The following is a 72089-nucleotide window of genomic DNA, read 5'->3' as shown; positions in this document are numbered from 1 at the left end:
GCATCTATTTCAGGTAAACTTTCAGTTTCTGAATCATCATCATCAGAACTTGATGATTCTGAATCAGACTTTATGATGAGAGCCTTTCCTTTGCCTTTTTTTGAGATAGCCACTTTGGGGGATTCCTCCTCAGCCTTAAGAGCAACTGTCCTTGACTTTCTCCCATGTCTCTTACTCCTTTGATCCATCTCAAGTTCATAAGTCTTGAGCATACCATAAATTTCATCAAGAGTAGTTTCATCAAGAGCATAGTTGTCTCTTATAGTAGTAGACTTCAAATCCCAACTTTCAGGAAGAGCTAAAAGAAATTTTAGATTTGAATCTTCAAGATCATATTCCTTGTCCACCAGTGACAGATCATTCAAGAGTTTGACAAACCTGTCATATAAGTCAATTAATGACTCATCGGGTTTTGAGTCAAAGTGCTCATACTCTTGAGTGAGTATAGTCCTCCTTTTCTTCTTGATTGCATCAGTTCCCTGACATCTTGTCTTCAAAGCATCCCATATCTCCTTTGCAGTCTTGCAATGAATTACCCTATTTGACATGACATTATCAATGGCACTATGCAGCAAATGCCTTACCTTTGCATCCTTGGCAATGGATGAGATATCTTCAGCTGTATACTCACTTTTCTCCTTTGGTATGGTCTTTATTGGCTGATCTGCAACTACAACAGAGAGCTTGGTTGGCTTATGTGGTCCTTCATTAATTCTGTCAAGGTATTTTGGATCTGTAGCTTCCAGAAACATAGTCATCTTCACTTTCCATATGGGATACTCAGAAGGCCTCAGTATGGGAACCCTAATAGTCTCATATCGACTGTGGGTTTGAGTCTTTTGAGTTTCTTCAGTTTTAGTGGGTTTGGTTGGAGTTTCTGCTTCTTCAGACATGATTGTTTTGAATCTTTACTGTATGTGTGTTAACAGATAAGTTCTGATACCAATTGTTAGGTCACACAACACTGTAGAAGGGGGTTGAATACAGTGTTTAATACAATCAAATCGATTTCGAACACAAGTAACAGTAAACAGATATATTCAATATAATAAACTCTGTTACAATGAAACTGTTCTCTCTCAGTGATAAACAAATATCACTAAGAGCTGCTAGGTTACAATGTATGATCTTCTCGATAATGGTAACACATATGGTGTAAACCTATGTCTGTGTTTATATAGTACACAGTTACAGGATAACTTCTAATTGATATGGAATATAATTCTGTCTCCAAAAATATATCAATCAGATATCTTATACAAATCTTCTTATCTTCTAACTTTTTCCATGCATATCTTCTTTTGTTTTAGTCTCGATCTTCTGTCCTGTAAATCAGCTTCCTTTCTTAACTGTAAGTCCTCCCGTACTTAAGTTCTGATATGACCTTAAGTCCTGATATCTATCTTCTGACTTCCAGTAAGTACTGATTCCAGTAAGTCCTGATATTTTTTGTTTGTTAAGATCTGAAAACTAAACATGAACATATTAGACATGACATCTCAAATATATCTAACAATATTTTTGTTATATTTATATGTTATTATATTTTCACTTTCAGTTGTAAAAAATGTTAAATTACAATTATATATTTTTTCATGTATTGAATTAAGTATTAACAAAATTTATTTTATTATTTAAAATTTATATATATACATATAAATCTGTAAAATAGAAATATAATAATATTTTTGAATATAACTAATGATTATACCTAATAGCACCCGAGTGTAGGACCATTTTAAATAATCTTTTGGCTAATCATTTTAACTATCACAAGATGCTTCTACTTGACATCTTTGTAGCAGGGAATTAGTTTAGTTTACTATATATATGTGCTAACCATTGATACTTTTACTTGGATATCTTTGTAGCATGAAATTAGTTTAGTTTACCATATATATGTTTGTCAATTGTACGCCAATACTGATTAACATGTCTGTTATACAACCGGCAGATTTTTAAAAATCACAGAAATTGTTAATAATTTGGTCAAAAATATTTGACTAATTCGCTAAATTATCGACAAATTATTGATAATTCATTCAATTTGTCTAAAATCGGCTGAAAAATCACAAATCAATATCATAAGTATATAATTTTGATTTCCAAAATCTGTAATCATGTTTTAACAGCAAGAACTGCGATAAACTCCATTTTTTTGTGTTATCTTTAATTTTGTTAGAAAAGATCACTGTTAACCTGCATCATTATCTGTGGTGTATCATAATACCAATAGTATTAAGTTATTTATATCTAAAAGAAAAACTAATAATTGAGGTTAGAGATTCTATACTCCAGAGATTCATGTCACTGTCGTTACACATCAGTAAATATGGTATATTCTCTTTAGTCATTATAACGCGTACAAAACCTGTTCTAGGAAGCCCTGTTCATCTCAAGAGCCAAGCTCAACGGGAGCGCAACAGCCAACAGCTAATTTAATACAAAAAATAAATAGAATCACATAAGACCATCTTTGTCATCCTGAAATGAATAAATAAAATACTATATATATCAACCAATATGCTTTGAACTACATGCGATTTGTACTCGTAGTCATAAAATTTAACACAGTTTTCTATTTTGCTAAATATAAAATTCATAAAATATTTCACCCAAACTAATAAATTTTTATGATAATCTAATAGTTGGTAACATATGTAGTATTCAGAGTCTTTAATAAAATTTGATTCGATTTTAATTAGAAAAAAACCGACCCGATCTGATTCCACCCGGAAAAAAGCCTGGTTAGGTCCATCTCGAGGGCCCAAACGGGCTCTGATATTTTTGGAAAGCCCGACCCGGTCCGGTTAAAGTCAAAGCCCAAAAAGGCCCGATCCGATCAAAATCCGGATTTTTTAAGATCCAGTCAAAACCCGACCCCATAGGCCTGTTATGCACCTCTAATCTATCATGACTCAAAAAATGTATAACAATATGGTCATTTTGAATTTAATTGATTAGCTATTAATCACTTGAAAATTGTTAAGTAATTCTTAATCGTACGATCATAGTCCCTCTCTAAATTGAGCTATGATATTATATTAAGTAATTAGTTACACTAAAATTTTAAGGTGGTAGTTGTACTAAAATTTTAAGGTGACAGGGGAACGGAATCTTATACTCTTTCATTTTGTTGTCAATTAATTTTGGATAATTTATTTTATCCTGTTATCTTATAATGTTCAAAAAGTAAAAATGAAAAACTAAGTATTATTATAAGTTTGTAACTCACGGCTTACCCATCATACTCCATAGATTTAATACCAGACAAAGCAGATGAAGATAGTTACCGTAGGTTATCAAGTTAAAATATTTTGGGTGGTTGTATTGGACACCATTTTGATGTTAACTCATAGATGATTTGCAACTTGATTAAACATTATGACCCTACATCGACTCTTATTTGTTTGCGTGTATTTAACCGAATTAACAAGTAGATGCCACCTTTCGTAGGCAACAAAAATATCTTCACAAGAGCTCCTCTTTACATAATATTTGATTCTAATGAATAAATAAATATGTATGTATGTACAGATAATTAGATATCAACATCATACACTTGCATCCAGACTGCAGAAACATTTTAACGTATCACAGTCATTAACATGTCCTACCCCCTACCAGATGGTTGGTCAAGTATCACTGTTCAGTTTACACAAGACATCTGCAACCAAAATTATCACATAAGATTTATTATAGATTTCATTGTTTTTGCAAACAAATATTATCAAAATTTATGTAGAGGACACGTTATACCATTTAATTTTGTCCGTTTAAAAGGATTTATCATAATGAATATGCCTGTGATAATTGTTTTTCTCATTTAAAGACATTAAACACTTTTCAACCCCAGTTATAAAAGCTAGTTACATATTTTCACCACGGAATAGGAGGAAGAAAGGGGACCTGCATGATTGCTTGGTTGATTATTTTTACAACTATCTATGGCCAATTGGGCATCCATTTTTATAAAGATGTCTTCTTTCTCGTATAATAAAACCAGGTTTCAAGTCGACAACTTTTTAAATTTCAAAGCACCACTTGCTACCTTGGTGAATTGAAATTATTATAATTAAGGGCATGTTTGGCTAACTACTTATAAGCAGCTTATTTAAGGGTTTGTTTGGCAAACTGCTTATAAGCAGTTTATTTTTATCTACAAGTGTTTATCGACCCAATTTATAAGTCAAATAAACAGCTGATAAGTTGAATGTGATTAGTGACGTATTTTTTCTCAACTTATTTTGATTTTTCAGTTTATTATTAATTTTTATTTTAAAATATATGTTTGTAAATATTTTTCTAATTTAAAAACTCATGAATTAAGATAATTGTATTTAAAAATTATTTATTTTAGTTTAAATTTCTGACTTGCAAGTAAAATTATTCAAACACTTATATAACTTATAAGTATTTATTTATTTATCCAAACAATTATATAATTTATAAGTATTTATCTGCTTATAACTTATAAGTCAATTATTCATTTTAAGTGATAAGTTATTTATTTTAAGATTTCTCAAACGGGCACTAAGTTTTCCGGTAAGATAAACGTTACTTAATAATTGATATATACTATTTAGTTATGAAAATATTAAAATAAAAATTATTTACTTTAACAATTGTCATGCAGGGTGGGAGTTAGGTGGGCAATATTTTAATTGACATGTGAATCAAAAGAATCTCATACTTTTGTGCAGTTCAATGGGTTGTTTAGAATTATAGACAAGCTAAAGACAGGACAGTAATTGGGTAATTGCGTGATATTATAGTTGATGCACGAGGAGGTGATTTTAATATTTGCCTAGATTAGTTGCACCGACGCATAATGTCTAAAGATGAGTACTAGTACTCTTGAAGTACTCTTTTTACCCCGATACAGTATTAAATTAGAAATAATGCGTAAAATACACCATTTTCTAATTTTAAGTATTCAGAATATCCATCGACAGAAAATTGTTCAAAATACCGACGAACTATGCATTTTATAAATATGTATTCCTTTTTAAAAAAAATTGTAAAAAATACGCATGTCTGAAATGTGTATTCCCTGTTTATTGTAGCAATGAATACGTATTCAGACATTCGTATTCTTTGCAAATTTTTCAAAAAAAGAAATGCGCATGATGGTAATACGTATTCGGTGGGTAAAATGAGCACTCCATCCCGTAAATAGTATTTTGGACACCAACCCCAAAATGATGGATATTTTGATTTTTTACCCATTAAATTCGCTCTTCGCCTCAAATTTGAGAAATTAGACTTTTAGCATCATTAACATCTCCGACCGTTATTGTTAAAATTGTTAGTTAAAATAATTTAAAATAAAAATTATCTAAAAATTTACTCGATCTGTAAAATTATTTATTCCGGTAGAGTTGATTATAATAATCGGTCATATTTAAAAAATTGTATGTTACTATTATTAATTAATTAATAATATTCATAGAATATATTTCACAAAATTGTAAAATATAGGAGGTGTCCTAGGTCCCCTATAAGTAGTCCCCATATAATTTTCCTCTATATAATATATTTATCAAAAATCACTTCCCCTTTTATTTTTTTTGACTTATGAATTTAAGTTGCATTTAATTAAAAAAATTTAATAAAAATTATTATTGAAAATAAATTTATATTAAATCAGTAAAAATAAATAAATTTAGTATATTAATAGGAGAGATAAACTTTAGTAAAAAATTGAGATAAATATTTTCTTTAAAATGCTCTTACTTGCATAAATATTTACATATTGTAAATAGAGCATGAAAATTCACACTCATTATAATATGTTTACAAATTTAATTTAAAATATTATTCATGAGATTTAAATTTTAAAAATTTGATATATATTTTCAATATTTAAACCTAACTATTGTAATTTAGATGGATAACTAACAAGAAAATTTTTTAATTCCTTTAAGCAAATATATATAATTGTATAATTTATATATGTTAGGACCTTCATAAATTGATTCTAGATCTTGAAATTTAAATTTTAAGCGTTGATGATCAAACTAAAAAATATATCCTACGATTATTATAGTTTACTATAAATTTTTTTAAACTAAAAGTTCATTTCATTTTGAACATTATTTTTGAATAAATTTACAAATCAATTCATCTTTCAAAATAAACCATATTTCACGTAATTGTAATTTATATTTCTACGGCAAACTTTGTTTCACATACTACTAAATTAATATAATAAATAATAATATAAATAAGGTTTTTTTATAAATGTCCAAGTTTTAAAGGTTTTTTTTTGTAAAAATATTATCAATTTTCAATAATATTAGTAAAAGTACGTTTTGCAACTTTCGAACCAGTTTACAACTTAAATTTTAAAAATTATTTAATCCAAATTTGTAATTAGTGATATAATTCTTAACCTAAAATGTAATATAAAATGGAACACGTAATATAACCTAAAATATTTGCATAATTCATATTAAGCGATATCGTATATTTACATATATTTTCAGAATAACATAATATTTTTAAGAATTTTTGCAGAAATTGATAAAAAAAAATTCACGGAAAGTTAATTTTTTGGTAAATTTCCTATAAAAAAAATTAGTATAGGTAATTTTTAGAAGTGGATTATTATTTTGAAAAGGAAGAATAAATTAATATTATTTTTTAATACAAATACATCAATTAAATTCTTTTTTGAAGAAAAATAATCAACTTTTTTTCGGATCTCAAAATTAGAAAACCACGACAAAATAACTTATCTTCATAATTTATTTTTAAAAAAATATCATCAAATGATTATGGGTAATTTTTAGAAGTGAAATATTATTTTGAAATGGAAAAATAAATTAATTTTATTTTTAATAAAAATACATTAATTAAATTCTTTTTGAAGAAAAATAATTAACTTTTTCTCGGATCTCAAAATCAGAAAACCGCCACAAAATAACCTATTTTCATAATTTATTTTTACCAAGATATCATTAAATTAGTATGGGTAATTTTTAGAAGTGAACTATTATTTTGAAATGGAAAAAAAACTAATATAAATTTTTTAATACGAATACACTAATTAAATTCTTTTTTGAAGAGAAATAATCAACTTTTGTTCGGACTTAAAATTAGAAAATCATGACAAAATAACTTACTTTAACAATTTATTTTTACCAAGATATCATTAAAAAAAATTCCCTCAAAATATTATGGCAATAGACATTACGGTTGATGTGATTTTTCACTGCACCCGACTTCAGAACCTTGATCAAATTAATGAACAATCGGGAATGCAATGACAAAATTTGAGTAAAACAAATCTGATAAATATATAAATCAATAACGCGTTTATATATTTTGAAGAACTTGAACCACGCAGCACCATTGGTTAATCATTTTATTTTCCAGCACCACTTGATTTGGGGATTGGTGTGTACGTAGGGACAAAGATAGAAGATTAAATGAATTTAATAAATCGGTTTCCTTATCGTACGTCCATGAGTATATTAATAAAAAATTATATAATAAATTTTAATTGAATTTGAAATTACCAATTGATGACCTATTTGTATTTACGCCCAATTTTATCAAAATTAAGTCAAATTAATACAAAAGCTCTCTCTCTTTTTTTTAATATTTGTCGATTTAATTTTTGGGCGCTGTCACGGTTTCACTATAGAGCTAAAATTATAAAAATAAGTATTTTTTCTGAATAAAAATATATAATCAAAATTTTAATTTACAAAAAAAAATTAAAATTTTTAATTTTATCTATTCTGTCAAAATATATAAAAATATATGTCAAAAGTCAAAAAATAAAATAATAAAAAATAGAGAAAGTGGTATTTAGTGTGAAAAGGCTCTTAAAAATTAAAAATCGGGATAGTAAAATATTTAGCGGTGATTATTAATATTCCTACAAGTGAGAAACGTTAATCAAAGAAATTCAAAACAGCCGATCGATGACCAAACAAACTTTAGACATGTTTGCGGCCTACAATGAAAAGTTAAACCAAATTTTATTCAAGCAAAAGACCAATTTTTTCTACGGAAAACTGAGTCGCTGCTTGACGGTTATTATATTTTCTTTATATATTACTGTACTTGGTGTTTCTTTGAATTTTAGATCAACCTGCCCATTAAATATCTCGTATCTGCCCGTAAATTTTGGTCACCGCCTCTCCCTCTCCGAGCCATTTCGAACTAGAGTACACGAAAATGTTTGGAAGTCTCAACAGTTTATTAAATACTCAAACCATCTCCCACAGCTTCTTAATATAAAATATTAGATTTTAGTATCTTAAAATATCAAGTTTTTCTCATCTTTAACAATATTTTCTATATTCATTTTTTATATAAAATTTTATTATTAAAAATATCATTATTACAAAAAGTAAAGAAAACGAAAATGTTTCTTTCAAATATATATTATAAAATAGAAGTTAGAAAAAAAGAGATGTTAGCTAAAAATAAGGAATTGGAAGAATATTTTAGTGGATCTTAGTGATTTAAGGAATTACAGGGATAATATTGGAGTAATTTTTTTCCTCATATTTCTTATATTGTTTTAAGACTCCAAATAGTTAAGCTCTTGGAGTTGCTTTTACACCATGTTCCGGACTAAACGAAAGAAAAGAAGAGAATATAAAATAAATTATTTTATTTTTTATATCCTTTCCGTAAGTGGGAAGAAAATTTTAGAGATACATATATGACAATTTGAGGATGAGGAAAGTAAGAATGAGAATTTCACGATTAGGAAAGTAAGAATGTGCAGAGAAAATAAAGAAAAGGATGAAGATCTGTAACAAACTACATATCTGCAAAATGATGAAATGTTTAATCTGTCTAATTATACAGAGAGAGCTCAGGTTATATACTAATATGGAACCTTCTGCACACATTTGTAATTAACTATTTTTAACAAAATATGATGACATTATGATGTCGCTTTATTCCTTCAAGCGGGATATTGTGCATTTATTTTCCTCTTTGACATTATGATTTGAGTCAATATAACCATCATCCCCCTCAAGTTGGAGGGCTTGAAGAGATCACAGACACCCAACTTGTTGCAGAAATCCCGAAGCAAAGTAGCACCCAACTTTAAAGAAATGAGAGAGTCGCCAAAGAGGATATAATAGCTTGTGAGAGATTGACGAGTTTCTTTGCAGCCTCCCCAATCAGAGTCATAATAAGCATGGAGTTTGAACGAGGAATTGGCAGACATAAGAAGACCCTGATCATGAGCATTCTTGATGTATCTAACAACACGGTGAGCAGCAACCAGATGATCATGACGAGGTGTGGCAAGAAATTGAGATAGAACTTGCACAACATTGGCCAAGTCAAGACGAGTAACTGTGAGATATATCCAACGGCCCACAAGACGTTCATAAGAGGATGCATCAGATTGAGTAAGAAAAGGACTGAAATTGTCCAGTAAAGAATGATTATGTTCCATAGGAGTGACTGTAAGTTGAGCATCAATAATACCAGTGTCTTACAGAATATCCAAGGCATATTTACGTTGGTTAACGCAGATGCCATGAGAAGAACGAGCTACCTCTATATCAAGAAAATATCGCAGAGGCCCCAGATCTTTTAATTAAAACTTGAAGGCCGGATAAGCCTTATTGACATCAATAAGATCGATATGAGTGCACGTAACAAGAATATCACCAACATACACTAAAACAACAACAAATTGTACCATCTTGAGTGTATGTGAATAAGCTGTTGTCTGAATGAGACCGAATAAAACCATAATCTTTAAGAGCAGTGTAGAATTTAACAAAGCAGTAACGTGGAGCTTGTTTTAAGTCGCATAAAAATTTTCTTAGTCTGCAGACAAAAGACGAGGCATCTGTGATGTGAGACACAGAGGTATAGGAGGATAACTACAAATATTCTGGAGGTAGTTTCATGTAAATTTCTTCATAAATATCTCCATTTAGGAAAGCGTTGTTAACGTCTAGTTCGGAAATTGACCAATTTTGAGATGCTGTTATAACAATTAATATACGATCTGTAGTCACATTGGCCAAACCGGCAAATATTTCAAAGTAATCAAGACCAAATATTTGTGTGAATCCTTTGACAACAAGGTGTGCCTTGTAGCGTTCAATAGAAACATCAGGACGATACTTCACCTTGAACAACCATTTACAGTCAATAATGTATTTGTTTAAAGGTTTAGGAACAATCTCCCGAGTTTGATTATTTTTCAAAGCATTTAAGTCCAATTTTATGGTTTGGAGCCAGTTATTATCTACATAAGCTTGTTTAAAGGCGTATGTGCAGTAGCCACTAAGAACTTTGAGTAAGAAATATAGAAGTTTTTATATGACATATAGTGATGCCACTAGGAAGATGCAATTCAGAGTTTTTAACACTAGAATTCACAAGTAAAGACCAATTATGAGTAATATGTTGAATAGCTCCAGAGTCAAAAATCCAGGAGTGATCACGACTAGGAGATGTGGCATTATTTGTTAATGTTATAGTAAATGCTATATGTGATACAGTGTTGGCTTGAAACCAGGAATCATTTGAATTCTGAGGTACAACTTGTGAATTGCACTATCAGAAGGAAGCTTGAGCTTAGATCGCAACATTGTATTCAATTTCTGATACTGCTTGTCAGATAGATCATCAGGCTCACCATTTATGGAAATTGTAGCATCAGTAGTAGTAGTAGTAGTAGTAAGCATAGATTTTGACTTAGAAATGAGGCGAATTTTGGGCTTAGGATGATCTTGTAGCCTATGTCAGTCTGGAAAACCGTGAAGGACAAAATATTTGTCCTTCGTGTGTCTTGATCGTTTGCAGTGATCACACATAACAATAAAATTTACAAATTTGCAATTAAGCTATTTAGCATTAGTAGGAGTGATACGAACATTCATAGCCAGATTCCCAGGAATAGTTGTAGAAGATTGATTAGAAAAAATTTGTTGCGATTAGGCTATTTTTGTGTTGTTTACACAAAAATATCGATGTACAGGTGATAGAGACTATCTAATTCATCTAGTAATCCACAAAAAAATATGAAATAAGCAGTGGTAGACTTAAATCCTTGTGAGAGAGAATCAAGTTTCTTACGCAATTGAAACAAACGAGGAACATTGGTCTGAGCATACCTTGTGGCCAGACCGAGCCAAATTTGTTGAACTATGTTTATATACACTATGCTCTTGCGGATATCTGAGGATACACAAGGATCCATGAGATTACCAGGTCATTGCTGCATTTTCAGAGTAATAACAGACGAGCCTCAATAGGTTGAGTCAATGATACATCAATGAAGCCAGGCTTCAATTTAGCAGAAAGAGTAATCTGAACATATCTACTCAAATGATGATAATTCTTATCAGTTAACAATTCATTTACAAGAGCTAATCCTGGATGATCTGCTGACCTGAGGTAATAAAAATGATTAATATTAATTATAGTGTTTGTAGTAGTTGTTGAGGTAGACGCCATTAATGGAGGATTTGCAGAAACAGCGAAAGCATATGATTTACGTATATAGATCTAGAGAGAGAGAGAGAGATTCAGAGAGAAAGAGAGAATCGAAGAGAGGCTTTGATGCCATGACAATTTTAGAATTAAAAAGGTAAGAATGTGCATAGAAAATAAAGAAGAAGATAAAGATCTGTAACAAACTACATAACTGCAAAATGATGAATTATTCAGTCTATCTAATTACATAGAGAGAGCTCAGGCTATATACTAATATGTAACCTTGTTAGATATTGAGTACAACAGAGAGGGGGGAGTGAATATTTTTTTTTTTTGCCTTTTTAACAATTTGGATATTAGGTGAACAAAACAGTTTATAATTTGTAGTGATATTGTGTTCAACAGAAATAAAACCACAAGCACAATATTTCAAAACTCACTTAATTTGTATTAATTAGGTTTGTCTTACTATAAATTCCGTGTTCTTAAAATATAAGAACTCAGCTTCTTCCTTGAGAGAATACAAGAAAATATGAATCTGTTTGTTACTCCTAAACTAAGGACCAGTGCATGCTTTATATACTAGCAACACGGATTTACAAGATTTGCACTAAAATGTAATAAACTCTTTTCTAAAGCAACGTTTTTCTATTTCCATTTCTAACTTAGCAAATTTGTGCAGAATTTTGCAGGTCTGTAACCATCCTTTGTCTAGTTAATCTTGACCCTTGATCTTGTATTCTCTCCAGCTACTTTATATACTTTTCAATCTAGTTGATAGATCATTTACTGATTGATAATCTTGAATATTTAACTTGTCTGCATTCTGTATTTGAGAGGCATATCGAGATCTCCAGTTTGTTCTGAAGAGAAGTGACATCTCGATAAGTATAATGACTTATCGAGATCTCTGAGTTCTCTATAGGTATATTTGACTTGTCGAGGTCTCTTGATCTTTACATGTGGAATGGTTTGTCGATATGTCTGATATCTCTACATGTAGAATTGACTTGTTGATATCTCTGAGATATCTATATACATTTTGACTTGTCGATATCTCTGAGGTCTCCAATGAGAAATTGAATTATCGATATCTCCAATCTTCACATCTTCATTTGACTTGTCGATATCTCTGAGTTCTCTACATGCAGAAATGACTTATCGATATATCCAATTCTTCATGTATTCATTTGAATTGTCGATATCTCTGAGACTCCTCTATAAGCCATTTTTAGACTTCTCGATAAGTCATTTTGGACTTCTTGAATGACTTCTCGATATAACTTGATCTGTGACTTGTCGATATCTTGACTTAGAACATTTTTCATAGAATAACTTTATCCAACTCCAAGCTTCTACACTTTTCTCTGAGGCATGATTATGGCTTGATCTTCTTCCAGAGTTTATTCCTTAGCTTGAATCTGTTCACATAAAAATTCTCTAGTCTAATCTTCCAAACTTTTTACAGACTCAAGAAATATAATACTGAATACAAAATTTATTATCAAACAACTAAATCTTAGGATTGTCAATGTGACTTAGTCTTGTTATTATACAGGCATGTCTTGCACAACAATCTCCCCCAATTTATGAGAAGATTGCTTATCACAAATTCATGCCTAATAACAAGACTAACCCTAAGTTAATAATAATTACATAAAAATTGATAGATTAACAAATACAACTTTTATACATTTGATGATTACATAAATTCAACAGTTACAGCTATCAAGTAAATTTTTCATAGCCTGGTTCTTTCTTAATGAGGACCTTGAGTTTTACAAGTACTTGGAGTTCCTCTATTATTTATTTCCTTCTTAAGGCTTCTACCAGTTTGAGCCTATCATCCAATGAGTAACCATTAAGGTAACAAACTCTAAATCTTGAGAATCTTCCAACTTGAATGTTCCGAAAATGTCCATATTTTGATATTCTACTCAACCCCCATGCCTTGTTCATTTGATCTCTGCTCAAACATTTCTATCTCCCTTGCATATTTCCTATCTATTTCCTCATTTTCAGCATTCAATCTTGCATGTATTTCATTCCTTTCCCTCAACCTTTCAGACATCACAACCTTCCACATTCTTGAACTTGTGTCCTTATCCTTAATCAAGCTGATTACCCTATTCAGTTCTATAGTTGAAAAAGTTTCAATTACCTCCCTGCTAAGAAAAATGAAGGATCCATCCATATAGTATATTCTGACTTCTGCTAAAGAGACAACACATAATTTGACAATTTCTTCAGATAATTGTTAGAAATAGTCATCATCTGTTATGCTCATGTTTAGAGGCAGAAAGTCATCTTGATTGAAGCAATTCCAAATGACACCAGCATCAACTTGCATTTTCTTGGGTTTTCTTCCAATAGACATGAAGTGAGTTATGGTTAGAGGCTTGAATGAAGGTAGGTTTGTGATTTTCTTTATTGTGACTTGGCTGGATCTGATAGGTATTTCGAGTAGGGTGTTTGCAGTTTATTTATATAAGAATTTAGGCTTTTGAGGTAGGTTTGGTTGAGATAGTGTTTGTCTAGGTTTGGTGGTTTGAGTTTGTGAGATTTAGATTTGTAGGACATTTTTTCCTTAGAACCCTCTTCTCCCCCATTTTTCCTCTATCTACTTTCATCTCCCCCTTTCTATCATCCCTCTTCTTTTCATCCTTCTTCTCATCTACTTTACTGCCAGTTGCCTTGGTAGATTGACTTGGATTTGAGCCATAAGGTTTTTTCTCATCATTCTTCAGCTCATCATCATCCAAGTCATCTTTGGTGTTGAATTGAGTATTTGGCAACATGGTTTCAGCATTCTGCAAGAATCTTCCCAAAATCTTTATCATTTCCTCATCTTCAACTGTCTTCTTCTTCTTCTTCTTCTTCTTCTTCTTCTTCTTCTTCTTCTTCTTCTTCTTCTTCTTAGTCTTGAGATCAGTTTCCAATGTCATGATTAATCTTAGATTACCCCTCACACAGCTTTTAAGAATTGTGAAGTATTTGCACTTTCTGGTTTGAGGACTGATGTAGGCCACCCCTTTACTTGGATGGAGATAGGCTTCAGGAAAAGCAGTTATTCGAGCTTTCTTGAGTTCATTAAGCAATTGGGTGCCCTTTAGAATGAATGGATTAACTCTATCAATTATTACATCCAGCTCAGATGCTCTCATGGATTGAAGATTTGAGAGAGACACTTATAGACACCTGTCCAAACCACAATCATTGACATTGGCCACTATCTTTTTCTCCAAGTTCCAACCTTTACAATCACCATTCTTAGTAAGTTGATGTTGTTGACCAAAGCTCTCTTGTAAGTGATGTAGTTTTGAAGAGAGACTCTTAGCACAATTAATAGCTCATTGAACTCCTTGTCTTGACAGGGCCCTTATGCCGCTTTTTGGAGTCTATCTTTACCAACATCTTGAGAAATTTTGACTTGAGTAGAGCTTTGGCCAGTGTGTGTTGATTTTTCAGCTTCTTTTGATTGCAGTCCAGTTTCTTTTGATTGTTGAATTCTAGATTCTATCCCCCCTTAGTCTTGGTATCAAGCATGAGTAGTTGAGTTGGAATTTCTAGCCTAACAGCTTTAGGCAATGCAGGTAGTGAAATCTGTAAGGCACTCATAATAGCTCCCAAAGAGACATAATTCTGTATTTGGAGATGTTTGTGGGAGTCTACTAGGGACCTTATGTCATTTTGCTGACTCTGCACTAAAGTAGTGAGAGCATTGACCTGAGCTATGAGTGAATCATTAGAGGCTTGAAGATTGGAGACATGTTGTTTTAGGGACTGGATTTAGTGATTTGTTAAGGTGGAAATTGGTTGTGGTGATCTTGATGAAAGAGGAGCACCAAAAGTTGCTTGAATAGATTCATTGATTCTCTCCATCAATAATGCTGAGGGTTCATATCTGACTTGGTGGAGTTGGTCCAACTTGACTCTTGTGTCATTGTTACTTGTGATTTGATTTTGGACAACTTCATGAAGAGCCATAAATGGCTGCTTTAGTTTTTTAATGCTTTGCTCCATACTGGTCACATCAAACCTGACCATTTTCTCAGCAAATTTGTTGAATTTACTTTTAATTTCAACCTGAGTTGGCACAAGTTGATCAAGTGTATCCTTCACCATCCTCCTGATTCTGTCTTGATGACTATTCAGAGTCTGTTCCAGGGCTTTACCAATAAGATGGAAAGCTTTGAGTTGTGCCTTATAGACCTATGTAATAGCATCATATACTTCCGGTTGACTGAGAGTCTTGGCATTACTTCCTAGGATAGTGACATACTTTTCTCTGAATCTAGCCAAAACCTCATCCGTTTCCAAGGTGAAATCTTTAGATAGCCAAGCATCCACATTCTCATCCTCCTTAGCTTCATTGACAATCTTTTGTTGTTATTTTTTGACATCTTCTTTATAGGACAACAAGATAGTCTGATAATCCTGATTGGACATGTCAGTTATGAGTAAATATTGGGTAATGTTTGCAAGGCCACCTAGTTGGTCTACAAGAAGATCATTCATTATGATTGGTCGAGATTGAGCTTCCTGCAGCCATTGAGAGATGAGATGAGAAGGTTGTTGAGTGGGATTAGAGGTAGATGGGATGTCTGTTTGGTTTGAGGTGGAGGGTTGTGAGGTGGTAGGTAACCCTGTGATCGAAATGACAGTTGAACTCGTAGTTGAAACTGTGGTTTTGACAGTTTGTTGTTCACCGGTAATGGGAACCTCCATTTGAATCGGAGAGGTTTGACCAGGTTACTGTCATGTACCATGGCCTCAAATCCTTGTTCTTCTTGCAAAGAACTGGCACTTGAATGTGCTTGACTTATCTCCCCAATAGTTGGATCATTGTCAATTTTACTTCCAGCATCTATTGACAAAGCAATTTTAACCAGGGTTTTGAGGTTAGTTGTCCCTACATGAGGAACCTCCACTTGAATTGGAGATGATTTAGATAGCTCTCCCTCAGGAGTACTACCCTCAAAACTTTCAATTTGTAAAGATTGATTTGCACATGAAGGTGAATTTGGTACTACCACAGGGTCTTCAGTAAAAACTGATGAAACCCCAGTAATTTTGTTGGTGTCATCAAGGTCTACCCCAGAATGTAGCCTCTCCCCAACTGAATGTGGTTCCTGGGTGGTGAGCACAGTCTCTTGAACTATGTCACTTGATTTTGACAACACTTGAGAAGCGAATTCAAGTGTTTCATTATAGGTATAAGAAATTTGAGAGATGAGATTAGTGATTTGAGAATTGAGTGTTGGCAGCTCCTTCTGAATAGATGAGGGAGCTTCAAATGATGTGCTCTCAATGTGTGTATCGCCATCCTTATTTCTTCTTTCATAAACTTGAGTGTGCTCAAGTTGTGGTGCAGACTCTTTACAAGATGCACTAGGGAGAGTGCTTTATTCAGTAGAGACACCATGTTGAGAGGATTCCTCTAGAGTCTGTTTTAATCACTCTTTTACAACTGCATCCTTTTGGGAAGATGCAGATGTGGCTAATTGAGTGGTCAACTTAGCTTTATTGGTCTTCTTTGGTTTTCTGACCAGGTGAGAGTCAGGTTCTGTTTGTTCCTCACCACTCTCAGTAATAACTGTTAAGGGTGCATTCTTTTTTTTTTACTAACCTCACTCTTTTGAGAGGATGAAGTGGTTGGTTTCCTAGCTTATAATGGTAAAAAATGAAGTGTCTCAGTTGTGGAAGGCCCCTGTTGGTGTTCTTGTGTTTGTACTTCCACAGGAACAAAAGCGATAACTATACTAAATGTTACTGTAGACCTCATATCAGGCATAGGGTAAGGGTAAGCGTTGTATCTTTCTAACATGAAGTTAGTGATTTTCAGACTTACATGTGCCTTATTCTTTATAATAAGTGACCCAAATAGTATTTTGGACACTTGTTTAAAATTGCCTATTTTTTTCCAATCAATACCATTAAGTAAATATATGTTTTGAACTTAATGATTTAAAGCAGACATAATAAACCCTAGAAAGAAAATTTCCTTACCTCTTGTGGCCAAAGGCATTGTTAGCCTTATGCTGAGTTCCTCCAGAATCAAGAGCCCCACATTAATGCGTCTATTATGAGCCATGAAGAACACCAGCATCTGAACCACACTTGATATGTTGTCATACCATGTCATCTTGCAGGTGAAGGCTCTCATAATTGAATCAAACAGGAATGACCATTCCCTCCTTAGATGCTTATTGTTTAAGCTATCAAGGTTGATCCTTTCACTGTAGTTGATGAAGTCCATAAACTCAGCTATCTCGTGTTGTGTAGGTACCTCCACCATTCCATCAGTAGGGATTCCCAAAGCCAGGTTGACATGATTCTCAGTAAATTACACATGTTGGCCTTGGATTGAGCAGTTAACCACCATGGATACAGCTTAGTTCTCATGCACAACTGTCCTAACCACGGCTGAGTTCCAGAAATCATTGAGAACATCCATGTATAGAATATGATTTGCAGTTAGAGCACTTGCAAAGTATATCTCAGATAAAAACTTTACAAAGCTCTTGAAGCTGTCAGGAGCTTGGTTAGCATCTGTGAAAATTAGGTAGTTGGTTCCATCCTTAAGGGTAACAACTCTAACAGTGTTTGATGCCATTGTAAGTGTTTGAATTTGGGTGGGTAAGAGATTTGAAAAAGAAAGAGTTTGAAATGAGAAAGAACAATTAACATTTGTAAAAGCTAGGTCACTTGAGATCTGAAAAGCATAAAGAGGGGTTATGTCGAGATGTCTGGGTATTTATAGAAAAAGGTAAATGACTTGTCGAGAAGTAGAATTAATCGTTTGGGATTTGCTTATCGAGAAGTCACGTGTAAGAATAGATACATATCGATATGTCATTCTCCTGACTTATATCGAGAACTAGATAGTGGCTTATCGATATGTCAAATAAATAACCAGTTTGTCCCGACTGGATTGAATTTTTTCAATTTTTATTTGAATAAGTCAAAATAAAATTAGAATAATTTTAAATCAAAAGTATTTTTACTTAATAATTTATTAAATTAAATTATTTCAGTTCTAAGTTGTCGAGAAGTCTAAAATATATACTTGTAGAGAACTCTATGAATTAACATATATCGAGATCTTTACAAGACTTATCGAGAAGTCATAAAGAGGCTTGTCGAGAAGTCCTTCGAGAAGTCTAGAAAAAGACTTATCGAGAACTCCATCGAGAAGTCTCAAAATGACTTGTCGAGAAGTCAGTTAGACTTATGAAGAACTCATTTCTGTATATACTTTTGTTCTTTTAGGTTCCGTCTTATGTTAAGTTCACATATTGAAAATGTAAATTAACTTAGACAATTTTCTTAGAATTTAAAAAATTCCAAGCTAAATTTTGAATTTTGAAAAATAAATATGCAAAGAATTCTGAAATATATATAGATTATATTCCAGTTAATTTCCAATTAATTCAAATTAATTTTGATTTATTAGAGATTAATCTACTACAACATATTAGCTGAGTTCGTGCCTTTAGGATGAAGAATTTAACATTCCAATTTCACCAACAAGTCTCGTGAAAGTTGCTTCATCCAAAGGTTTAGTGAAAATGTCAGCTAATTATTTTTCTGTTGGAACAAAAATAATCTCAATAGTACCATTTGCAGCATTCTCTAATAAATTGGTACCTTACATCAATGTGTTTTATTCTAGAATGATTAACCGGATTAGTAACAATAGAAATAACACTAGTATTGCCACACATAATTGGAATTTTGTGTAACACTAGGCCATAATCCATTAGCTGATTTCTAATCCAAAGCACTTGAACACAACAACTTTCAGCAACTATGTATTCAGCCTCAACTATTAAAATTGACTCAGGTTGTTGTTTCTTACTATATCAGGATACAAGTCTTTGTCTAAGAAATTGACAGCTTCCACTAGTGCTCTTTCTGTCAACCATGTATCCAACAAAATATGCATCTGTGTATCCAACAGCTTCAAATCCAGTTCCCTTGGGATACCACAATCCCAAGTTTGGTGTCCCCTTCAAGTATCTAAAAATTCTCTTCACAACCATCAAATGTGATTCCTTTGGATTGGCTTGAAATCTTGCACACATACATGTTGCAAACATAATGTCTGGTCTACTAGCTGTCAAATACAACAAAGGTCCAATCATTCCTCTATAACCTGAAATATCTACACTTTTCCTTTCTTATATTCATCCAAATTTATAGCTGTAGACATATGTGTTAATGCAGGTGAACAATCAACCTTTTCAAACTTCTTCAACAAATCTTTAACATACTTGGTTTGGCTGATGAAGATTACATCACTTCTTTGACCGAATTGAAGTCCAATAAAATAACTTAATTCTCCCATAATACTCATTTCATATTCACTCTGCATGAGTTTTGAGAATTTTTGACATAATTTTTCATTAGTAGAGCCAAAAATGATATCATCCACATAGATTTGAAATAGGATCATATCACCACCATGCTGCTTGTAGAATAGAGTCCAGTCAATTATTTTTCTAGTGAATCCATATTTTAGCAAAAATTCTAACAGTGTGTCATACCAAGCTCTAGGTGCTTGCTTTAATCCATAGAGAGCCTTGAGTAGTGATATACAAAATCTGTAAATTCTGGATGTTCAAAGCTAGGTGGTTGTTGCACATAAACTTGTTCTTCCAACTGACCATTAAGGAATGCACTCTTTACATCCATTTGATACACTTTAAAATTTGAGTGTGCAACAGATGCAAGAAAGATCCTTATTGCTTCAAGTCTTGCAACTGGAGCAAAAGTTTCATCATAATAAATTCCTTCAACCTGTGAGTAGCCTTTTGCAACCAACCTTGCTTTGTTTCTTGTTACAATTCCATTTTCATCCATTTTTTCCTTGTACACCCACTTTGTTCCAATTATACTTCTATTCTTTGATGAAGGAACCAACTTCCAAACTTTGCTTCTTTCAAACTGATTTAGCTCTTCTTGCATAGCAGATATGCAGTCAGGATCAAGTAGAGCTTCCTATATTTTCTTAGGCTCAATTTATGAAAGAAAGCATGCATGTAGACATTCATTAGAAATTGCACTTCTAGTCCCCACACCAGCATTTGGATCGCCAATAATTGCATCTCTTGTATGACTCCTATCCCACTTTCTGGTATAATTTTGTTGACTTGAATTTTCTGTATTTTCTTCACCATTGGCATGACTTGCAGAACTTTCTTCTCTTTATCCTCCTGAGTTTGTGCTATCAAATTCAGGTGTGTGAGATGAGTTTTCATTCTCATGATTCACTTGCTCAGTTGACTCTTCATTCATTCTGTTGCTTGTGTTGAGCTCAACTTCATCTTCAGAATTACTGTCAATATTGAGATTTTCAAACTTAAGGGCTTTAGCTTCATTTTCATCAAGGCACTCCAAGCTTGGACTTGTCATCATCAAAAGTCACATCTGTGTTTTCCATAATTTTCTTTTATACAAGCACATAAACTCTGTAGACAGTTCTTTCCAATGAATTTCCCATAAAAATTACATCAAAAACTTTAAAGTCAAATTTTACCACATATTCAGAATTGTATTTTAAAACAAAACACTTGCTTCCAAATACATGCAGATGCTTCACATTAGGCTTCCTTTTTGATAAAATTGAGTAGGGTGACTTCCCAAGATTTTTGTTGATGAGATATATGTTTTGAGTGTAGCATGCAATGTTGACAGCTTCTTCCCAAAAACTTGTTGGCAACTTGGCATCTTGCAGCATTGTTCTAGCAGCCTCTACTAGAGTTCCATTCTTTCTCTCAACTACCCCATTTTGATGAGGTGTCTTTGCAGCTGAGAACTCTTGAATAATACCCTTATCTTTGCAAAATTCATGCAGAATTACATTCCTGAATCTTGTGCCATTGTCACTCCTCAATCTTTTTACACAATTTTGATCTTCAGCCTGTTTCTCAATTTTATTGATGTGTTCAATAATGATGTATGAAGTTTCATCCTTAGATTGCATAAACTCTACCCATGTGTACCTTGAGTAGTCATTCACCATCACAAGTGCATATTTTTTTCTAGAAATAGAAAAGACATAAACGGGTCCAAACAAGTTCATGTGAATGAGTTGCAAAGGTGCACTTATGGAATTCACAGCTTTGCTCTTGTGACTAGACCTCTTCATTTTGCCTTTTTGACAAGCCTCACAAACTTTATTTTGAGCAAACTCCAGATTTGATATGTCTTTCACTAACTCCTTTTTCACCAAGGTATTGCTTGCTTTTTAATTCAGGTGAGAGAGTTTCTTAAGCCACAACTTACTTTGCTCAGCAGATGCCTTGGTTAGAAGCAATATATACTATCCTTATTTGCTGAGTATAAATCTGTAACAAACAAGTTTCCCTTTCTTGCTCATTTCAAAGCAACTTCACCCGTCTTTTTGCTGATAATTGAGCATTCTCCTTTGTCAAATGAAACTTTGAATCCTTTATCTGCGAATTGACTGACACTCAAGAGATTCACCTCAAGACCAGCTATCAGTGCTACATTTTCAATAAAAATATTTCCAGAAACTAACTTGCGATATCCCATTGTGAATCCCTTGACGTTGTCTCCAAAAGTCACTAATGGGTCATCCATCTCCTCAAATTGTGATAGCAGGGTTTTATCACCTGTTATATGCCTAGAGCATCCACTGTCTATGATCCATATGACTTTCTTCACTTTTCCTTGCATAAAAAGAGGATTAAGCGTGTTTAGCTACCCAAGCAATGTTGGGTATTTTCTTCATTTTAACAGAAGTTGCGGAAGTAGAATTTGATGATTCAGAAAGAACTGTGTTCAAAGTTTGATTTACAGTTTCCTTCTTAGCTGTAGACTCAAATTTAGCATATTTGAGATTTACTCTCAGTTTATGACAACTTGTCATCACTTTCATATTGCAAGGTGTACAATCAAATTTATCACAAAAGGAATACTGATCTTCAATCTTTGCTTCATTGTATCCGCAGGCTCCCACTTTTGGCTCACTAACAACCTTTTTGCAAAGCTGAGTTAGGTAATTTATAGAGCCACACTTCTGACATTGGTTCCTGGGAGATTCTGTAACAAAGCAAAGTTATTGCTCTTGTTCACTCCAATTTTCCCATTCATATTCTTCTTTTTCTTTCCTGCATTCTCAATCTTGATTTCCTTGATTGGCTTCTTAGAAACTTGATCTACCATGGGCTTCTTTTTAGTTTTAGGAGTTGGAGTTATTTCTGTGCATTTCTTCTCATTGTCTTCATTTGCAAGCTCTTGCTTGATGACCAACTCAACTTCACTGAAATTGACTTCACATGTCTTGAACAAAGGTGCATCAACTTTTCTCATCATAACCGGGACATCTTCATTTTTAATTGCTTTTCTTTTGTCACATTCATTTTTCTTGTTGTCGTTCAAGGCATCATAGTCCAAATCAATAGTTATGTTAACACATGATTTGTTCTTCTCATGGTATTTTCCAACCAACTGAGATGTATTCCTGAATGACTTCAGTTTCAGCTCATTCTTCTCTAACTTTTCCCTCAACACAGCTTCAATTTCACTTGCACACTTCAGCTTGTTCTTCAAGTATTCATTTTCTTGCTTGACAGTTTAAAGATCAACAAACTACAGTTTCAAATCTTGCTTCTCAATCTCAAACTTCTCATTTAACTTTGACAGTCTACTCACTCCCTCAGTAGCTGCCACCATGCTTGTGTAGATATGAAACATCTCTACACTCATCTTTTCAACAGTTTCTTTATGTTAGCTTGTATTTAAATCAATGGTAGTTAGAGTTGGTACCTATGACTTTGACGAGGATGATTCTCCTTGCTCAAGAGTCATAAGTGCATAGTTTCCAAACTCTTCATTTACATCTCCATCATCAGTGACATCCCAACTCTTGACTTTAGCTATGTAAGCCTTTCCTTGTTGTTTCTTCAAGAGAGTTTTATTATTTGCCTCCAATTTTAAATAGGCTTTATCCTTCTTCACTTTCTTTGACTTCCCCCACTCAGTAGCAAAGTGACCCAACTCATCACAGTTGAAACACCTTATCTTTGATCTGTCAACAGATTCAGTCTTGTAGCCACCTTTGCTAGCTGAGTTATACAGAGTCTTTGGTTTCCAATTATTGCTATTGGAGGACTGTCCCTTGTTCTTGAAAAATCTTGGCTTTTTAACTCTAATTTTGGAGAATATCATAGTCAGGTAAGCCATGGATTGATCTATTTCATCTAACTCATCAATGGCATAGAACTCATCTTCCTCTAGCTCCAAAATAACTTGCTTCTGAGGTCCTTTGTTCTTTTGCTCCACATCTTGAATAACTAGAGCTTGAGCATCTTGTTCATCTTCACTTGCTTCACTGTCATTTACAACTAAGGCACTGGAACCATAAACCACATGTCCTTGGTTTGCCTTTAATGACTTTCTTTGTAACATTTCAAGCTCATAAGTTTTAAAAGATCCCATATAAAACTTTCATTGTTATTCTGCTCAAGTCTCTTCCTTCTCTAATAACTGATATTTTCTGTTCAAGATGGCCAGGAAGAGCTAGCAAGAAATTTAGGTTAACCTCCTCAGATTCATAATATTTATCATGAAGTTGCAAGTCATTTATCAATTTGTTAAACATTTCAAAAACTTCAGTAATTCCTTCTTTAGGCTTTGTCATGAAACCCTCATACTGAGACACCAATATTCTCCTTTAATTTGATCTAACTTCCTATGTACCCTCACATAAAATCTCAATCTTCTCCAAAATCTGTTTGAACGTGTCACAATTGACAATATTGTTATGCATAACATTATTAAGTGACTCTATCAGAATTAGTTGCAGGCCACTATCCAGAGAGACTTTTTTTTTCCAGTTTTAGTGTATTTTGAGGGGTCTTTAGGGGCACAATGAGCTGAAATGATCATATTTCTATAAGTAGATTGATCAACCCTTTCTATGGGAGTAAAATGGCCATTCTTGAGAATCTGGATGTACATTGGGTTTGCCATCCTTATGAACAACATCATCTTCTTTTTCCATAGTGTATAGTTGATTTTATTAAAGGCTGGTATCATGATACTGCTTATCTTTGTGCACTCATACTTCCAAGATCTTGATCTGTTTACTTTCAGATTTTACTCTGATACCACTTGTTAAATATTGAGTACAACACAGGGGGGGGTGAATGTGTTTCTTTTGATTTTTAGCCTTTTTAACAGTTTGGATATTAGGTGAACAAAGTAATTTAAAATTTATAGAGATATCGTGTTCAACAAAAATAAAATCATAGACACAATATTTCAAAACTCACTTAATATGTATTAATTAAGTTTGTCTTGCTACAAATTCTGTGTTCTTAAAAATATAAGAACCCGGCTTCTTACTTGAGAGGATACGAGAAAATATGAATTTGTTTGTTACTCCTAAACTAAGGACCAGTGCATGCTTTATACACTAGCAGCACGGGTTTACAAGACTTGCACTAAAATGTACTAAACTCTTTTCTAAAGCAACTTTTTTCTATTTTTATTTCTAGCTTAGCAAATCTGTGTAGAATCTTGCAGGTCTGTGACCATCCTTTGTCTAGTTAATCTTGGCCCCTGATCTTGTATTCTCTCCAGCTACTTTGTAGACTTTTTAATCTAGTTGATAGATCGTTTGTTGACTGATAATCTTGCATATTTAACTTGTCTACATTCTGTATTTGAGAAGCATATCGAGATCTCCAGTTTGTTCTACAGAGAATTGACATCTCGATAAGTATAATGACTTATCCAGATCTCTGAGTTCTCTATGGGTATATATGACTTGTCGAGATCTCTTGATCTTTGCATGTGGAATGGCTTCTCGATATGTCTAAGATCTCTATATGTAGAATTGACTTGTCGATATCACTGAGATCTCTATACATTTTGACTTGTCGATGTATCTGAGATCTCTAATGAGAAATTGAATTGTCGATATCTCCAATCTTCACATTTTCATTTGACTTGTCGATATCTCTGAGTTCTCTACATGCATAAATGACTTGTCGATATCTCCAAATTTCACATCTTCATTTGACTTTTCGATATATCTGAGACTTCTCTATAAGCCATTTTGGACTTCTCGATAAATTATTCTGAAATTCTCGAATGACTTCTCGATATTGCTTGATCTATGACTTGTCGATATCTTGACTTAGAACATTTTTAATAAACAGTTTTATTCGACTTCAAACTTCTTCACTTTTCTCTGAGACCTGATCATGGTTTGATCTTCTTCCAAAATTTATTCTTTATCTTGAATCTGTTTACAGTAAATTACTCCAGTCTAATCTTCTAATTATTTTACAGACTTAAGTAATATAATATAAAATATAAAATTGATTATCAAACAACTAAATCTCATAATTATTAATGTGACTCAATGTTATTATACAAACATGTGTTGCACAACAAACCTTCAAATTTGTAACAAACCTTCTGCACAAATTTGTAACTAACTATTTTTAACAGAATCTGATGACAATACGATGTCACTGTATTTCTTCTAACTGGATATTTTGCAAATTTAGTTTTCATCTTTGACATTATAATTTGAGTCTACGTAATCATCGATATACAAGGTCCTTAAAGATTTTTTTTTATTTCTTAAAAAGGATTGTGCAACACATGATTACAAATTCATTAAAATTTTAAAATATGGTATATTAGCAAATGGAGCACAGCAGACATTCTACATGAAAACTTTAACAATTTTGTTAAAATTTTAAATAGACAGTTTGATTTTTTCTATTACAAATTCATTTGAATTTTAACAAAACTCATAATGACGTAAGGGGAATGCAAAATGATATCGGTTTATCTCTTGCAGGACCATATCTAGAGTCCGAATTGAAATAAAAAGAAAGAATTGAAGATCCGAGTGTCAAAAATAATTAGGGGATAGCAAGTGTGAAATCTGATTCCACGTTTGGACTCCACGGTCCCCTGCCCGCTCATCTATTCGGGCAGCTTAAATCTTCAACAAAGCGACACACACACTCTCTCCACAAAGACTAGGACTAGTCGACTAGCTAGTCTATACTTGCAATATTTAATCTCCTATCACACACATACTCTCTCTTTTATTCCCGCCGGTACTACACCTTCCTTCCAAGGTGGCGAACTAGCCACCTCTCTCTCTCTCTCTCTATTTATACAGAGAGAGATAAAAATCTTGCAGTGTGGGAAGGATGGGTCAGGTGATGAGTTGCAGGACAACATATGAACATGGTCTCTTCAGTGCTGTTCAGTTTGGAGACTTAAAAACTGTTGAAACTCTCATTGAAACTGACCCAACTATCATTCATCAATCCACTCTTTATAATCGTAACTCTGCTCTTCATATTGCTGCTGCCAATGATCAGATCGAGGTGAGTTTTCTTGTTTCTTTCCTTCATTTTTTTCCATCAAGATTTATTGGTTCTTTGTGTTTTAAGGGCTGTGTTTATTTTGTGATAACAGATTGTTTCTATGCTTCTGGAGAGATCTGTGAACCCTGATATAGTGAATCGAAATAAGCAGGTGAAGAGGTTTTATATGTTTTCTTGATCTTTTTTTAAAAAAGTTTTGATTTTTTTGATTAATTATTTGGCGATTTTCTTGATTCATGATTGTTTAGACTCCTTTAATGGTGGCTACAATGCATGGGAATATTTCTTGTGTCAAAAAGCTTATCCAAGCTGGAGCAAATGTATGTCCCTTACTACTTTCTAATCCAATATGGCTTGATTAGAGTAAATTGGGTGATTTGTGAAGTTTGTAGGCTAAATTGGTTTGTAATGGAATTTAAGTTTAACCCTCTGTATTTGTGCAACATAAGGATGGTTTAGTGAAATTTAATTACCAATTTAAAATTTGATCAGATTTTGAAGTTTGATTCACTTAATGGAAGAACCTGCTTGCATTACGCTGCGTATTATGGTCATTCTGATTGCCTCGAAGCTATTCTTACAGAGGCCCGTACCTCCCATGTTGCTCTTTCTTGGTGAGCCTATGTGTCTTGATTGAATGTTTTCTTTCTCGTTCGTGTAATTGTACCTAATATGTTATTAACCTTTCTTTTAAATAAATTTGAAATCTATTTTTCAGGGGATTTGCTCGTTTTGTGAATATTAGAGATGGTAAAGGAGCGACTCCTTTGCATTTAGCCGCTCGTCATAGACGACCTGATTGTGTTCATATTCTATTAGATAGTGGAGCCCTAGTTTGTGCTTCAACTGGTGGATATAGGTAATTACTTGATGATCTTCTTGCACCAGATTCTAATTTTGCATCATTGGTGTTTTTTTCATTTGTACTTATAAGGCTATTCTTTTACAGTTTCCCTGGTAGCACTCCGCTTCATTTGGCTGCAAGAGGGGGTTCTTTGGATTGCATAAGTGAACTTTTGGCTTGGGGTGCAGATAGGCTTCAAAGAGATTCTTCAGGGTATTGTTAAATTGTTTCCTTCCTTATAAAAGATTTGAGATATTTAGATGTATTTATGTGCGGAGGAACTGTTTAGACTTTACAGAGTAATTTTAACTATTATTACCTTGAATTATATATGTAAATTTAAATGGTTATTAGACACTAATAGAATAGCTTTTATTCTATTAATAAAGTGATCTAACAAATGAAGCTATTTTTATGCTGATGCTTATTGTAATAAGTCATCTTCAGTCTGATCTAATGTCTACATGATCTGAGCCAATTATTCTTACTAATAGAATAGCTTTTATTCCTTCATTGGATGCTAAGCTAGCTGTTGTGTGTAAAACATGTGGTTGCCATTTTTCCTGAATTGTTTGTCTTGTACAATGGATTTTACTAAAAGTATGTATATTAACCTTTTCATGATTCTTTGTTTGTTTATGTAGGAGAATACCATATCTAGTTGCTCTAAAGCATAAGCACAGGCAATGTGCTGCTCTGCTGAATCCTACATCTGCCGAACCTATGGTCTGGCCCTCACCTCTAAAGTTCATTAGTGAGCTTAATCAAGAAGCAAAAGTTCTACTGGAGAAGGCCCTAATGGAGATTAACAGGGAGAGGGAGAAAAGCATTTTAAAAGGTGTAGCATACTCCTCGCCATCTCCATCTCAATCTGATTCCGGAACTGATGATGATATCTCAGAGGTAATATCTTAATTACCAAGTGAATATGTCCGAATTCTTGTGTAGAAAACTAGAAATCCCGTATGTATCACAGTTATTTAACCAAATGCTGCCAATGATTAAGCTAAATTGGATATTTTCTATTTTACAAGTTTGAAAGTGACCAATATATTTCTTAAAGTTTTCGTAAGTTTCTGTTGGCACACTTGAGGTTGTGAAAGTTTGAACTTTAAAATTCAAAAGTCTATGTATAGTGATGATTGTTAATCTGCTGATGGCAAAAAGTCTCAGGTTTTACTTAATAGTTGTCGAAACTAAAATTATTTAGCAAGTATGTGCTTAATAGCTCTTACTTTAAATTTTTAAATGACAACTTGAAGTTTAATAGCTCATCGGAATTGTTATAGTCACTGTCAGATGACCTACCATTTCAATTAATTCCTGGCACAAAACAAATATGTATGAATCCAAGTTGCAAGCTAGTTGCTTGAAAGGTATTGAGACAATATGAAAGTGTCATGTTGTATTAAGTTATTAACTGTAGATATATTATATTGCAGATCAGTGATGCTGGGCTATGTTGCATATGCTTTGATCAAGTCTGCACAATTGAAGTGCAAGACTGTGGCCACCAGATGTGCGCTCACTGCACACTTGCGTTGTGCTGCCACAACAAGCCCAACCCAACAACAGCTTGCCTCACTGCTCCTGTTTGCCCATTTTGCCGAAGCACTATCGCGCAATTAGTTGCTATTCAGGTCAAAGTCGACAAAAGTACTGATTCCAAGGAACTTGCTTCCTCGAATCCCAGAAAATCAAAGAGGTTCCGTAACTGCAGCGAGGGCAGTAGCAGTTTCAAGAACCTGTCAGCTGTAGGTTCATTCGGAAGAATGGGTACTCGTGGATCAGGAAGAATTGCTGCTGAAAACGAATGGGTCGATAAACCTTAAGTGCCAAGTACGTTCCAAATACAGAAACGGTTGGGTGTGTTTGGATAGATTTCCTTTATCCATCAACTCTGTTGATTGAAAGTGAGCAAAGTATGAGCTGCAAGGGTATTGTAGTGTGGTGTGATCACAATCTTTATCTGGTATTTACTCAGTCTTGAAGTAGTAATGTTTTTAGGTCCTTTTAGTTAGCGTGAATAGGAAAAACCAAAGATTCTTTACATCCTCTTCCTTGTGAAAAGTACAAGTTGAAGCATTCTACAATGTCTGCTACTTAGGAATACTGTTATACAAACCAATTTGTAAGAGTCAGCCAAGTTGTGTGGAAAATTTGACCCCTCTTGTATCAAAACTCTTACCATGTATAAAAAAGATTGTACCACGTCCTCAATTGCAAGTTTGCGATTAGTTAAGTGACCAAAAACACCATTTAAGCACAACTATGTTCTTGATTTTTCGTGTATGATGAATTGATAGACAAGCTTCATGTTGTTAAACGAAAATTTATTTGCTTTCGTGTCAACTATGATCTGACATGATTTGATATGAAGCTTGTGAGGTTCGATTAAAATGGTACAGTTCTCGTATAAATTTCAATGTCGCTCTTGACTTATCTCATTTAGAAGGTTTTTTTAATCGGTGGTCCATTTGGCCCAATGAAACGTTTTATGGACCGGGTCAGACAAATAAGCAAGCTAAAATATGGGTAATCTTAAAGTTGGACCAACCATGTATTTGACTACAACAAATAGTAATTCTGACAAACAATTTGGTTTCAAGACCATCTTTCCAATATTGCGTTAGTGGCCTACATAAGCATACCAGCTGAGTCAATGGGTAACAACTAACAACTTGCTACATGCACCTGCTATGCGCTAATATAGTTCATCACCTCAATCTTTAGGTTTGTTTAAATGACTAAATATAGAACTTGACTTTTCAAACTTTCTGCATGACACAATTAGGCAACCCATCTTAATATCTTATCATGCAGTCTTTCTTATGAGCTCCTTGTTGAGACTTGGAAATCTCGTAGCCTCAAACTTATGCATCTCATACAGCAATAAGGCCCCTTGCATTTAAACTACTGCAATATGAATACAGGGGACTTCTTTTTCCCTGGTCCGCTGTCTCATCGGACTTGGCAACCACCGTGAATAATTTTCCATGCCATCTACTCATCTACACTCTCTATTTCGATAAGTAGAGACAAGATTGTATCTTAGCGGCATGTTTGGTTTGGTTTGGTTTGGTTTATCTTTATTACTAGTTATCTAACATAAGTTACTGTATTGATTCCGGTACATGAGTAATTTTAACATGCATATCGGCAATAACACTGAAAACTTCAAAACTTTTACGGTGGTTAAAAAAAGCAAGATCTCTACTATGCTAATTTTCAGCAATCATCTAATCAAAAAATGCTTGAACTGCGTGATCCCCAGGATAGAGTCATTATTTAGCTGCAGATCATCACTAAATAAATGTTCTTCTTCTAAGAAGTTATTAGGACAAGACTCAGCAATCAGCATGCTTCTAAGAAGTTACTAGTATATAATCCTTTGGAGCTACATTTTGTTTAAACCACTTTGAAAGTTTCAATTTTCTTAACACTGGCAATTAAAAAAAATCAAATAAACATTTTCTCATTGTTTGTCTCTGAGCTAAAATTTACATCGAGTGGGTAATGTGATTTTCAAAACCTTTTGTTTGTTGATCATTCTCACTTCTGACAGACGAAAACCAGTCTTCCTGATCACAGTTTTCAATAATCTGAGACTTGAATATTCTTTTTTTTTGTGATAGCGGATTTCTCCCTTGGGCTGAGTAGTCCTCTAGGAGAAGCAGTGAAACCCCTCAATGCTTTTATTTTTTTGGAGCTGGATTATTTTCAACTTTTAAATCAAGAAACCCTGCTTCTAAGAGCATTCAGTAACTTTTAAGATGCAGATCCTACAAAAAGCACCAGATTGAATCTGCGAAACTTTTGTATCTTTATCCATCTATAGATCACAGAAATGCACATAAATACGAAATTCCTTGACAGAAAGATTAAGAAAAAGCTTTCACTTTGAATATTTTGTGCAAAACTCTCTGGTCTGTAGGTTATAAAAGTGGCCTATTACAATCAGTGCCTGATGTTCTCCGGTTGTTTTTATCAAACTTGACTTGAAAATATACCACAAGATAAGATGTACATCTACGTTCACATTTCAAAGTAAAAATAGCACCAACACACAGGTTATGTACCGGCTACATTTTTTTTGAGCATACAACTCTACATAGCAGCTACAATACCACAAATCACCCATTTATGCAATACAAATAATGAGTTTGTAATTCGTACCCTGAATTAGTTCACATTTTTAAGAACTCCGGCATGTATTTTAAGTACAAGAGAGCATGATGATTGATGAGTAGGAAACATACAAATGATCAATGAGTTCAGCTGAATACTATATCTACAGGCATAAAAAAATCAGCAAGAGGCAAAGGGGGATTCTTAATTTTTCTTTAATAAAACAAAAAGCTCTCTTCATGATTTCCAGAATAATTGGGCCACTTGTATTACATTATCGTAGCTGCTGCTACCTAAGGTTGACATGTTTAATGATAAGACAAACAAATGAGACTCAAAAAACACAATATTAAAGAACAGTGACATTAGTTTCTTGAGTAATGATGTCATATAACATAACTAATCCAGTGTAGATGCAACTAATTCAACACTGACTCCATGTATCCATATAATGGGGTTGTAATAATTAGTCACTAGAATTTGACAAAATCTTAAAGAACCAATATTGTTTCTTGTCCATGACTATGTGAAAGTTTGTGGGATATTAAGATTTTGATCCTGGTTGATTACTGAACTGGTGATGATATAGATATCAACATTTTAAGTGCAAACCATTTTCACACACATTAGTCCAGTCTGGGAGTCTGAATATTAACAAACTCTTATATTCTTAGACTCTTATTTTAAATATTGTGTACTGCACATCCTTCTATTAGTTGGTACAAAGTAATATGGGTGATAAGTCTGACAACAGAAAGAACTCGACTAGTAATTCTTACTCGGACGGAAATTATAAAAAACAATGCGATTTTGTTAACCAGAATAAGTTGTGAAATGACCTATGAAATCACAGCTATCAAACTTATTAAGCTTTATAATCACACAAAATTCAGACATTTATAAACGTAAACCCCCACAACTCAAATTACACCCCAACAAAATAAGATGTTTAAAATGCCGTCTGCTTGTATGCCTCTCTGTTGTTAAGTACACTGGTAACAAGATGTCGAAAATTAGAGCGCTAGTGTAGGAATTTGTGTTTAAGTATCAGGGGCAACAGTTAAAATCAGCTTGACATTCTAAATGGTAAAAGAATAATATGTGAATGAAGGTCATTATCAGTTAGAAAACAATAGGGAGTTATTAGTTAGCAGGACATCAAGTCATTCAAGGAAATGATACAGTGAGAATGTACTTTGCCCCTTCTTTGATACTAAATTATTCAAACAAGAATTTAATGTAAGAAGTAAGACGCCATCAAATTTAAGGAAAACTTGTAAAAGTTGGTTCAAGAATTAATTACGAAATGGCAGATTTTATTGATTACTAGTACCCAACCTCTCCATTCACCTGCAATCTGCATTTAATTCCAGAAATTTACATGAATTGGTTAGAAGTTGGAGTTTGATAGCGATTATTGGCCCAAGGCCTCTTCTTCATGTTTTCTTCTGGCATCACCAACCACCAGAGCTTGCCAATGGAGGGTTAAGACAATCTTTATTGTGTTTACCACCTTACTTTACAATGCACATGGATAAAATTGATGTGCATACTAATTTTTGTTTTTGATGAAAAGTGCGGACAGTTGAATGGACCCTTGCTTTCATACTTGCAGACATTCGCCTCCAAATCGTCAACTTGGTGTCGTCAAGAGGAGAAGAATCTCCAATACATTACAATGCGAGGGATTATTTACACCAATACCGTGGTGAATAAAAGTCTTGCGCCATGTTGTTCACCTTTTAAGTCAACTTGGTGTCATCAAGAGGAGAAGAATCTCCGATAGATTACAACGCGAGAGATAATTTATGCCAATAACATGGTGAATAAAATCTTGCCCCATGGTGTTCACCTTTTTAAAAAGTAATTATAATTTTGTGTTTTTCTAATAAAGAAGATTCTGAAGTTCATGAGGAGCTTGTTGCAACAGACGTCTCGCCCCGTGTTATTCACCTTTTAAAGTAATTTTCGGTTTTGTGTGTTTTTGTTATAAAAGCTTCTGAACTTTTTCATTCTTCATTTTGTATTACAATTGCAGGTGCTTTCTTGCTGACAAGTGACACCAATGTACTGAACAGGTCCAGTTCATCTTCTGCATTCTGTGTTAGTCTAGGTTTCAAATTTGCAATGCAACAATTTCATATGAAAGCAATAACACAACTCTAACAATGGCAAGGGGAAATATATATTTATTTTGAGAAATTGTCATTTATTATAGGAACTTACAGTTTTTTTGTTATGACAATTTATAATCAACATAGAGCAAGTTTAGAACTTCACAGATCCAATCACCGTTTACAATGCACAACTATACTCTCCATAGATCTAAAGGGGTACATTAAAATGATGATTATAGGATCAAAAAACTTCAAAAATGGATTCCACCTTTTTTTCTTTTTGCAGATTTGTTTTATATGAGTTATCTGTGGAGAGTTCCTTTAATTACACGCAAGATCTCCATATCCTTCCTTCCAATGAAATAACAATAATCGAAACGTCATCATGATAACGTCGTCTATCTCCTTGTGGTATCTCCAGCAATTCATGAAAATCAATACCTGGACAGCAAAAGTGCAATGACAAATTAGCTTCCAGAGGAATGTTAATGAAAGAGTATAAAAGTTAGTCTGCATTAGAATGTAAATTACCAGCTTTTTTAGCTGCACGGAAAAGCACTTCTTCAACTAAATGTTGAGCAGGATCTCCATCAGGAGACCATGCTAGGAAAAGTTCAACTTCAGAGACAGCCTCTTCATTCGTAAAGTATTGGTATAGCCCGTCTGAAGATAATATCAAGAACCTGTCTCGAGGGCCTAGTCTGTGATGGTATAGGGATGGTAAACAACTGATATATGGAGATGATCCGACGTAATCAATTCTAAACATTTCCAGAAGTGCATTGTTCCACTTGGGCTGCAAAAGAGGGGGAAAACAGGATTTTAGTCATCAAGCAATTAAACCAATGAATTAAGACAAGCCTACTGCAGCTAAAGCCTAATTTAGTAATAGATTTAGTTGAATTGAGGTTTTCGAGTGGTATACTAAGAATATACAATGAAGTAAAACATCAACATAGTAAATATGATATACCACATCCACATATAGTGAATGATCATCAGCTTGACAGTAATGATCGGCCAAACTTTAAATTAGCACAAGAAAAAATGATAGGCCGAAAAAAGGTAATTGGCAAAATTTTACTAATGGAATCACAAACGCAACATGTATCTTTACGAGAACAGCCTCTCTAAGATATATAGGTAAGATCTGTGTACATTTTACGCTCTCCGGCTTTAGAAGGATACAGTAGGTATATCAGGTATGTTTGGCTTGGTATGGTAATACGGACCAGTTACCCACTAAGCCAATTATCAGAGAAAATCCATATTGAACTGACCTTTTGTTTTCTGGAAGCATATAATAAGATTGTAAACCAATATGCATTCATACAGAGAGGTCCTGGACATTGGCAACCAGCCAAATCCAGGGATATTCTTCCCAAAATAGAAAGGCAACTTGCTTTATGCACTTTTAAGGACCATAAGATTTTGGTTACCAAAAAAATATCTATGAAATTTTTGTAACAGATAAAGGAATCTACTTTAGTTTTTCATATGGGATAGGAAAGCAACTCTACATTTCTCACTAATCCTTATTGTTAGAATGGAAAGCTTATAACATACAATACCTGCTTAAGAAAACCAGCACCAAAAGCTCGGGTAACTTTCAGAGAACCCTTCACACGCTCATTTGTCACAGCAGAAGCATCATCCCGGTGTTCATTTTTTATTCTCTGCACCTCCTGTAAAAAATTGTGAAAATTCAGCAATATATCAACAAAAGCCCCATCACCGAATATAAAATAGAGAAACAGTAATATTACGCGATATAATTATTTACAAAATGGTCTACCTCTTCCACATTAGTACTATGATCAATGGTGAGCTGACAAGCAGTTAAGCTTGGCACTGTAGAAGAAACATCAGCATCAGAACCCTCAAGATCATACAATGTTTCCTCATTAATTCTCTCCAAATCTTGTCGCCAAACATCCGGTTCTGCCTTTTGACCTAACACAGCTCTACTATCACCAACATTCATTACATAAACATCTTCGCCTTTCATTAACATAACAAGAACACAAGAACCCATCAAAGCCAGTTCCGGATTTTCCATAAGCATAAGATCTGCAATCCCTAAATAGGCGTCCTCAGTTTTCCTCAATGCTTGAGACAAAGCTTTGAGTACATCACCATGTCTAACACCTCCACCATTTTTATGTATCTCTTCTTTTAATCTCCGATCAAGATCTAACCTTTCGCGATCCCATTCACACCTCCATCTCCTCTGATTCTCCTCCCACTTTCTTGCAGCCCCTCTATACCTAATCTTTGAATTCCTCCCCTTTCTTCTTCTTGGATTCAACTCAAAATTCACATCCCCACTTCTAGCAGGATAACTTTCAACCTCAACTCCCCGTGAACATCCAACCTTACTAGTATCCGTAGATGAATTATTTTCAACAACCCGAGAACTATCATCAACAGAAGACACTTCCCCTGATTCTAATTTAGAATTCTTATCACTTGTAAGATCAATTTTATCATCATCCCACAACAAACCCTTGACCTCTTTATGAACAGCAGGATACAAATTAGACAAAAGATAATCCGGAGCATCAGGGCCATTAAAACCATCATATATCCCAACAAAAACCCATCCATGTTCCTCAGAAACCACGACTTGAACTCGATCTTCCCCTGCCTTTCCTTGAGCCCATTGTAAATTCTGACTTTGAAATGAATCATCATCATCTAAACTACCTTCACTGCTGAAATTCACACTGCTAATAGTCAACTCATTGTTCTTCTCATTTCCAGCACTAATCCAATCATGTTCTTTCAAAGAAACCATCACTTTCATCGGAGCAACAATCGAATTCTGCCCTCGAGAAATAGTCTTCGAAATCGCCTTCTTCACCGTACGAACAATCGATGATCCCTTTCGTGATCTCCGGCGAAAAGCAAAACTACCATGAGAAAAGCTCCTCTTAAACTGACCACCAGATGAGCTTTTCTCAAGTTCGAGCGGGCCCGATAAAAAACCCCGTTCTATCGGACCCGACACGAACCCTCTTTCCATCGGTCCAGACATACCGATACTAGAGGAAAGAGGCCCGGAATAAACAGAATTCCGGGGAATAGGCTGTAAAGGAACAGAAGCAAAAGAAGTCGAGCTCTCGAAAGCCGAGGCCCGATCAACACTATTATAAGAAGATAGATCAGCAGTAGATAAAGGTGTAGAAGTATTGGCACTAACAGAAGCGCCGGAGATTGACCGGAAAGTTGTAGTCTCCTCAGAATGAACTTTGGAGGAAGAAACACGATCTGGGTCAGGTCTAACATAACAGAAAGAGTGACCCAGATCGTCTAATGGATCAGATATTACGACGGCAAGGTCTTTCCTCCGGCGAACTATGTCGCCACCGGTGAAACAAACGGTGAGTTTCCCAACACCATTACCCATATTAACAACCAAAAACAGCCCAAAAAGCACACAGATTACACGCAGTGGAGGTGTAAAAGTTGAGGAAAATCAAGAATCATGACAAGAGAAAAAAAAACAATCAAAATTTGAGGAGGTAAAGAAGGAGAGAAAAGAGAGGCGTTGACTTTGTGAAATACAGGGTTTGAAATCATAAACACACACATTCACACACTATAGCCCTTTTAAAAGTCCCTATATGTATACTTGTATGTATAGATTGTAGTAGTACATTTTAATAAATTTAGAGCAAAGGCGTTGACAATTGGTAAGATTTAAATAAACTCAAGTGTGTTGGGGCATTATGATGGTGACAGCTCTTTTACCCTCAAGTACGGCGCGTGATATTCAGTCTCTTATTACATGAACCCAGATTCTGAGCCAGTACGGTCTGAAGTGGGACCGTGGTCTGACAAAGAGACCGAACATTTTGACCATATAGGTGAGTTGTTGTTCACGTGAGTGGGAAGCGCGTGGTGGTGTGTGTTTATTGGTATGGTTTTCTTATCTCTGTAGTTTGAAATTCAGTGGAAGGATGTAAATGGGAGGATTGTGGTTGGGATCAAAAATGTCAAGGTAGGACTTTATTGTTTTTCTGCTTATATTTATTGTATTGTATTGTATTGTATGTATATATACAGCTATACATACACAAAACAGTTGATTGGCACTGCCTACTGATTTCCTGTATTTATATCAGCTTCGTTGATTTTTCAATTTCTCTAATCTCTATTTTGGTGATGTTCAAAGCATTACTGATAGTGATATACTACTCTACATTATTCATTAGATTGTATATTGAAATTTTAAGTGATGGATTCACATATGTGAATAAATATTTTCTTTCTACATATGTTAACTTATCTTAAAGTCAAATCTCCAAATTCAATTTTTATACAAATTGAAGTATTGACTTTTCCAAAAATTTCAGGAAAATTTTGCTTCAAATTCAGGAATATGTGGGACAGTAATCTCGTGAATAAGTATATTTCCGTTATGGTTTGCTAAATACTTTTTCTGTTTTTAAATAACCAGCTTATACCCCGTCCCAGACACGAGAATATGAATATTCTAAAATATTATATAATTTTTTTTATTAATTTTGATTTTTATTTAAAGTATTTCAAATTTAAGTTAGTGATAATTGTTACGACATTACAAACTTATTTTTGTATTATATTCATAGAAAGTTCTCAGGGTGCCCGCGAAAAGATTTAATACTCCATAACATGTTATTTGTTTTGTATTAGTTCATTATTCTTTGATATGAATTTTGTTCAAGATACGTGCATAGTGTAAATACGATATATTATTGTCAAATTTCCACTAAATATTTGATACTACAAGCTATGTTCTTTATATTGTATTGTTAGGAATTTCCCGTAAAATAAGGTGTAAAAAATATATTGTGTATTTTGTAAGTTAGTATTTGATACTTCATAATTGCCATTAATAATCATATTATATATTAGGTAATTTTAAAAAATTGTTACTCAAAATAATTTTGTAAGTATATTTTAAATTAGGTAGTGATGATTTATTTTTGTCACTCACTTAAACCATAATTATTTTGATATGAAATTATGTCACGTTATTTAAAAAATTTATAAAATAAAATTATGTTATATTTATAATTATTTCAAAATCTCTAATTTTTAATTGTATTTGATTACTTTTTAAATGATAGATATAACTTAAATAACATATATGTGTGTGGGTGTGGGTGTATGTTTATATATATATATATATGTATAATTATTTTAAAGTTTGTCAAGAATGAAAAAAATTCATTAATAAAATTTCGAAATACAAAAGAGTATAACTTCCAATCACCAAGTTCATCATCTAAACTAAAGGCACCCAAGTTGCCTACGTTTAGACAGTAAAAACTTAATGTATGAAATAGATAACCCACAAGAAAGGCCTGTTAAAACCTGGCAAGAGTAAAACCCTATGGGAAAAAAACTCAAGGAGGAAAAAGAGTGCCCTCTATAACTCAATTTATACAAAATTAATAATAACTATTGTCTTACGATAACTGCAAGAAACTCTCGTATCATCATTCTGAAACTAAACTGTCATGTGCTTGAAGATCCCTTGTTAGATTATTGTGACATAAAGTCTGAAAAAGAACCAAAGTACACTTTTACAATTATCCTGAAAATAAGAACAAATGAAACAAGGAAAATATATTAAAAATAAAAACGAATCTACATATAATATGATATTAAAATAAAATAAGATTTAACCAAACTATATATTTGGTTAGACACAAATTCCCATAATAAGAAACAATTAGTCATTAAAGACTCATAAAACTAGTAAATAGTCAAAAGCCATCACACCCGTAATAAGAAACAATTAGTCATTAAAGACTCATAAAACTAGTAAATAGTCAAAAGCCATCATATATGGCACTCCCGTATTGGCACAGAAAAGTCATCTTCCATGACACATCATTCTATAAATTGAGTTTTGTAGTCCATTTATGTTAAAATTAATGCCCCTTAAACATTTTAAAATCATAATAAAGGCACAATTTGAAAAATATTTCTTTAAAATTTATCAATTAAAAAACCGTTATGAAAAAATTAGCTCCATCCAAGTCAAAAACCAATATAACTAAAAGACGTTAATTAATAAAATATAAAGTTTCATTCAAAAAAGTTAATTCCTTTAATAAGAACATTAAAGAGTTAATAACTACTATCATATTAAAAGCTAAAAAACCAATTGACATAAATTTTCCTAAAAATGAATCAAGCCAAGAAACCTTTATAAATTAAAATCAATTAAGGAAATTTTTTAATCCTAATTAATAACACATTAAAAGCATATAAACACATCGGTTACCGAAATAAAGAGAAATTATTATAAAAATATGAAACTTCCACTTATAAAAGCTACATTAAGGTACAAATACATATATAGGATAAATATATATACATATACATACACTAGAGTATTAAAAGTAATTAAACCACATAAAAGTCACTCAATAATTAGAAAGGAAAATTCAAATTATGTAAACCTTAATTTAAATTAAAACCCAATAAATGTATTATTTAACATAATATCAATCGTAACTGAAAAATTAAATGTATTTAAATTTCATAACCAAAACCATAATTGCTCTCAAAGAATAATACAAAAACCTAAGAATATGAGTTACAATAGTTAAACAAAACACGATAGAAAAACATAGAAAATAAAGTGTTTGCAATCAAATAGATAATGACATATAAAACAAATAAAACTAAACAAATAACACTAATGTTACAGTAAGGAAAAAATCAACAATACAATCTCCAGAATGCATCACAAACCTTGAGAAACAAAACTGATATTCAAGGGATCAAGAATGTACATTATTTTTAACAAATATTACTTGTAACAAATATGTAACAAATATAATCTACTAGCAGTTAAGAATGACAAAAAGAAATAAGAAATATAGATCTTTACTATTTATGAAAAAATTAAGATAAATTTGCACCAAAAATAATTTGGTGGGCATTAAAATTTCACTGAAAACAGAAGATCTAAACTAGATAAAACAGAAAAAGGAAATCTATGATATTCCGTAATATTATGTAACAAGATGGAGAACATAATATATTTAAAATGGATTATAAATATGATTTTAATTTCATACCTAATCTGTGCATTACATACAAGATACTATCTGTAATTTGAGATCACCATCAATGAATGTTGATCTTAGCAGCACAACGATCTTCCATAAGTCCTCTGGAAAGCACTTAGAATATTTTTGCTCAAGAAAACACTATGTTGAGTGAGGTGATAGTTTGTGATAGTTTGTTATTCCTAGAGTATTCTTCAACAAGACTTCTAAATATCTGATCTTAATGAAGCTCTGGGGTTGAGAAAACCATCACGTGTCAAATAAATCTAAGATCAAGAACTTGATTTTTGAACCCACACATGCTTCTGCAGTTTCATAATATTAAAATTTAAAACGTAGAAATAGTAGCAAGAATGAGAGAAAGAAAGTAGAGAGCGAGCAGGGAGGGAGAGAATGAGAGAGGGTAGTTTTGGAAGCCCGAGCCAGAAGTTTGGTTAAGAGACAGAGTGAGGTCTCCGCCACCATTCAGTATCTTGGCAGGCACGGTGATGACCCCAAGTGATTTCCACGTCTGTGTAAAAAATCTGCACCTTCTAGTAGAACTAGGGTGCTTACAATGAGTATGGAACTTAGCCAAACAAACGTACAAGGTAAAAGGAAAAATAAATTATAACAGGGGCAATGTGTTATACAGAAAGAAAGTTAAAGAGATAGAAGAGAGGCTTTTCTGAAAGTATATTTATTTAGGGTTTTTCTAGTGTGTGCCCAAGGGCTCATGCTAAGAATTCGTACTTGATGAGTTGTCAAAATTTTATTGGTGAAAATTTTTGTGCATGCACGGGGTCCATCATTATTAATAAACTCCCCATCAATAAAATTTTGACAACTCATCAAGTACGGATTCTTAGTATGTGCCCTTGGGCATACACTAGAAAATTCGATTTATTTAACACCCATCAACTTAAATTATCAAACTTTTGAAAGTTAGTTTTAATATCATATGTTATCCGGGTCAAATTTTGTTTTTTTTTAAAAAAATATGGTCAAGTTCCAATTCAGAATCTAAAATAAGTCGAAGCCTAATATCACAAAATGCAGCTAACTTGATAAATTATAGAGCCAAAAAATATCATATTTATTGGTACACCTTGTATTAATACTTTGTCTTGCAAACTATACTTAAGTCACAACTCTACTTAGAGTTCACATATTACACTTTAATTAGCAATTAAATAAATTGACTCACCACATTTACATGTGTTTTATATTTTTCATTTTACTAGTAACACCTGTTATAATTTATTTTACTAAAAACATTCTTTTTAAAGAAACGATTCAATTAATATTTTTTTTTAAATACGACTCCCTACGTTTCAATATACTTGTCCATTTTTTAAAAGATTACGCATATTAAGAGACTCTAATATTGTTAAACAAGTTATATTAGTTATCATATTTATTACATTGATTACATTAACTACACCATTATTTATGGTAGAGAGTTAGTCTTGGAAATGGAAACTAGTGATACAATAATTGCGTGTGGTGTAGAATTCACCTTGAAAATATAAACTAAATTTTATAATTTGAATAATGACATTAAAAGTGTAAGTGAACAACTATTTTGAAATAATTTTTTCCCCAAAAGTGGACAAATATTTTGAAACATAGGGAGTAGCGTTTTACCTGTGATACATATCGAACCACCAACCCATAAATATTAATAGTCTTTACAAACAAAATAAAAAATTTTAAAATATAAATAAATTACTCATTTCTACTCTCTATATGATTATTATGATTATTTTTCTATTTTATTATGATTATTTTTCTCTAAATCTTGTAATTTACTTATGCTATTGAGTAGGGATAGATGGTGAATGGAATTGTCGGCCATGTCATGATTTTAATGTAATTATTTTTAAAAAAAAAATATTTGTTGATTGGGGAATGATATTGGTGGCTAAAGTTGAGGCTGTAGGCGGTGATCGCCATTTGATGGAAAATATTGTTAAACTATTAAAGAAATAGTGGTGGTTAATGAAAATTTGGATAAAATTAATTAGTTGCAGACTTGTACGAGATAAAGATTAATTATATATTGGACTAATAACTTTAGATTAATTCTTTTGCTTTATAATGTTTCGTAAGACATCTTACATATACATATGCGTTTATTCAACTATTTGTAATTTCAGCTAACGGTAACAAAAAATACAAACAACATTGGATCTTGGTTGCTATTAATAAAAAAATAGAGATGATCTATTTTTGGATCCAGCTCGAAAGACCAATGCTATCTATTACAATACAGTAAAGTGCTTATTGAAAAGCTAGTGATTTTTACAATGTTCTTTAATATTTAACATAAAATACCTATGATAGTTAATGTTCTTTTTATATTTTTACAATGTTCTTTTATAATAAAGGGTCCAATAACATCATATGCGTTATGGGCTTTGTAATGTGTAATACTCAATAGGAGTCTGATTAGTGTTAATGGTATCTAATTGGACAACTATATAAAGAATATAATAGGGTCTTGGTCCTCGAGACTATTCACAACATCTACTCCTCTATTCCCATCAGTTTGAGCGAGATACATCTAGAGGCCATATCAAGTCATAGGATGATCAAGTCCCCAATGTGACAACCTCCAAATCCGGGGTCAGGATTGGATGTCACCAGACAACATTAAACAATATAAATCTGTATATTAACATAAATATATAGATGACCCCTCAAACTCTAGATCGATTACAGGTTATGGTATGTGTAATATCCCGTAATTTTTAGAATTAGATTAATAATTGAATAATAGAATAAAGAGTATTAAAATTAGAAAATGACTAGGATTTAAAATTAAATTAGACTAATGGGCCTAAAATTTAGATCAGATTCTAATATGAATAACTTGTAGGTTAAGATATAGGTTTTTGTATCGTTATAAATATACCATATTCGTCTTCCTCGGTATTAATATTAAAATTCGTAGGGCTTTTAGCCATAAAAATCAGCAGTCTTGTAAAATTCATAAAAAATCATCGTAAGTCAGAATTCAGTGATCCTGGACTTTTCGGAAAGCTCTTTTCGTTATTTACAACTTTCATCTTTCGTATTTTCTAAGATAACGTCGTTTAGAGGGTCAAAAAGGCTATATTCAGATCTGGTCAGCTTTTGAGGTAAGGTTTCGATCGATCTTGCTAGTGTTTCTAAACTATATGTTATGTGTGTATATTTGATTATCAAAATTTGAGCTAAGTGATTATATATTTGAAAGTATGATGTGTTACGGTATATGTATTGTTGTGTATATGTGTGATGTCTAGACGATAATTTTGGATCTCTGATTTGTGCTATGGTTTGTGAAAATATCAAATAAGAATTTAGGACCGCAGTCACCGGATTGTAGTGACAGTTTTATGAAAATTTAGGACCGTTATCACCGGGTTGTAGTGGCCGTGGCATGAGTTATTGATTTTGAATTATTGTTATTTATGTGCTATGTGTATTGTACCTATCGAATAAGCATAAGAATAAGAATATGTATCGAAAGTCTTTGTTTCGTATATCATATCGTAATAAATTATCGTATTTTGTTATATGTGTGTGTGTTACTTGGCCTGCTAGTTGGATCGATTGTTTTCTTGCGGGGCTTCGCAGCTCATTACTTATAATTTTAGGTTTCGTTTAAGTTCGGGTTTGATATTATTGGAGTTCGAGGACTTAGGATTTGAAGTGGTTTGACTTTTGGACTTCCGCTTTTAGATGTCCTTCGGTGTGTATTAGGTATAGGACTAGTACATTTCCTAGGATGTGTTCCTGTGGACCTTAGTTTAAGTTTGACCTATAGGATATTAGAGGGAGTTGATGTATAGGATTGTTGTGAATTTGGGGACCAAATTCTTTTTAAGGAGGGTAGTATGTAATATCCCGTAATTTTTAGAATTAGATTAATAATTGAATAATAGAATAAAGAGTATTAAAATTAGAAAAGGACTAGGATTTAAAATTAAATTAGACTAATGGGCCTAAAATTTGGATCAGATTCTAATATGGATAACTTGTAGGTTAAGATATAGGGTTTTATATCGTTATAAATACACCATATTCGTCTTCCTCAGTATTATTATTAAAATTCGTAGGGCTTTTAGCCATAAAAATCAGCAGTCTTGTAAAATTCATAAAAAAATCATCGTAAGTCAGAATTCAGTGATCCTGGGCTTTTTGAAAAGCTCTTTTCGTTCTTTACAACTTTTGTATTTCCTGTTTTCCAAGATAACATCGTTTAGAGGGTCAAAAAGGCTATATTCAGATCTGGTCAGCTTTTGAGGTAAGGTTTCGATCGATCTTGCTAGTGTTTTCTAAACTATATGTTATGTGTGTATATTTGATTATCAAAATTTGAGCTAAGTGATTATATATTTGAAAGTATGATGTGTTACGGTATATGTATTGTTGTGTATATGTGTGATGTCTAGACGATAATTTTGGATCTCTGATTTATGCTATGGTTTGTGAAAATATCGAATAAGAATTTAGGACCGCAGTCACCAGATTGTAGTGACGGTTTTGTGAAAATTTAGGACCGTTATCACCGGGTTGTAGTGGTTATGGCATGAGTTATTGATTTTGAATTATTGTTGTTTATGTGCTATGTGTATTATACCTATCGAATAAGCATAAGAATAAGAATATATATCAAAAGTCTTTGTTCCATATATCATATCGTAATAAATTATCGTATTTTGTTATATGTGTGTGTGTTACTTGGCCTGCTAGTTGGATTGATTATTTTCTTTCTGGGCTTCGCAGCTCATTACTTACAATTTCAGGTTTCGTCTAAGTTCAAGTTTGATATAATTGGAGTTCGAGGACTTAGAATTAGAATAGATTGACCTTTGGGCTTCCGCTTCCGTTAGCTGCACTTTTGTAATAGTGACCTTTGTAATAGAATTTTGGATTAGTAAATTGTATTTTATATTAGTTTTCGGTTTAGATTTAATAGTCCGGAAGTGCGGGTTGTTACAGTATGAAACAAGAATCTGCATATATAAACTCTTATACAACTAACTCAAACTTCATTACCTCTTTACCAACTTCCACATCTTATCCACTCTGACATAACCAACTTCTTAAAGCTGGGATCTCTCCATGGCACTGCCTACGGTGATCTATCTAAATTTATCCTCAGGTGATACTGAAAGAAAAAAAAATAACAAAGCAAGAGTGAGCCAAAAATGCCTAGCAAGTACCATAATTTGGTTTCCAGGTATCGGTAAAAAAGAAACCACTAGAAACAATTTTTGAATAATTTTATAAAAATCTTTTTTCATTTAAATAATTGAGTGAATAAAACATCAGCCTTATTAGCCTTCAATCATAGATCATATTTATCTGAAAAAAGACAACGAACAATTCACTGATTCATCTCCTAAATCAATTAATTGTTCGGTTTTGTAATCATGAAACTTTCAAAGAAGTAATGCCGTTAATGTCGATCAACAATAAATTATACTAGACACCAGAACCAACATATGTACTACACTCTTCTGATCAGTCAGAATATAGTACGAATCTATGCCCATCCGCATGGACCCACCATCATATCGGGTACCCAGACACACTTTGGCCTAATAAATCATAGGGTCCGGTCCATCCCCGACCCTTTTTATAACCATCCAGTCTATAGAGTATTTGATGAAAAACCATTTTGGTTAAAACATCATAATTCAGGGTTCGCAAATAACCCAGAGAAATAGGTATTTGCTCAATAGATCAATAAATAAAAGTGAAAAAACAAGAATAAAGAATACTTGCATAATCAAGATTAATTTCAGAATAATATAAAATATTTAACTATTCTGAATTTTGAATAAGGAAGAAATACTTGCCTCAATTGATCAACTATTTGATCTTTAACCATCTGCCACATGACTCAACTCTGTTCTATATGTATCTCCATCGACAGACTATTTGACCTTCACTTGTTGTGCAAGACATGCCTGTACTATAACAAGACTAAGTCAAATTGACAGCCCTAAGTAAGTTGTATGATAATCTAAGTTTGCATTTTGTATTGTATCACTCAAGTCTGTAAAAATGAAAATATATTAGACTGGAGTATTTTTCTGTAAACAGTCTCAAGCCTAAGAATAAACTCTGGAAGAAGATTATGAAGATCATGCCTCAGAGAAAGTGTGAAAAAGCTTGGAATTGAATAAATCTGTTTTGGGAAAAACATTCAAAGTCAAGAAATCTACAAGTCACATATTAAGTGTTATAGAAAAGTCATTCGAGGACTCTAGAATGACTTATCGCGAAGTCAAGAAAATCTTATAGAGAAGTCTCAGAGATATCGGCAAGATAAATTGAAGACATGAAGATCAGAGATATCGACAAGTTATTTATTTACTAGAGAACTATGAGATATCGACTAGTCAAAATATCACTAGAGAACTCAGAGATATCGATAAGTTAATTCTACATGCAAAGAAATGGAGACCTCGATAAGTCAAGATCATACTCAAGAACTCAGAGATCTCGACAAGTCAATTTCACATTCGAGAACTCAAAGACTTCGATAAGTCATAAAAACCATAGAGTAATAAGAGATCTCGATAAGCCATTATACTTATCGAGATGTCGAGTTCTCTATTAATAAGCTGGAGATCTCGAGGTAAAAAATGCAGACCAGTTAAATATCCAAGATTATCAATCAACAAACAAATCAATCACTGATTTGAAAAGTATACAAAAGTATCTTGAAGAGTACAAGATCAAAGGCTAAGATTAACTGACAAAGTAAAGTCACAAACATGCACGATTTGCAAAGATACACTAAGCCCGAAATAGAAAGTTTTAGTTAACTTAAAGTAGGGTTTAGTACCTTGGCAAAAAAAATGTAGGGTTTAGTACATGCTATTGCATGTTGTGTAAAACCAGTGGTTACTGTTCTATAAAGTAAACACCGGATGCTTTATTTCAGTAGTAACAAACAGATCAAAAATTCTTGTAACTCTCAAGAGAGAAGCTTAGTTCCTAACATATCAAGAACCCATAAATTTGTAGCAAAACACTAGCTTGATTTTTATATAAAATTAAGTGAGTTTTGAAAGATAATGTATTCATGTGCATTTTTTATTATTCATGATAAAACATATTATCTCTACAAGACAGATTACTTTGTTCACCATTCATAACAGTTCAAAAAGCCATTAAAATTGTCTAAAACACATTCACCCCCTCCCCTTTATGTTGTATTCATTACCTAACATCACTCGTCAATCACCATTCCATGTTCACCTCATCTTTGAATCTACTTGTCTCAGATATCACATCTAAACAAGCTTTACTTTTACTCTCTCGGTCGGCCTTTGAACGTCTCGAACCATGTGTATCTATCATAAAAGATACTATTTTTAATCAACCGACAAATATATAATTATCTAACTCATACATATATTCTTATCGTTTACCCGCTCGATGATAATAGATAGGGATCATATTCAATTATAAAACTTTAAGAGACACGTGGGCACATAATTCACATAGCACGTAAACATATAAGGCATGTAACATGTAACTCATTTCGTCAAAATATGCGGCTCAATGTGTATAATACTGAAATCGTGTCAAAATATGACCTTTCGAAAAATATCTGACTAAAAAATGTTTATAAAACATGATTTTTTTTGATACAAAAGGATTTATGTCTCAAAAGTTTTTTTTAATAGAGGCATAATATTTTTCTGAATCGAGACGAGTTCGTTTCTTATTAAACGGATGAACGATCTATATATTTTGAATAAACTAAGAATAATTCAATTCATAATAATATTATTGAATATTCAATACCTTTATATATTTTTAAAAGCTCAAAAAAAAAATTTAGAATATTATTTGACCTTATTATAAATAATTGTATTTCATTTAACTATTTATAGATAAAATTAATTGATTAAATGAATTAATCAATTAAATAAATAAATAAATAAATAAAACAAATTATAAATAATTAAATTAAATTTGGATTTTTGAAAATAGTAAAGAAAGTAATTATCTAGAATTAAACTAATTCAGTTAATTATTTAAAAATAATTAACCAAATTAATTATGAATTATAAATCAATTTTTGGAAATAAAAATGTTTTTTGAATTATTTTTAAAATAAAATATGCACAAACATGTTTTTAGAATTGGATTGGGTTTTTTAACTTAAACCACCAACATCGAACACAAACCTTGCAATTATATATGTGAATCAACTGAGAATTACAAGTAGAAGCTATTTGATGTATCAAAATAAGCCAAAAATCATTGAATCAAGAAGCCCCAAATTCCTATTATGAACCCTAAAATCGAGATTGAAAGATTACCAATCTTTGGAACTTTTTGATGGTATAATTGGATTGTACTCTTTGAGAGCTTTACAACGACTACAAATACAACTAACTTTGCTTTCCAGATCAAAATCATCGACTGATTTCAAGAACATATTATGAAACCCTAACCCTAATTTTCAGAGGAAAATATGAAATTTTCTTGATTTTTTTATTTTTATAAAAATTAATATTAATTAAAATCTATTTATAATTAAAAATTAATATCCCTAAAATTATTTAGGGCCTAATTATATCATTTAATAAAATAATTAGCCCACAATTAATAATTAACATGGAAATTTTTTAATCAAATAAATATAAAATTTATGCCAAAATTCTCCAAAAACCACGTTATTTCCAAAAATTCAAAAATATAAATATTTGAAAGTCCCACAATTTTATAAAAACGAAAATACAATTTTTGTGGGCTTTGGAGTACCGGTAGGGGCCTGACAAGATCATTTTTCACGAAATGAAACATCTTCTAAATTAGCTAAATGTTCCGAAAATCAATATGACAAACTCCATATCACGCAAAATAATGTAAAACACTCAACCCGCAATATCGGGTATTAAAATTTAATCTCGGTAACATAATATTATATGTGAACACATTTATCGTTAAATAAAATAGTCAAAAAATACCCGAAGTCGTACTGTACATATAAAACACACAAGAAGTAAAATTTATGACTAACCATAATTCACATTGTAATGAAATACATAATATTTCAGTTAATACAACACAAAATAGTCATAATTTTCCCAGTTCTTACACCGCAATCTGTATTCACAATATACCGTCATGGAATCAGGCACACTTCCGTATTGCAATTTATTATGTAACTTTGATAATATCACCAAAAATGATCCTGATTATATGTTTAGATCTAACAAGTGGTATCAGAGCCTATCTTATGTTGAATTATTAGGGTTGATCATATATTAAACATATGATTTTTTTTGGACTGAGATTACAAAATGCGAACGATACGTGTATCATGCCATTTTTTTTGTTATTTTAACTTCATTTTTTTTGAGTTCACGAAGACCTTGTATATTCGTTTACAAAATATGCGCTCATAAATAAGTAAATAACACATGATGCAAGTTTGACATGAAACATTAACATGGTTATGTGTTTTAATTTGTAGCCTTAGAATATTAAATTATCAATAATATGTACGAGATATGGTGTTCTCGAAGATTATCCATACATGATTTATTTGTATCATGATCTTTTATTCATGTGACTTGTGCCTGATCTTGGTATGTGTATACATGGTGTTGAATACATGTCATGCAGTTTTATTTTCTTGGTTAATTTTGTCTTAACATTATACAAACATGGACATTCCATGTTATATATTAAGGTTAATTAGTGACTATAATACAAGAATTCTGGGAAGTTTTTTTTGTATCGTTTGCAATTTCATTTTGCATAATCGAGGACAAATTCTCTCTAATTCTTATTTTTTGATGACAATAATATGGGGTTATTTATTTGTTTTTTTACTCTAGTGCAGAATTAATTTTTTTTTCAGAATTATAATATTAAAACATTTTGGTGATTTATTTTTAAAAAAATTCCTAATATACAGATTTGGGCACATTTTTTTAGAGAAATATAATTTATATCTTGTTCTTCTATTTCAAGAATAAGAGAGTTGTCAAAATATCGCCAAAGTGATATTTATGCGTAGATTTATTCAGTTATTAATATTTGATTTCTGCATGGAGAGTACCATTTGCAAGTTAATATTTCTGTCCAAAGACTAAGTATTAATGTTATGTTAGGTATCTTGTCAAATGGGCCCATACACACTATAGTTTTTTTTGTTGGGTATAATTCTAACTACACAGCAACAATTGGCAGTTATATATATAATAACAAGAATAAGGAAAATAACCAAATAACCAACTAACGAAACAAAACACGAAGGTAATAACAAACTATAAAGACTGTAATTGATAAAGAAAGTAAAGAAAACTTATCTCTTATCGCTTTCCAAATTCTGATAAGAAGAAGAACACAACAGCTGAGTCACCAAACCCTTCAAGAGGACTTGACTGTTCTTAAAGAGATTATTGCCCCCGCTTAAGCTGTGATGGAATGCAGCAATATCGCTTCCAGGATAAAACAACAACAGATCAATTTGGCCATAGATGCAATAATGATTAACGGTGACTCGCACCTCAGTTTACCCGTAATAAAACCTATGTAATTTATATATGTTTGCGAGGTAGGCACTGAGACTTGTGTCATTTTAATCTCAAGTATACCTCTCAATATATAGGCATCTCAAGTTGGTCTTCTTCTATTTTACTCGATGTAGTATCTCAAGTAACAAAACAGAAAAAGTAAACAAAATGGGTTTTCCTTATTATTTATATTATATCCCGATTAATTAATATTAATATTATAAAATATATTCAGAGTATGATTAAAATAATCCTTACTCAATATATTTAATATTAATAATTAAATATGTAATATAAATAATTAAACTTGTAATAGAAAAGAAAAATATAAGAGTTCCCCCTAGCACTAGGCCACACAAGCATTCCACTTATGCTAGTAGTTGTAAACAACACTAACACAAGATGCTATATAAACTCAATATCTTTCTTTTACAATATCAATGTGGGACAAAATCCCCATAACCCATTTCAAACAAGCAACTTTGTCTCAATATATTCATGGATTTCACTAAAAAAATGTCTTAGATCCAAATATGAAAGTTTAAGTCCTCATGTCAAGGAACAACCTCCAAGTATTAGCATCCGGAAATCATATCAAGAACATATATAAAATATGCTCAAACTTTCCATTTTCTAACGTTCCCCCATAAATCCATAATTAAATTGCATACCAGATTTTATACATGACATATTTTTCAGAGTCGGTACCCTCCGAGTTTGAACCCTCCTAAATCCTCAACTTCGATGGCTACCAGATACAGATGGAATGTTTCACCTTTAGTCAGCGGATCAGTTATATTATCCTGAGTTCTTATGAACTCTATAGTAATAATAATATCAGACACAAGACCCCTTATAGACTTTAGTCTAACTTGGATGTGTCTCTTTGTTTTAGCATTATACTTTAAACTTCTGACTTTTTCGATAGTTGTACGGCTATAACGATGAACATAAATGGCAGGAAACGGCTTGCTTACTATAGGTAACATACTCATGAGTCCATGTAACCATTCATCCCCCGTCCACGTGGTATCAAGTGCACACAACTCAGCCTCAAAAGTAGACCGAGTAATCAAAGTCTGTCTAGAAGACTTCCAAGATACTGCATCACTATACCCCTCGAGTACCCCCGGAAATCTCCGGTAATGCAAGCCAGGGAAATATTTCCCTTTAGATATCTAAGAACTCTATCCGGTGCCTCTCAATGAGTCTTGTTTGGACAACTTGTATATCTAGCCAAATTAGACACATAATACGAAATATCTGGCCTAGTCACATTAGCAAAATATTGCAAACTCCCAATAATCTGAGAATACCTTAACCGAGACACATGAACTCCTGAACTATTCTTGACTAAGGCAACTTTTGAATCATATGGTGTACTAGCGATTCTACAATTTGAATAACTGTACTTCTCAAGTATAGATTTTTCTATATAATGAGACTGTGACAAAGTTATTCCATCAATTGACCGAGTCAACTTGATCCGAAGAATCACACTAGCCTCACCCATATCATTCATCTCAAAGTGCCTCTTCAAAAAACTCTTTGTCTCGTTAATAATCTCAATATTGGTTCCAAACAACAAGATATCATCTACATACAAGCACACGATCACATAATCATTACCTCTAACCTTATAGTAGACACACTTGTCACTTTCATTAACTAAAAACTCGAAGTCTAAAACAGTTTCATCAAACTTTTTATGCTAGTCTATAGGTGCTTGTTTAAGGCCATAGATGGACTTGACTAGTCTACATACTTTCCTCACAGTACCAGAAGCAACAAATCCCTCAGGCTGATCCATATAAATCTCTTCCTCAAGGTCACCATGAAGAAAAACTGTCTTTACATCCATTTGATGGATGATAAGACCATGTACAGAAGCCAATGCAATAAGCATTCTGATTGTTGTCATTCGGGCAACTGGAGAATATGTATCAAAATAATCAATGCCTTTCCTTTGCCTAAAGCCCTTAGCAACTAGCCTATCCTTGTACTTATCGATAGAGTCATCAGGGTTTAGCTTCCTCTTAAAGATCCATTTACATCCAATAGTAGAACACCCAAGAGGGAGATCAACTCACTCCCATGTTCCGTTTGAAACATTTGAGTAAATTTCACTCTTTACAGCGCCTTTCCAATGCCTTAACTCTGAAGAATCCATGGCTTGACGGAAAGTTAAAGGCTCATCTTTGACATTGTAAGTGATAAAGTCACTTCCAAATCCCTGACTACCTTTGCACGCTTACTCCTTCTAGGTTACTCTACTTCGTTACGAGTATAGTTACTACCAGGATCCGCCCCCACATTCGACATCCTTTCCAAATGATCGGGAATGGAACTTGATGTGTGAGTGGGATCATCCTAGAACTACCCAAAGGTATACAAGTCTTCATAGGGAATACTTTCTTAAATAAAGTTGCATCACGAAACTCAACTATCGTATTCGCCAGAATACCATCTATGTCAGATTTTAATAATAAAAATCTCATAGCAGTTGTGGTTTCAAGATAGCCCAGAAAGATAAAATCAACAGTTTTCAGACCCAGTTTCTTTCTCTTGTGTTCAGGGACAAGCACCTTAGCAAGGAACCCCCACACACGAAGATAACTCAAACTTGTCCTACTCTTTCTCCATAATTCATATGGTGTCTTGTCCATATGTTTCATAGGGACTCTATTCAGAATATGGGAAGCCGTATTCAGAGCCTCTCCCCACATGTACTTAGGCAACCCAGAATTAATTAACATACTATTAATCATGTCTTTAAAAGTTCTGTTCTTTTGCTCTGCCACCCCATTAAACTCAGGTTTGTATGGTGGAGTAACCTCATGAACTATTCCATTGCTTGCGCAAAATTCATTAAACAAGGTACTCGTATACTCACCACCTCTATTAGATCTCAAACATTTAAGTACTTTGCCAGTTTGTGTTTCAGCTTCATTTTTATACATAATGAATTTATCTAGTGCTTCATCCTTATGTTTAAGCAAATAAACATAACAATATCTACTACAATCATCTATAAAAGTAATGAAATATCTACAGTGATCCTTAACCAATACACCACCAAATTCACATATGTCCGAGTGAATTAATTTAACAAGTCTGAATCCCTAACAAAATTATGAAAAGGTTTCCTTGTTTGTTTAGTAGTTACACACACTTGACACTTATATTTCTTATTAATGACATGCTTTGAAATCAACTCTAAATTCATCATATTCTTTAGAGCACCAAAATTTAAATGACCAAGTCGTAAGTGCCACAAATCAGATGATTCTACACAAATAACAAAAGGTTCAACACTATCATTAATAAAACCGCCCAATAAGGGTTCAACATTTATTAAAAACAAACCATCAGACAAATAACCCTTGCCAAAGAATGTACCAGTATGAGTAATAACTACTTTATTAACATTTCAAAGAAAGTTCAAAGTCATTCTTAATTAAACAACTTCCACTTATTATATTTCTACGAATAGAGGGAATATGATGCACTCTAGTGCGAGATAGAATCGGCCCAGAAGCAAACTTTAGATCCACGTTCCCTATTCTAAGCACTTGTGCAGCACTAGCATTCCCTAGCATCATTGTCACTCCATGACTCTATTGATAAGATACAAACAAGCTAATATCAGCACAAATATGTACATTAGCTCCAGTATCAATCAACCACTAATGTGACAGATAAGTGGAAAGTAGTACAGGGTTGTAAGTATCATACCCGTCATTGGTTCCAGAGGTAACAACCTCACCAATGACCATGTTAGCTACTGGCCCACTCGTGGTTCCAAGTCCAAGCACAGTAATTGCTTGAGCTACCACTCCAATTTTCTTAGCTTTCTTACTTGGACAGTCCTTACTCTAATGACCAACCTGTCCACAAGACCAATATGGTTTGTTAGCCTTTGGTTTCGTAGCCTTGTTCTTGTCAGGTTTAGTGTTAGTCTTCTTAGTGACTATCTTTTTTTCTGTACTAAAGTCACTAGTTTCACCTTCGAGCTCCCATATTTCGCAGGAATCACATGTCCTTGTTTGGACTTGTGTTGCTCCTGCACAGAGATGTCCAACATCAAGTTAGTCCAAGTGATCTCTCATTTCTGTCTTTTCAGGGAAAGAGCAAACTCTTCCCCGGACTTAGGGAGCTTTTCAATCACAGACATCACTCGAAACTTCTCAGGCAAGACCATATCAGACTCACCCAAAGCATGAACCAACATCTCAAACTCATGAACCTGTTCAGTCATGGATTTTCCATCCACCAACTTGAAATCAAGAAACCTAGCCACAGAATACTTCTCAAGACCTTGAGAATCAGTATTATGGGTTTGGTCCAGCTTATCCCATAAGACCTTAGCAGTATAGGCATCTGATGAATAAATATTGAATAAGGTGTTCTCCAAGGCTGCCAAAATGGCTGCCCTAGCCACCCCATCCTTCTCAGCCCATAAAGCATAAGCCTTAACAGATTCAGCTTTCTCTTGATCCAACACCGGAGGATCATACTGTACCACTGACCATAGACCCTTAACCGTTAACCAGAGCTTCATCTTTTTCTGTCAACGAGAAAAAGAAACTTCACCACTGAATTTATCAGGCATACCCGATAAATCAATTGGCTGGGGAAAACGGTATGTAGTCCAATCAATGGAAACAATACCACCAGAACCAGAACCAGTTTCAACAGTCTTAGGAACATCTTCAGTTTCGTTAACCATCTTGCTAATTATTACAATATAACAAATAATCTCTTCAAGATTGTTCAGTATAATTCTAACTACACATCAACAATGGGCAGTTATATATATAATAACAAGAATAAGGCAAATAACCAAATAACCAACTAACGAAACAAAACACGAAGGTAATAACAAACTATAAAGACTGTAATTGACAAAGAAAGTAGAGAATTATCTCTTATCGCTTTACAAATTCTGATAAGAAGAAGAACACAACAGCTGAGTTGCCAAACCCTTCAAGAGGACTTGACTGTTCTTGAAGAGATTATTGCCCCCCACTTAAGTTGTGATGAAATGCAGCAATATCGCTTCCAGGATAAAACAACAACAGATCAATCTGGCCACATAACCAGCAATGATCAACAGTGACTCGCACCTTAGTTTACCCATAAAAAACCTATGCAACTCGTATATGTTTGTGAGGTAGGCACCGAGACTTGTGTTATTTTAATCTCAAGTATATCTCTCAATATATAGGCATCTCAAGTTGCTCTTCTTCTATTTTACTCGATGTGGTATCTCAAGTAACAAAACAGAAAAAGTAAATAAAATTGGTTTTACTTATTAGTTATATTATATCCTGATTAATTAATATTAATATTACAAAATATATTCAGAGTATGATTAAAATAATCCTTACTCTATATATTTAATATTAATAATTAATTAATCAATATAAATAATTAACCTTGTAATAGAAAAGAAAAATATAAGAGTTCCCACTAGCACTAGGCCACACAAGATGCTATATAAACTCAATTTCTTTCTTTTACAATATCAATGTGGGACAAAATCCCCATAACCCATTTCAAACAAGCAACTTTGTCTCAATATATTCATGGATTCCACTAAGAGAATGTCTTAGATCCAAATATGAAAGCTTAAGTCCTCATGTCAAGGAATAACCTCCAAGTATTAGCATCCGGAAATCATATCAAGAACATATATAAAATATGCTCAAACTTTCCATTTTCTAACATTTGTTAGGTATGAAATACAACATAGTGGGGGGGGGGGTGGGGTGAATGTGTTTTCTTGAATTTTAGTTAACTGTGAAAGTGTTTGGCTATTGGGAACAAAATAGATATATAAACTTGTAGATATAAAATACTCAAATGTAAGCACACAAGCAAATTATTAAAATATCACCTGATTTATATTAAATCAAATTTGTCTTGCTATAAATCTGTGTTCTTAAAGATAAAAACCCAGCTATAATTTTTGAGAGAGAATACATGATTTTTCCCAGATCTGTTTGTTACTTTTAAATAAAGGACCCGTAACATGCTTTATAGATCAACATGCACGGGTTTACAAAACTTGCACTAAAATGGACTAACACAGTTACTAAAGCTATTTTGTACATTTCCATTTCCAGTGTTAGCAAATATGTGCAGAATCTATTAGGTCAGTGACCCTCCTTTGTCCAATGAATCTTGGTCCTTGATCTTGTATTCTTCAAACTGCTTTTGTAGTCTTTCCAATTCACTGATAGATTTGTTTGTTGACTAATAATCTTGAATTTTCAAGTTGTCTGCATTCTGAATTATATAGTTGTTTGTCGAGATCTTTTTTATTTTATAGAGATGTCACATATCGATAAGTGAAATGACTTATCGATATCTTGAGTTCTCTACATGTATTAATGACTTGTCGAGGTCTCCAGTTCTCTACAATTAGAATGACTTGTCAAAATCTCTAGTTTTCTACATAGGCTTTTGACTTATCGATAACTCTACTTCTATACATGAAGATTTGAATTGCCGATATCTTTAGATCTCTACATTAAGAATTGACTTGTTGATATCTTTAGTTCTCTACATGGACTTTTTGACTTGTCGATATCTGAGTTCTCTATATGCAGAATAACTTTTTGATATCTCTTAGGACTTCTCTAACAAGTCATTTTGGACTTCTCGACATACTTCTCGATATTCCTTGATCTGTGACTTGTCGATATTTGACTTTGAACATTTTTCCTAGAACAACATTATTCAACTCCAAGCTGCAACACTTCTCTTTGAGGCATGATCAATATTTGATCTTCTTCCAGAGTTTATTCCTTAGCTTGATGGTTGTTCATAGAAAAGTCCTCCAGTCTAATCTACTTAACATTTTTACAGACTCAATAAATACAATTACAGAATACAAAATTAGATTATCACACGACTTATCCTTAGAGCATCTCCAATGGTCCAACCCCTTAGCTAAAAAATCCATGTGGCATATCATAATTATAATTATAGAGATTATCTAAAAATAGCATGGCCTCCAATGATGCAAAACCATTAGCTAAAATTTTAGATAATCCGGTGATGTTGGCCATATTTGTTGAACCTTTAGAGACCTGTAGCAATATGCCAAATCATTTAGTTACCATTGTTGCCCAGTGAAGATACAATTGTTTAAGGGGGGTTGGATACAATTGATAAATATTTCGAACAAGTAATAAAATATAACAGCTTTTTATATATCTGATAAAAACTATTACAAAACTCTCTCAAGAAATACTGATGTTTTTGAGAGCTCCTAGGTCGAATGATACTCGAGATCGATACACTGAGTGATGACCTAAACTGTGTTTATATACTATACAGCTACAATAAATCAATCTAAGATATGCATTATCAAAAGCTAACTGAAACTGATAAATATCTTTAACTGAATAGATAAAGTCCTATAACTCAGACATAAAAGATATCTGCTCCACAATACAAGGAACAGAACAAATCTTCTAAGCTGACTATTTTCAAATACCAATGATATCCAAATGCTGATGATGTGTCAAATTCGGATGACACATCAGATACTGATGACACCCGAACAGCCAGATCTTGAGCTTCTTCTGATAATTGAGAATTCAATATGTAACAATCTCCCCCAATTTATGCTTAATATAATGAAACACAAATTCCATTCTCAATTATGCCAAAACCAATCTACAAAATGTAAAAGGAGTAAAGCTCACTTTAGTATCTTCAGATAACTGACAGTTGTTTCCAGAAAGTTTTTCAATCATCCTTCTTCCTTATCTCGTAGGACTTTAACAAGCTTTTTCTTCAACTCTCTCTTCTCTTTAGTGTCTTCTCCAAGCTGATAGATGGTTGATCTCAACTTAGAAATTGAGCTTTTTCTTATCTCAAGATCATCAATCAACATGTAGCTTAAACTGATATCTTAATGATCAGGACTGAAGGATAACTGAGGACTGTTAAGAAAAACTTGTAGCACTGCAGCTCCCTTTTTCATCTTCATTTCTTGACCAGTATAAGTTCTGTATTCAGGAACATAATCACCATTGTATTTATCATCTTTTGTCATGACTCTTCTTCTGATGACTTCAAGTATCATAGAAGACCAATTTATGGTGACACTATTCTCAACTCTAAAAAGATAGTGAATGTATTTCAATTCTGACACAGTCTTCATTAAGAGTTGCTGCAAGGTAAAGCTCTTTACTTTACCATCCCTGAAAAGTACAGAATCTCTTCTCTGACATCATTATCATTTATCTTTCTATAGACGATCTTCACAGCTTCAACTTTCTCAAGATGTGAAGGAGAAACTCTTTCACCAAGATTCTCCATCAGAGTATTTGTATCCAGCAGATCAGATCTTAGAATCTCCATATCGGAATGACCAATGCCTCCTCTGGTTCGAGATTTGACAAGTTTCAGTTTTTCATTGTATTCCACCCAAGAAGGTTTCTTGATGAAATTATCAACATCTTCCTGTTCTGGAATAGAATCTCTTAACCCTGCTGACACAAATTCAACATGCTTGAACCCTTTAGGATTATCGAATGTATAAATATCTTTCCATATTCTATCCTTCTTGCTGAGAGGAGCATAACTTGTAGACATATCATGAATCTTCCCTTTTACTTTATGCCATAGCTCCCTCTTTGATTTTAAAACTCTCTGCAAATATTTCTTTGCATGCTTGATCAGCTTTCCTCCTATCAACCTTTTATTTATTATCAACCTCTGAAGTATGAGGAGTGACTACTGGAGTAAGGGCTGAATCATTTAATGATTCGATCACTTTTTCATCAGAGTCAAAATCAGCTATCAGGTTCATAACATCAGGTTCTGCTTTTACCTCAGGATTTGTGTCAACATCAGGAGTTACATTCTGATTTGTTGTATCAGCTTGATCAATGTCAGTGGCTGATCTTTTCTTCCTTGGTATAATCAACTCTTCTGGATTATGAACTTCTTCATCTCCTTCATGTCCTTCATGTCCTTGTACACGAACATAACCTTCTCTGGATAGAAAATTCAGAAAAGTAGAGTTAAATGCAGTCATTTGACTTCATTTAGAAGTTCTTCCTCCTCTTCCTCTTCCTCTAGCTCTTGTAGATCTTCCACCTCTTTTTCCTCTTCCTTTAGAAGTGTTAGCTTCAGCTTCAATTTGAGCCATTAGCTCTTTTTGTTGTATAACTGCTTCTTCAGGTGTTAGATCAGGAAATTCTTCAGTTATATACCCAAGAGCACTCCTAGCATTCTTTTGCTCAAACCTCTTGTCTTTGTAGTACAAGACAATCTCTTCACCTGTTTTCTTATGTCTGTAAGGAAAGAATAATCCCTTAGAATCTGCTAAATAAAATATTGTAATATCATCATCCTCGGAGCACCAGCAGTTGTCTTGTGCTTGTCTTTTTGAGCACCAGTAGACTTCCTTTGTCCTGAAGGATGAGTCTTCTTGGAATGTTGAGGTTGTTGAGCAGAAGAAGCAATTTGAACATCTGTAAATGGATTATTCTTATCACCATCATCATCAATATCTCTATCCTTTGTCTGGATAGAATCTGGTGTACATTTTGTAGCAACTATCTTCTCCCCTTTTTTGGCATCAATATTTGAAAGAAGAGAAAACAGAGCATCCAGTTTGTCACCCATAGAAGAGACCTTATCTTCTAAGGAGGAAATTCGAGAGGCCATGCTGTGTTGAGATTCAACAACATCTATGATAGTATTTTTCACACTTTTGATTTCAGCTGAGGTAGGTGTGTGAAGCAAAAATCCATCAATTTTCTCCTTGACAGCAGCATGAGACTTCTTCATTTCATCAAGGTCAGAGTGAATTCCTTAAACAGAAATAGTGGTGGCCTTAAGATGTAACTTCAGATCAGGAGCTTGAATTTCATCATAGGCACGATGAACATGTTACAGGCCAACAATAGATGAGATGGAAGTATTTGTAAGTTTCTATTTATAATCCCATTCTGTCTGTCGAAAATGTTGAGCATCAGCATTGTAATAAGAAGGATTTTCATTGAATTGCGAAGAAGAACCAACATTGGACTTCTTAGATGCATCAATTGCAGACTTAAGCCAAGCTGTGTCAGAATCATCTGCATCACTGTCATTATCAGAATCAGATAACCCATCAGAAGAATTTGCAGAATCAGGCATAATTGTTTTGCCTTTATCAAAATCCTTTGCAAGAGGTGCCTGTGGCTGATGAGATCCTGAAACAGAAACATGGTAACACCTAAATCTCTCTGTTCTTTTCAAGTGATCTCATCACTTATCATATAATATATTACTTTTAAGAGTAATATTGTTCTCACAGAAGAAACTTTATAAGAAAAAAACTTATAAGATTCTTGTCTCAAAGCTACCTCTCCTTTTGCCAGTACAGGAGACTGCCACTCAAAAAAAATATTTTTTAATATGATATTTTCACACAGTCTCACAGAAAGGCTCAATCACACATTTAGCAAAGAAATAAAAGATGGTTGAGAAGAGTTGTATGCTTGTCATATAAATAGAGGTAACCTCAAAGAAGAGACTATTTATAATCATACAAACATGAGAATGTATGAGTAAGTTAGAAATACCTGAAGGTGAGTCCTCAAGTGGAAGTGATGAAAGTGGAGGAACAAACAGCACATCAGGATGCTTCTACAAACTAGAAATCAGTAGTGGATAATCAATAGTAGCTAGTGCAGTTGAAGGATGATTCTCAGTAGGAGCTATTGTAACATCAGGATTTGGTCTGTCAGGAGAAGATGAAAGACCAACATCAGTACTTTGAACTGATGGTTCTTTTGGAGTCTGAGAAATGTGAGCTGCTTCAGCAATGCTTGGTGAAGGTTCTTGTATGCTCTTCTCAAAAATAGAATCATTTATGATTGCATCCACCTTTGACAGTATTTCCTGATGAGTTTGCTTTTCCTGTAGTAGTTGAACAAAGTCAGTAAGAAGATCACTCTGAGCAATATTGACAATGATTTGTGCAACCTCGATGTCTGCATCTCCCCTTTGAGAAAATGGTTCTTGTATGACTGGATGTGTTGCAGTTGCTAAATCTCTTTGAGACTTAAGTTCTTGTGTACTGACATCCTTGGCAAGAGGCTACGTCTTTTTCTTCTTTTTGATGTATCCAACTACTTCTTCAATTTTTCTCTTCAACTGACTCTTTGTAGGTTTCTTGTGTTCAGTAGTTGCTTCAATTACTATAAGCTTGTCGAGCAGAGCACTAGCATCAGTAGTTGGCTCCTTGGTTCAAGTAGTGTCAGCAGAGTCAGCAGGATGTTGATCAATGGATTTCTTGATTTTTGACAAAGACCCTATTGGCATCTGATCATTTGAGTCAGAATCATCTTGTATGATCAGTCTTCTTTTCCTGACTGGAAAACAGTCTTATTTCTTCTTACTCTCACTCAGTGAGGCTTGTTTAGCTTTCTGTCCAGATGTGACAGATTTCTTAAATAACCTTTTCTTTATTACAACTGATGTCTTTTGAGAGACAACAGAGGAGGCTAATTTAGAAGCTGAGTGTGTTTGCTGTTTGGAAGAAGAAGTGCTTGGGTTAGAAATAAGATGGGTGGTTTCTTGATTCTCAGCATCAGGAACTGTGACAGAGGTGCCATCATCAGAATTTGCAGGCACTTGTGTAGGAGTAGGTCTATTTCTTAACAAAAATTATGTGGCGCCCCAAAATCCGGGGCAGAGATCTCGGAGGCCACGCCATCTCAATCACTATAAACCACATACCTCGCATCACCATATATATATATACTCACACTTTACGACCCCACACTTATCACACACACACACACACACACTTACAGGTTATTGTCTTAGAAATGAACCATTCATTACTAGACTAAATCAAACTATAAAGTGATAATTATTACAACCCAAAAGTAATTAAGTCTTACCGGGAAATAACCTTTAAGTAAGGCTAGTCCGTCGGCCAAATATACGTTTCTTATATATTACCTTACATAAGTCATATTTATAAATAAGCTGAACTAAAAATAACTGAAAACCAATCCAGCTTATTCGGACTATCTGTGGTACCGCACCAAACAACCTACGGAACAACTGGTCATTTCCTACCCGTTTCCTGGTTGTGAGTCTCATGGTAGGCATCTTGATTCTCTGTTATGTTGTGTCAATTTAAGAAAACAAGTGTGAGTTATAATGCCCCGCATAATAATGTACAGTATGAAAATGACTGTATGATAAACTCACGTAAAATATCATATATGATAATTATGTTTTACTCAAATATAGTTTTCCTTGGTGATACACACCTTCTTATGAAAATAATTCTTTAGTGGATTTTATTATCCTGCGAATACCTTAATAGTAAACCCAACACCTAGGCTTGGGTTACGGTATTGCATCACAATTCCAAATGGAAGAATATGACACTCGTTGGAGCCACCGTATATGATAATCAGTCGTACTACGATAATAGTAACCTTTTCTACTAGTAGAAGGACGACACCTTTGTATCCCGGTTATCACCCTTGCCGCATACGGGCTATGTGTCCTCATTTCGGGTATACACACACTTCGCAGGTCCTTAGGTACATATAGTACCGTCTCCTACGGTAACGGTAGTCTATCCAATACACGAAGTACTTGGATCCTACCCCTCCCTTGTCCTTAAGAAAATCCTATCATATACTTGGAATCATCGAACTATATCGAAGTTCCCCAAGTATTTTGCTTGTTGATAGGCGCAGCTTTACCTCATATATATATATGTACTTATGAAAGTTTTCGGAGGAAGTACTAAGGATGTGAGTTGACCGTTGTTAACAGATAAGTAAATAAGGGGGAGTTCCTTTTGAAACTATACTCAAAATATTTAAAATAAGTCGAGATAATATACTCCGACGATCTGAAATTATTCGAATGATTTTCCGGAAATCAGAAACTATTTTAGATCAGTTTTTATGATTTTTAAATCATAAATAACTACTTTAATAAATAATAAATAATAAAATATTAATCGATAAATAATTAAACCACTAATGAGTTTACTTGAAAAGAATATTTAAATAATATTCCTCAACTAATTTATGTTTACGTAATATAATAATCTTTAATATTTAATCGAGTTTGAAATAATATTCACTGGAGAATACTTCCTCCATAATAAGTGAATAGTTAATAAATATTTCTTAATCGAACGATAAAGTATAGTTGAGGGAATACGTTCTTTGGAAATCGCTTTTTAATAAAAGTTCGAGGTGTTTAATATTTTGTAAGTGGAAGTTGAGTCCTTCAAATCGTACTACTATGGACTTTTAATTGTCCTATAATATCACCGGAATGATTCCCGGGTTTTCATCTTAAAATCCCGACCGACTCTCGGTCTTATAATTATACGTCACGCTTAAAGCGGAATTGAATATTTTACGATATATACTTATCGTACAACATCGTTACATTATGCGAAAAATTCAATTATTGCGTATCAGGGCAAGCATGGTATTTGTGTAATGATAATAAAACAATCCTTTCACAACACAACAGTAAATGAGTTGGGTCCGTAAACTTGCCTGGGTATCTCGAGGTGAAGGATGCTCTAGGTTCTGCTCGAAAATCTATAATCATAAACAAAATTCGTTTTGTTAGGTCCCGTTCTTATTCACGGCGACTCGCACTCATGCGCTACTTATTATGCACCCTCTCAACTTATATTATCCTTATTATTCCTTTAAGTCCTTGTTCTTGTTATGGTCGCTTCCTTTTTCAAAGTATCTTATGTCCGTTTTCATTTTTGTCGTCGGCTCCGCTTATGGATTCTACGATTTTCTAATCGCGCGGTTTCGGCTCTGATATTTTTAATAAATTGAAAAATCATTATTTTCACTTGAAATTTTTATGGCAGTTAGGAAACTCAATTTAATACTCTCTTTAAAAATTTCATGATTTATGAATATTTTTAAGTCGATCCTTTTTATTTTCAAAGTTCGTAATTCGTAGCAATTTTTGTCGCGTAAATCACTTTTAGTAAAACGGCCATAACTTTTGATCCGTAAATTGGAATCAAGCGATTCAAGTGCCTAAACGATCCTTATAACATTGTCTATCATAATAAAGGATTATTTTTCAATAAACTACAGTTAAATCTTTAGGACTTTCTGCAGAAACTTAAAATTACGTTTTGTTCATTTTAGTGAGATTACGGTTACGATCGGAGTTTCGTTTATGCCTTAAATCATTATATTACCACCAACAATCAACATATCATCATCACCTCACTAACTCCTATTAAGAACATCATGTTCTTGAGGCAACAACAATCAACCTTAAATCTACTTAGCTAAACATCAAGATTACAACAATACTCTCACCAAAACTAGGTTTACAACAATATTCTAAAAGGATCTTGAACTTAAATCTTAAATAAGGTTGGGTCAAAGATTTATACCTTTCTTGAGAGCTTGTGATGTGTTCTTGATTATGGTGAAGTCTTGGGAGAGCTTCGTATGGTTTTTGGAACCTAAAACATCCATTAAAATCAAGAAACTAAAGAAGAGTTACTATTCACACTATTCATTCTCATCTTTATTGAATTTATTTCACCCATCAAACCTTGATAAAAAGAGCTCAAAGATTTATCTTACCTTATTTTGGTTGGTAGGAAGCTTGAGAATTAATGGGAGGATTTATCCATGGCTAGAGCTTGAAGATTTGAAATTGATTTCCTTGTTTTAAAGAAAATGGCCGAATGGAGAGGTTTAGAGAGAGAGGGAGAGAAATTTTGTGTTGCTTATTGGGAGCTTCTTGAAATAATGTTTGTGATAGCTTGTAGTTGATTGTTATTCCTTAGTATATATCCTAGGATTTGATCTTGGTTGCCAAATCTTGAGACAAAACTAGCTAGCCTTTGTAGTTTACAAGCTAAGCTACTTAACTTAGCTCTTTAGCTTACTATTTTCTAGCCCTTGGTTGATCATCCTATACCTTAGCTCACTATTTGATAAATTAACCATGGTTACCTTTCTACCATGGTTAGTTATTGCGTTACATTTATTTAATCGTTTACGCTTTCGCTCGGTTGCTAAAATGTTTTCGCAATAATTTCTCGTAAACGGTTCGTGACGTAAATCCTTTCATATTTATTTCTTATGTTTTGAATTATCATACTTGGATATAAATCCTTAGGGTTTTAATTTCGTAATTATATTGTGATTACCGTAATCCTCAATGATTCATAAATATGGTCGTTTTTCAAAGTTCGTTTTCTTCGAAAACTAATAGCGTTTACATACACTCATTTGGTACGTATAATCATAATATCAACTCCGAAACTCATTTTCTCATGTACTACATAGTGTGGGCTAAAATGTTTTCCCCATCTATCAGGGTTACTATTCATTAAACATTTTTACAAGGTCTCAAAAATTCGAGTTATTACAGTCTTCCCCTCTAACAAGGATTCCGTCCCGGAATCAATCAAAAAATAGGTGGGGATATCTATTCCTCATCGCGTTTTCAAGTTCCCAAGTTGACTCTTCAACATTTTGATTCCTCCACAAGATTCTAACCAGCTTCACAGTCTTGTTCCTTAGCACTTGTTCTTTTTGGTCCATTATCCTTACTGGCTGCTCAATGTAGGCCAGGTCTGGTTGTAAATCTACGTGCTCATATTCTATCACATGTCGCACATCCGCATGGTACTTCCCTAACATAAACACGTGGAACACGTTATGCACTTTTTTATTTCTAGAGAACTAACAATGAGATTTACAGAAGGGGGGTTGAATGTAAATCTCAAAACTTTTTCAAGTTTTGAGCAGTTTATAAAGACTGTGTGTTCAAGATGAACAAGTGTGTGAATTGCTTTAAGCTGATACAGACAGATATATATTCAAACACAAATGTAAAGAACACAATAAACCTTTAAAAACTTTTCTGGTGGATTTGTTGTTCCACCAGAGATGGTATTTCAGAAATTCTGTGATCTAAGAATTTGATCACAGCTGCATCCTAGTACAAACTAGATAATTTTTCTCTCAAGATTTTTCTAAACAGCTCTGGAAAAATTCTTATCTAATTACTAGCTACTACTTGGTTTATATATTACCAAGTTTACAAGTGAAGACAAGGATATATAAAATAATAAAGTAAGATCTCCACTTGTTTCTTCTCCAGTTCACTCCAGTACTTTGTTGACTTAATGTCTCTTTATACTAGAGTAGAACGACTGCTTTTTCTGATGTTCCTGAAATTAGGCTGCCACATTTCAGTTATCTCTGTTCACCCACGTGCCTCTGTTTGTAGGTACAACTACCACTTATCAACGGTTAATCAACAGAACATCCGTTGAAGCTTTCATCCGTTGATGCACTCATCCGTTGAAGGATGTTATCCGTTGAAGCTTTAGAGACATCCGTTGAAGCTTAGCTTCTCATCCGTTGAAGGTCTTTAAGTCATCCGTTGATACCACTTCATTTATACAAGATTACAAGGCATGAAATATTTACAATTGGCCTTCCTATCTGCATATCTTCTAGTAGTCAACATGACTCATAGTTTCTCTCAACTTCTAAGAATTACATCTTAAATACAGAGACTGAAATATGCTACAACACTAGACTTATTTCTAAGTAAAGCTACACCATCAACGGATAGCCAAAGTGGTCTTATCCGTTGAGGCTACAGACACTGAATTTCTACTTAAGTGTTTTGTTAAACATATCATCAAACTAATGCACATATATTCCTAACAATCTCCCCCTATTTATGTCTATAAGAATTGTAGGCATAAATTCAGGGTTAACTTGATGATAACAAAACACTTAACAGATATATGAATTGAAACTAAGTAGAAATTTGAAAATGCTGCAAAAATGTATGTACTAGGAGGAAATTGAAGATTTACAGTATTTCCAAGGATACTCCTTTAGCCTGAGCAAATCATCTTTTTCTTCTTTGTTCCCTGGTTTTCTTTCCTAGCCCTTTGTCATTTTCCTCAATTTGGAGTTGGAGTTATCTGAAGAATTCAGCTTCATCTTCAACACTGATATCCAACTTAGATTGCATTTCCTTGAGAGTTTCATTGCTGGCAGTCTTGAGTTGGTCTTCAAGTCTGAAAAATCTTCTGACTCCTTTATCATCTCTAAATTCCATCAACCAATGAGGTGATTTGTGAATTGTAATTCCCCTTTCTTGAATGAGTAAAGTCCTGGGTAAAGCATTGGGCTCCCTCCAAGTTTTCCTTATATTGGCAATCTTGTTGAGAATTTCAGTCTTGGCAGTTCTGGTAAAGCCAGAATCCTTTTGTATAGCTGAAAAGACTCTAATCAAGGTAGAGTAGCCTTCATTCAGAATCCTGTGGAGAGGCCATGTTCTTTCCCCAGCTCCTTTGTATCTAAACACTAATCTCTCTGGTAGCTGTCTGTAAGCAGCTATTCCTCTTACATCCTCCAGCTCATCCAGATAGAGTTCAATGTCTGAAATTTCTTTTATGTCACAGATGTGAACATAATCATCTTTAGAAATGGATGGCTTAGGCTTAGGCTTTTGTTTTTGAGTGAATTTCTTAGAGGTTATGGGAGGTGTAGATTTGGGTTTTCTTTTCTGTTTCTTTGGTAGTGGAAGAGTGGTTAGAAAGGTAGGCAATTTGATGGTGTCCCAATCAATAGGTTCCTCTTTTGGAATGATTGGTTCACCATGGATGTTTATAGTGGGATTAGCAACAAGAGGTTCAGGTATGGAAGGTAGTGGTTTAGATATAGATTTGGTTACTTCAGTATTATCTTCACTCCTTCTATGTGCCTTGGCCTTTCTTCTGTTTCCCTTCTGCCATTCCTCTCTTTCTTCCATACTCTCACCAAATATACTCCCAAAAACCTCATCTAGGTTTGCAATCTTGTCTTCACCCCTGACTTCAATTCCTTTCTCTTCTTCAACTTGACTTGACTTTAGCTGTTGTTCAAGCTTTGCTTGTGCTCTTTTGTCAGCCTTTAGTTGCTTGACTTCTTCCTTCTTGGCTATTGAGAATTTGGGATGTCCTTGCATCACACATATGCTCTTTCCCTCTCTAGAGATAATAGTCCTATTTCTCCTTACAGCCTCATCCATGGTCTCTTTGAGATAAGCAATACTCCTACCTAAAAGCTTGTTCTCATCAGCTTTTGGAGGAGGAAAGTCCACTTCTTTTAAAGGATTCTTTGTAGAGTCCTTATTGGATCTTTTATTGGGCTTGAGAATTATAGCTTGTAGTTCTTTGGAAGAAGCTTCTCCATCCTTATGTCTCCCTACTGGCTTGAGCTCCATGTTAATTGGTTCAATCTTTGTGCTATATTTCACAGATGTTGATTTATCTTGTGTAGAGCCAAACAACAGTTGCAACCTTTCATCAATTCTCCTCCTTTGCTCTTTCACTTGAATTTCAGCTGCTGCTAGCTGAATCAAATCAATTTCATCAGGCTTTCCTTTGATTTGAATGATTGGAGAAGTAGTGATGGCAGGAACTAGCACTTTAGATATTTTGATTTTTGTAGATGGCTCTCCTTCCCCTTCCCTTTTACTCTCCCCCTTTTTGTTATCATCAAGGAGAGGGGTCAAGCCTTGTGCTTTTGCCAGCTGCATTAGGAGACTGGTTTGAGATTGTTGGTTGTGAAGAATGGTGGCCACAGAATCTTCAATAACTTGAACTCTGTCTTCCAACTTGGCCAGCCTTTTCTCAGTAACTGATTCCTTTTTCAATCTCAAAACCAAGTCCTGCAATGTACCATAGGGCATGACTGAATCCAATTTTTCAGAACTGTAGGATTTCAAGTCAGCAATATCCTTCCTGAGATCATCCATACTCAGATTCTGCTTTACTTGCTGCAACTTCATGAGATGCAGTGAGTCCAGGTGAGCTTGAAGGATAGCCTTGATACTTGCATGTGAAGTGTTCTGAATGGCCTGTTGAATAGTGTTGACTTGTTTGACTAAGGAGACATTGAATTCCCCTGATCTATACTCCTTTGTCAAAGCCCATTCAGGTAGATTTGGAATTGAACTGGGGCCTTCATCTCCCCCTAAGTTCATGCTTCCATCAAAAGAAACAGAGTCATCATCATCAGAATTTACTCCAAATTCCTCAGATGGCTCACCAGCTGTAGAAGGCATCTTGGTAATATCAGCTTTATCCCTTTGAAGAGATTCTGTTGTGTGTACTAGATGTAGTGTCTTTTCTGCCTCCTCATTGCCCTGAGCAGCCAACATTTGATAGGCTGACACAGGATGAGTAAAAGTGTCAGCATCCAAGGAAATGTTATCAATTACAGCTTTGTAATGTTGCTGAAATTGTCTTTCCTTTTCAGCATCATCCACAATCATTGACTCACTAGCAATGGCTGGTTCCACCCTTATATCTACTGTACCTGCCTTTCTCTCTTTTTCTCTATTTTCTTGCATCAGGGGCTCCCCCTGGCTCACACAACTCACTCCCTCACCTTCACCTACTAAGGTGGTACTCCTCTCACTTACTTTTGCCATGCTGGAAGAAATAGCATGCATTTTTGAGCTCTCAATCTCTCCTTTTGCCTGGGAGCAACCCAGCCTCTCACTCAAATTTTCACTCCCTTCCCTCAATCCTAAGAGTGATTGCACAGTATTCATGTCTTCTACACTTAGAATTGATTCAGTTATGTGTGGAGAGACTATCAACGGATGTGGAATATCCGTTGAAGGTGAAACTGATGTTATCAACGGATAACTGCTGTTAAGCTTATCCGTTGAAGAGCAACCACTTGTCAACGGATGAGTGATATCCGTTGAAGAAGGAAAAGAAGTTGAAATTGAAAGTGATATAACTGTTGAATCTGTGTAGATTGATTTGAGATGTGGTGACACAGATCCTTCAATTATATCTGAAAGAATTTGCGGGTGATCCAACAAATCATCTAAGAGATGATGATCACCTGTATTTGAGTGGGGCTCCTCCCTGAGTTGTAAAGAGGGAGAATCAGGAATTGATGGGAATAACATATCCACATCCAGAGATGGTGATGAAGTGTTTGGTGATTGATGTGTGATTATTGTGAGAGAATGGGGCTGTGACTCCACATTTATTGGAGCCACATCAAACTGAGTTTGAGAAGGCATAGATACAGATGGATGTATCTGTGCAGTGTGTGCACCCTGTGTAGAAGATTGGGTTCTAGCCTTCTTTCTTCTAATAAAAGCTTTTGTTGGTGAGTGTTTGGCTTCAGTGTCCCTCCCTCGTTTGTTCTGTGTTCCTGGTTGGGAACTATTTTCAATAGTAACATCCTTTTGGGAGGATGCAACTAGGGATGTGCTAGATACCTTTTCAACCACCACAGCTTTTTGAGAAACTGTGGCTTGGCTAGCTTGGGAAGCATTTAACTCTCCTTCCTTATCCTGGGGGTTTCTTTGATGTTCACCCCTCCCCTCACCACTCACACCCTGTTCACTCCCCTCAGGGTTAATGGTTGGTGTTACAACTGTTGTCTTTTGAGAAACAACAGAGGTGGTTTTCTTTGTCTTTGATTTTGAAAGTTTAGTTTTGGTGACCTTGGTAGAAATCTGTTGGGGCATTGTCACAGATTTCA

General features: G+C 33.6%; 2 protein-coding genes across 2 annotated transcripts; one reads left to right on the top strand and one right to left on the bottom strand.

Annotated features, from left to right (window-relative positions):
- Positions 1 to 26464: 26464 nt before the first annotated feature.
- Positions 26465 to 29889, top strand: LOC141707300 (putative E3 ubiquitin-protein ligase XBAT31). Its single transcript, XM_074510386.1, has 8 exons — positions 26465 to 26825; positions 26917 to 26976; positions 27074 to 27145; positions 27318 to 27439; positions 27544 to 27684; positions 27775 to 27882; positions 28314 to 28572; positions 29112 to 29889. The coding sequence occupies exons 1-8, from the start codon at positions 26646 to 26648 to the stop codon at positions 29499 to 29501; spliced, it is 1332 nt and encodes a 443-aa protein (XP_074366487.1). The 5' UTR covers positions 26465 to 26645; the 3' UTR covers positions 29502 to 29889.
- A 4071-nt stretch (positions 29890 to 33960) lies between these two features.
- LOC141707299 (putative protein phosphatase 2C 23) lies at positions 33961 to 37944 on the bottom strand. Its single transcript, XM_074510385.1, has 4 exons — positions 35710 to 37944; positions 35486 to 35599; positions 34446 to 34710; positions 33961 to 34355 (listed from the first exon to the last, which is right to left on the bottom strand). Exons 1-4 carry the CDS (start codon positions 37321 to 37323, stop codon positions 34240 to 34242), a joined length of 2109 nt encoding a protein of 702 aa, XP_074366486.1. The 5' UTR covers positions 37324 to 37944; the 3' UTR covers positions 33961 to 34239.
- Between the last annotated feature and the right edge of the window lie 34145 nt (positions 37945 to 72089).

Source organism: Apium graveolens, chromosome 2 (assembly GCF_009905375.1).
Source record: "Apium graveolens cultivar Ventura chromosome 2, ASM990537v1, whole genome shotgun sequence".
Classification (NCBI taxonomy): Eukaryota; Viridiplantae; Streptophyta; class Magnoliopsida; order Apiales; family Apiaceae; genus Apium; species Apium graveolens.
The sequence above is the reverse complement of the archived record's forward strand: the minus strand, read 5'-3'. Positions and strand labels throughout refer to the sequence as shown.

Coding starts and splice junctions, on each gene's coding strand:
- LOC141707300 (XM_074510386.1), top strand. CDS start 26,646: ATGGGTCAGGTGATGAGTTGCAGGACAACATATGAACATGGTCTCTTC. Junction 26,826..26,916: donor CTGCCAATGATCAGATCGAG/GTGAGTTTTCTT, acceptor TTGTGATAACAG/ATTGTTTCTATGCTTCTGGA. Junction 27,440..27,543: donor TCCCATGTTGCTCTTTCTTG/GTGAGCCTATGT, acceptor TCTATTTTTCAG/GGGATTTGCTCGTTTTGTGA.
- LOC141707299 (XM_074510385.1), bottom strand. CDS start 37,323: ATGGGTAATGGTGTTGGGAAACTCACCGTTTGTTTCACCGGTGGCGAC. Junction 35,600..35,709: donor ATAGTACTAATGTGGAAGAG/GTAGACCATTTT, acceptor AATTTTTTACAG/GAGGTGCAGAGAATAAAAAA. Junction 34,711..35,485: donor GTGCTGGTTTTCTTAAGCAG/GTATTGTATGTT, acceptor CCTCTTTTGCAG/CCCAAGTGGAACAATGCACT.